Raw genomic sequence first — 72,089 nt, 5'->3', positions numbered from 1 at the left:
GCCCATGAGTTCCTTTTGTCAGGATATTTTATCTCAGCAATAGCTCAAGTAACTAAGTTAATTTCACAGTTGCCAAGACATGCCTTTGTTCTCCAACTTCTGAGTCAACAATACCTTGTATTTTAAGGTGTAGCCTCCTGAACATGCTTTGATTTGTTTGCTGTAGACATGACAGCATCTTGGGGGAGCTGAGATTGTGATTTTTTTTTCTCTTTGATTACGCATTTTTGACTTCAATGTCTCCTGCTTTGCACTAGACATTTTCAGGATTCATAGAAGCCTTTAACAAAATGTCACCAGAAAGAGAATAAAAATTGGGAAGTATGGAGTTAGAGTGATAATATTCACTAAACTGTTGTGCCAGGGTCTGGCATGACTGCCAAGAGATTGCCCAGTGGCTAAGGGTCCTTGTTGCCAAGCCTCACAACCTGAGTTCAATCCCCAAGGTCCTACTTGTTAGAAGGAGAGAACTGACTCTTGCAAGATGTCCTCAGACCTCCACACACCCATCATGGCACTCAGAGGCACATATACCTGTGCATGTGCTTCCACACATACGTACATATGCTAAAAAATAAATAAATACCTTAATAAAAATAGTAATTGTCAGCAATTTAGGACATGGGTCCTAGTATTACAATTTAATTCCGAGGAAATGGAAGCACTGAGAACTCACCAAGCTTGATATTAAATATTTAAATAGTGTAGCCGAGAGTCATTGATGGACTCTCTCAGCCCGAGCTACCCACTGAGTTACCTTACTATGCTGCCTCCAATGACCTATAAATAACATAGATAATAAAAAATCCCAGTTTCTTCAATAAACCTCAACTTTGGCAACTTCTATAAATTATATGTTCCTCTGCACTAGTCATGATACAACTAAGTGGAAGTAAGTATCCAAGCATAAATAACCAAGACCAGAGCATGCTCACATACCCCTACCACCCAGTCGAGAGAAGCTACACTGTTCTGCACACACATTATTGCTGCAACTTTCCCCAACTAGTTTCAGGGCCTTTGTTGCTACTCTGTGTCTCATTTCTATTCTGCTCACAGGCTAAAGAGATCCCACAACCTATCTGTTCCTGTAGCTGGAGGAGGATGAGAAGACTGACTCCCACATTCTAGGTGAACCTGCAGAATCTCATTTTGCTTAAATATACCATTCCCCCCCAAATTCAGTCTGGGGAGCTCTGAAGCTGGAGTAGGTGGAAAATAGATGGTGCTCCCTCAGAGTCAATCAGTACAAACTAGAAGGACAGCCATGCAGTGTTCATGCCAATGCAGGCACACAATCAATGAAACCAAAGGAAATAAATGAGAAGCAGGCATTGTGTTAGAACACAGGAAAATCTCCTGCTCCCCACCCCAGGGGATTTTTACTATGCTATGTAATACCAGGTAGCTTAAGGCTGAAGGTCCATTAGCCTGAGTGAATATATGTCATTTTAGTGATGCTAATGGTACTTCACAATTCACAAGCATTAGTTCCCAGGACTCCCAGACCTGTCACTGTGATTGTTTTCATTTTGCTTTCTAGCATGTAGAATAGTTCTCCAGGACCATGGCAATTCTGGAGTCAGGTAGATGTTTACCAATCTAGGACATGAATATTGCTCAGAAAAAACTTTAATATTTGGTGTCTATCCCTGCCTCTGAGGCTATAGAGCAGTCCCTCCTCCTTGATACGAATTTAAAAACGACGATGACTTGCAAAATCACTTTAGTGATTTCCTCCTTGAGCAAGCAATAACAAGGAATGCAAACCACTTGACAAATGCAGGGCACAATGGCAATTCAGACAGGGATCTGCTAATTGGAAACTACAAAATATGCACATTTGATTTTCCTGTATGGAAACAAATTTTGTTAGATTTAGAGACAGAGTTGGTACATGTGATGAGTGGCCTTGTGTGGGATCGAAGGGCATGAGTTTGGATTCTGAGACCAGGGATTATTTTCAGCTTTGTCACTTATTGGGTAAGTGACCTAGAGTGACAACCTCTCCTCTCAGGAGCCTCAGTTTCCTATGTTATACAATGGAGATACTTCCCCTCTCCCCCTACACACTCTTCTCCTTTTCTCCTCTTGTGAATGGGCTTGTGAGGGCTGAATGAGATAATTGAAGTGTCCAGTAAAATGTCTATCCTACTGTTTTCCTAAGTTTCCTAGGTAAATTGCTCTGAGAGCCTTGTTCAATGTAAGAGACAGATAACTGGTCCATAAAAGGGCTACACAGGGGAAGCAAACTGGTGCCGTTGGTGCTAGTCCTTCTCATCTGGCTCCTGGGTTTAGAATGGAATGCACCTAGAATCGTATTGAGTGCATCAATGAGACTCTTTCGGGAACTTGATTCAAAACAGGTCATTCTACACTCACGGTAACAGAGATACAACAGGAGCAAGCATGATGGGAAACAAGCTGTAATGGAGGCAACACAGGGCAAGTACCAGCTATTTAGGGCTGAGCTCTGTCTGCTCTCTAGCAAGTCATGGGACTTCTCCCGGTGTTTGTTTCCTCGTCTGCAAAATGAGGTAGATGGCTCAATTACTTTCCCAGCTACATCCACTGTTTGACTAGGAAGCCATATTCCTACACAAAAGAGGGATTTCTATAGCTCTGTAGATGAGCCTGCTGCTCTGGGGAGAGTTATAAGCTTTTTACAAGAGGTGGCCACTCACTCTACCATTTCTAAGTGAGTATTTAGCTTAGGCAGTTTCTTGGGATCCCATGCTGATGGTGACATGGTAGAGGAAAGCTCAGTTGGCCATTTCTAAACTGGGAGTATTCTACATAGCCATCCCTGTTTTTCTTATGGTATTGTTAACGCTCAAGACCTAGTCATTATTTGGAGCGGTTTACTCATTACCTCTGGACACTGGTAATCTATTTCACAATACATTTTAAAAATCTCTTTTCAACCTGTGAATCCAAATGTGGTAACAAATGAGTGGGGGTCTCTTTTCATTCATGGTGTTCTTTTAGGACCCAGGCTGAGGGGGTCCTAGAAGACTCCAGCTATTAGTCAATATGATAACAAAGACTGCAGCATGGATGTGTGAGTTAGCAGACAACCAGTTCAGGGAATCTACAAGGTATAGAGCAGCTCTGCAAGGTCTAGTTATATCAGGGAAGTGAGTTTCCTCCCTCTGCATTTCAGCAATCTCCTCTTCAAGAGAGGCAAGTAAGAGGATGAAAATAGGTAACTTAAAAGACATTTTTCAGTTCTAAATTCTGTATTTTTAGTCAATTTGTATATTGGCATTATATATAACCTCAAAGATGTGCTTGAGAACTAAAGAGACATTAAACTGCTTCTCTGTTCAAATATAGAAAATGAATTCCCAATCGCTAGATACATTTCAGTCTCCTTAAATCTCATGTTCAAATCCTTCACAACATGTAACTTAACACTTTCAAAATGACACATTCTGTGGTCCCTTTTGAAATATGATGTTAAATACATGATGCAGAACTTCAAAGGATTGTTAAAAATTTCTTGTCACAATTGTCCATGGTTAGCCTGGGCCCATTGTCTGTAGTCTCAGCACTCTAGAAATGGAGACAAGAGAACTGTCCTGAGTTCAAGGCCAGCCTAGGTGTGATGGTGAGCTATTCTTGGTTGTCAACTTGACTACATCTGGAATTTATTAAAACCCAAGCAGCTGGGTATACGTTTGAGGAATTTTTCTTGATTGAGTTATTTGAAGCAGGAAGATCCATCCTAAGTCCAGATATTTTGAGGTGGGAAGAGCCACCTTCAATCTGGGTCACACCTTCTGGAGGAAGCATATGTAAAGGATGTGGAAGAAGGAAGTGTTTATTTTTTCCTGGTTGCCTTCTTTCTTGCTTCACTGGTATTAGAGCCCACTTCCTCAGGATTCCAATATGTACTGCAGACTAGCTCGGACATCCAGCCTTGGGAATTGAACACATTGTATTCTTAGACTTTTCTTTGGTAGACAGCCATTGTTTGGACTAGTTGGATCACAGCTTTTAAGCCACTCTAATAAATATCCTTTCTTTTTTTTTTTTTTTTGGTTTTTCGAGACAGGGTTTATCTGTGTAGCTTTGCGCCTTTCCTGGAGCTCACTTGGTAGCCCAGGCTGGCCTCGAACTCACAGAGATCCGCCTGGCTCTGCCTCCCGAGTGCTGGGATTAAAGGCGTGCGCCACCAACGCCCGGCTTAAATATCCTTTCTATATGTATATATCCTATCATTTGTATTACTCTGGAGAATCCTGACCAGTATAGCAGGCTACACAGTAAGACCTAGTGTGGGGATATATTGTGTCCCCCAATATATTGTGCATCCTAATAAACTTATCTGGGGTCAGAGGACAGAACAGCCACTAGATAGACATAGAGGCCAGAAAATGGTGGCACACACCTTTAATACTATCACTGGAGAGGCAGAGATCCATCAGGATCTCTGTGAGTTTAAAGCCACACTGGAGACAGTCAGGCATGGTGAGTCACACCTTTAATCCCAGGAAGTGAGCCTTCAATCCCAGGAAGTGATGGCAGAAAGGTATATAAGGCGTGAAAACCAAGAACTAGAGCTGGTTAAGCTTTTAGGTTTTTGACCATCACAGTTCAGCTGAGAGGCATCCAGTCTAAGGAAACAGGATCAGCTGAGGAATTGGCAAGGTGAGGTAGCTGTGGCTTGTTCTGCTTCTCTGATCTTCAAGCATTCACCCCATACCTGGCTCCAGGTTTGTTTTTTATTAATAAGACCTTTTAAGATTCATGCAACAACCTAGTCCTGAAAACACACACACAATTGTCCATTTCAACACTTCATTTTATGTGTTGTGTGTTTTCAATTGGTTTAATTTTTTTTATTTTTAAGAATTCATGCAGATACACAATAAAGTATGAGCATATATACTTGCCATTCCCTGCCTTCAGTTCTCCCTGTATGTACCCCAGGATGTCCTCCTCCCATCTGGATGCCTGCTTTGGTGGTGGAGATAACTGACTCAGTCCAGCAGCTTGACCAGTTAGGCATCTTTCCACTGGCTGCTACTCCCAGTAAGGTAAAGCTTCTCTGCACCAGAATGAGAGCAGCCCAGGCCCATGGGCATAAACATAAACACTCAGAAGGCAAGTTGACAGCATGATTATCTAGCAAAACAACAATGGCAGCTCTACCCTATGACATATAGCATCTTGGGCCATGGGCTTTTGATCAGGATTACAGTACCAGGAATCCTGTGAAGTACAGTCCTGTGAAGCAAACCTCAGAGTCACCCAGAAAGTAGTTATTTACCCCCATAGCCTTCATGCCGCTGTTGTACCAGTAGGCACATCCTGCCTGGCAGGTTGGTGTTGTAACCTGCAAGGTCCAGCACTGGGAAGACCATTGATGTGTGCCCCCCCCCCCCAATCCTGTAAAGCACTAGGAAAGCTAGCCAGCATGGAGGAAGTTTCTGACTTTGTTTGGGATTACTTTGCTACATCCTGCAGCCAAAGTGTTCTCACCTTATTTCAGGCACCATAAATAAAATACCACAGCTTTTCTTCTAGTTTGCATCAATGTGTTAAATATAACAGACACCAAACTACATGAAAATTTAAATGAAAAATTATATAAAGTCTTATTTTCTTTGAAATACACACATCAAAAGAGTTTTCAAAACCAATGAAAAAGTAAGGAAGGGACATAAGGTGGGGTCCTTTCACTAGGGACTAAATTTAGAGCAGAGAGCTCGAACACTGATTGCATGTGAGCAGAAGTTCAGCTTTGAAGAGTCTTAGATGAAAGCTCAGATGTTTTAGGTCAGATGTTCTTAGACTGTGTCCCCAGAGGCTCATGTGCTAAAGCACAGCCCTGAGTGTGGCAGTGTTGAAATTGTAGAACTCCTAAGAGGTAGGGATTGGTAGAAATGGGTGAGATCATTGGTAGAAATGGGTGAGGTCATTGGAGTCATTGGCACAAAGATGAGATGGATGTGATCTGCTTGGACCCTGGTTAGTTTTCTTGAAAGCAAGTTTATGTGAAAAGAACAAGCTTGTCCCTTGGCTCTTTCTGTCCCTTTCTTAACTTATGATTTCTTTTTTTTTTTTTTTTTAAGACTTTTATTTATTATATATACAGTGTTCTGCCTGCATGTGTCCCTGCAGAACAGAAGAGGGCACCAGATCTCATTACAGATAGCTGTGAGCCACCATGTGGTTGCTGGGAATTGAACTCAGGACCTCTGGAAGAGCAGCCAGTGCTCTCAACTGCTGAGCCATCTCTCCAGCCCCAAAAGACCTCCGACGAGGATGGGATTCGAACCCACGTGTGCAGAGCACAATGGATTAGCAGTCCATCGCCTTAACCACTCGGCCACCTCGTCCCTTAACTTATGATTTCTACCTCTTCCACCTATGTTTCACCCATGAAACATACCATCACACACACACATACACACACACACACACACACACACACACACACACACACACACACACACACAATCTAGATGGACCGCTCCAAAGCTGAAATGATACTGTCTCCCTTTTCTTGAATGTGTAAAACTGTGGTTTAAACAATCCCTGTTTCCTCTGTTCAGAATGCAATATTTTGTTACATTTATAGAAAACAGATTAATAGTGATAAAGTTGTACAGCATGTAGAAGACATAAATTATGAAAGAGTGAGTGTCCTGATTTAAAACTTACTTATGTAACCCTAAGCACTTATGGACTTAACAGTTATTGTTAAATGAGGAAATGTGTTGTGGGATATTTGATTACACTGCGAACCCCGAGTTTGTGTTAATTAAATAAAACTTTGGGTCAGGAGGCAGAGCCAGGAACTGGTTGGCAGGAAGTAGCCATAGGGAGTTGGAGGTAGTCCAGAAAATGGATAGAGAAATGCACAGGAAGTTACCACTGTGGCAGGGACTTGGAGTTTGGTGGTCTTTTTTGGTTGGCTATGGAGGAAGTCAGGTGGTTGCTTCTCTGCCTTTCTGAGCTAGCAGATTTTCACCCCAGCATCTGACTCCCAAGTCTTTATTGGTAAAATAGAATGATAGACTTAGTTAAAAACTGCCTTTGGCTGCAGAGGCAGAGGCGGTTCTGGTAGGACGTAGAAGCAGCAGGGCAGTGATTTTAGAGCCACAGGCAGTAGCTGAAACAGCAGTGGATTCAGGTGCAGCTGCTGTGCTGACACTAAAAATGCACAGAAAAAATAGCATAGAATTTGGTCCTTTTATAGAACTCACAACCTGTTAAGTTTCTTTTCCTCTAAATATTTTATAATTTGTGCCCTCCCCTATGGGGATAAAAAGTGTTATCTGCATGCAGTTTAGGAGGCAGCGTAGAAAGCCACTCTGCCACCTCTAATCTTATTGGAGCCCATGTCAGGTAGAATTTCTGTACAGACATTTCTGATCATTTTCATCTCTTTATCCCCCTTTATGCACTTTTTTTGGACTAAAAATCAAATAATACATCATTACCAAGAATTCTTACCCTCTCAGTTTTCAAGAAATAAAAATTAGAAAACTATTTTGTAAGGCAGCCTCTTTGGATTGAGTTTCTGAACACAATGACAGATTTGTGGTTTCCAAGTGCAGGACATGCTCAAGGCCTACTCATCAGTCATCTCTCCTCTACCCAGCAGAATGCCAGCAGAACATCATAATTCTTGTAGGGATCCTTTAAATAAAGATGTAAAGATCTCCACATGTGTTGTTGTGGAAGAGTTGGCCTGGGTCCTGTTGACCCTACATCATCCTAAAAGTTCAATCTTAGCCTTTTGAGAGATAACTTGCAAGGTTCCAAGGTCATGCTAAATTAACCAAAATCGCCAGAACAGAATTTCTGGCAGAGGTCCATCACTAGTCTTCTCTGGTTGATTTTAGAACTTGGTGTTTTCTAACTGTGGACTATACAGAATCTAGATATTTCTAGGTGACATTTAAGATCTTGAGAGGAGTGGCTCCCTCTCCTCATTCAGCCTTATCTCTCCATGTCCCCCAGATCTGTTCTTCACAATAGTCATGACCTCTCTGACTGTCTTTGCACAAATGTGACTCTTCCCTATGATACCCCTGAACTCTTTCATCTTTCTAATCTGTCAAGGTTCTAGCATTCTCATCTTATCCATGGTCTCTTTTCTGATTTTTCCAACCTTTGTAAATTATAAGTTTCTTGTTCTCTTTCACATCTATTACCGGAACTGGGAATATGCTGCTTGGATGTGCAAATGCCTTTGAGTAGGATGTTATACTCCCCTTGTCACAACAGCTGCCAATCCTGAGATATGTTGGGCATATATGAGAATCCATGCAGGCCTACCAGAAACAAAAAGGGTGGAATTTAGACAGAACATAATGTCCCTAAGTGCCATATATGAGAAGACTCCAAAAGAACAGGTAATGATCAAAAATATTTCAGCAGTACATCTCAGAGACAGAAGTCTCACTTGCTTGGTTGAGGGGGCAGGCACACGAACCTCCTGAGGAGTCTGCAGTTCTAACAGCTCCACTCTCCTTCCTACCTCTAATCTGAAGTTACAGTAAGTGGGTACTTTGAGCATCTGGTTTATATGGCTTTTGCTCTGTAACATTTTCTCTGAATTGAAACACTCCCTTCTGGAGGGAGAAAAGAGCTTCATAAGATGCAGGAAGTAAATGAAATTCACACAGCTCAGGAAGACCTGAAAATTACAAGATTCACAGGGCATCTCCCCAAAGTTATAAAAGGAGTGAAAAGTTGTTGGGAGAGGCAACTCCTTGGCCAGTTGAGCTGCCTGCAAGATATGCAGGGATCACCAGAGACCCAGCCTTTGTGAGTTGTCATCCATGCCTGGTAGACATTTTGGTAATGCAGATGCCTTGGAGTTACCCATGATCCTGTTATAATCCTTCACTATACTCCTGTAAGTAACCCCAATACATCCACTGATTTACCAATCTAGATATGAGTGGATTTATTTCTTTGGGATGCTATTGGAACCCTATCTGAAGTGAATAGATGTTTATTCATGTCCTACCAGGAAAAAGTCATGCAATAGCACTTTACATTTCATGCCCTACTATCCAGTCTTGAATGACATGCTCTTGTGTATTGGTAAATCTTGTGTTCATGGTCTAAATAGAAGGCTAAGAACTACTTTTTCTTTTTATAGACATGAGGTGAATTTTAGATGTTAACATCTTGGCAAAAAAGTAGACATCAATTAAATATTTATTGACAACTTGGCAACTTTCAAAACTAGAATTTGAGGGCTAGAGAGGTAACTCATCAGTTAAGTTCATACTGCTCCTCCAGAGGATCCAAGTTTGGCTCCCAGCACCCATGTTTGGCAGCAGACAACTGCCTGTAACTCCAGCACTAGAGCATCTGAAATCCACTTCTGGTTACCTCCACACACGTGGCATACACTCACACATACAATAAAAATTTAAAAATAAACTAGATTTTTATAAAACTGGGTCTTGCTGTTTACCCATGAATATCTTCTAATGACTGTCATACAATGATAACAGTGGACATGGCTGCTGGGAGCTGATTCCTAGGTGATTACTTCAGTTTCTAAGTAGTCATATATTCAACATTGGTCAGCACAGTACCAACTTCACACATTCTGTATCTGGTGCACATTCTCACTTGGGGGGATGCTAGCATTCTACAAACACAAGTGGGATTATTTTGGTAGCTTTGTGTGAAATGATTCCCGATCGTCCATGCAAATGCACATGTCTACATAGGAACGGATGCACTGGGGTGGACTCTATAAATGGAATATCTACAGGTAGTCCAGTAGCAGGAACGAGGCTGTTATCATTCAGAGTTGGATGGTAAGAACCAGAGGAAAATATATTAGCTTCAAACTGCACCCCAGTGAGGTGTGGAAACCCCCTAGTACACTTGGTGCTCTCTCACACTCCCCTTTAAACTGGGTTTTCTGTCTCACATGATATTGAGTGCAGGGCCATATTTTTACACACCAGAGAGTCGGATATAGTCATCTGTGAACCTCCTTTCCAGTAACCCAGGTGTGTTGGGAACCCTGCAGCTTTCTCTATAGAGGAGTGTTGTGCTGTGGGGCTGAAACACATTTGATGCATCCGCCTTGGCATCAAATGGGCATCGAGTGGGGTGAGTAGGTGAAGCCAAGCCGTGAGAGCTCATTTGCTGTACTTCTGACTGAGGTCCTCCAACAACATATTCTCAAAGTGGTCAAATATGACTTATTTTTCTGTCTTAGAAAATTCAACGCTTACTTTAAGTTGCAAAAAAAAAGAGTTCAACTAAATTACTGTCAACTTACAAAATGAAAAATTAAAACATCTTTAAAAATGACATTTGCTTACATGCGTTGGCAATGGGGATGGAAGTCAGAGGACCACTCACAAGAGTCAAGTCTCCTCTCCCACCATGTGGGTCCTGGGGAGTCAGGCTTGGTGGCAAGTACCTTTACTCACTGAACCATCTCACCATCCCAAGGTGGAATTTAAATAATCCTCATATTTTGTTGGTTTTCCTCATCCTTGTTGGAAGCAGTCATTTAACAAGGGATAGAAATATTGCCTCTTCTGGTGTTTCAATCAGAAAATAATGACAGCAAGCAAACAGTCATGATGCTCATCCTGTTCAGATTCAAGTGCAGGAGGAACACAGATCGCTCTGCATTCCTAGTCTACATCAGCACAGCACGTGCACGCATCAACTGGGCCACTTGGTTTTCTCTTTGTGTGGTAAGTCTTAGATCCCAAGTTGGTAGGAGTGCTATGAGGACAAGAATGGACTTGGACATCTTCTTCTGTTTCCCTTCACAAGCCAAACAGAACTCAGGCAGCAGCAAGGTCATCTGTCATTTCCAACCACACTTCGGTAACCCACCGGAAATACTGAAGTATCATTTGATATCATTAGCTTTATATATGAAAAAAAAATAGAAACAGTACTCAGCATGGTGGCACATACTTGTAATCCTAGCACTTGAGAGGCCTGAGGACAGTGAGTTAGAGGTCATCTTGTGTTACAGGGCAGGAATCTGTTTCAAAACAAAACAAGTCTCTCTCTCTCTCTCTCTCTCTCTCTCTCTCTCTCTCTCTCTCTCTCTCTCTCTCTCTCTCCCTTCCTCCCTCCCTCCCTCCCTCCCTCCCTCTCTCTCTCCTCTCTCTCCTTCTCCCTCTCTCCCTCTCCTTCTTTCTCTCCATCTCCCCCTCCCCTCTCTCTGTTTCCCGTACATACTTTCTCTCCCCCCCACCAAAACAAAAGATTTCATTACTTCTATTTCTAATAGCTTGCAAAATACAGCTGCTTTAGGAAATAATTTTATACCTCTTGTAATTGAGAATAAAAAGTAACACATGTAGTATATGTATCCTTGAGAAATTAGATTATGAATAAAGAAAGATTTTTAAGCAAATGGAAATGTTAGATGTCATTAGCTTAGAATGTTTTCTAGTTTTTGTTTTAACATAATCATTCTTAAAAAAAAGTCTGACTTCTCTTATACGTGACTACATCCTTGGAATCCACTAAAAATATTAAGATGTCAGTGAATAAAGCAAAACTGCAAGTCATTATCTAGTACTATGATGTAGTCCAGGATAAAATCCTAAGAATTGTGTCTAATTAAAAGAGTAAATCACTTTAGAGAATCCTGGATTATTGTGGAAGCCTTGGCTCTAGCAGCCTACTGTTAGCTGATAAATGCCCCCTGATAGATTAGAGCTCTCTTACACCAGATTTCCTAAAGCTGGATGGACTTACACATGCAAATAAATATGCATGGAAAATCCACACAAGCAAGCAGGCGGTGGACATGGCTCCCACCTCAGTAACTACTCATGACTGCTTCCTAGTTATTCCACACGCTTTAGTCAGTTCGTGTCAAATTGCCTAGCTGCACATTTCCAACTGATTTTCAGCTTTCGGGCCTTGGGTCTTGATGTGCCCTACATCACAGTTTTAAGGCCTCACGCTGCCCTAGCTTCTCTCACTTAAGCTCTGCTTTGTTTCAGTCAGGATCTTAGATGGGTCTCTGGCACCACACAGTGTTGAGAAAGTCTGAAGGCCTGCCATGACATCAAGGACACAGCCTCTCAGTCTGTTCTCCTGCATTCTCCACTAGGGAAAGCCAACTTTGAATAATAGGAAAACTGTTTATAACAAGGGATAGAAATATTGCCTCTTCTGGTGTTTCAATCAGAAAATAATGACAGTAAGGTTATGGCAAATTGATCATTACTTACTCATATATATGAACTAGGACTGCAATTTCTCAAATAACTTACTGGGTCTCATTACTTACCACATTCAAAAATGTTTTATATAAATTATACATAATTTAAAACATCAAATAATAGCAAAGCATTTCTAACAAAACACATGAACCTCTGCCCTATATGTTTCTAGTCTTGTTTCCCCTGCTATCTGATGCACATTCAAAATTTCAAAGTTTTTTTTTTTCATTTTCAGCTGAGGCCATATTTCTAAATAAGCTGCTAATGTGTCCACTTCTACTCCAGACAATTTTAGGAATTATTTATTAACTTTCAGCTAAGAAAAAGATTCTCCCTTCCGTATCCTTGCAGCCTCTTTCCAAAACTGTTTAATACATGTGGAAGGTTGACAGCAAAGATTATCCATACAGAGGAAAGTAAGTAGAAAAAAAGTCATAAAAAACAAAACAAAACAACGAAAAGTTGGGCGGTGGTGGCACACCTTTGATCCTAGCACTTAAGAGGCAGAACCAGGTGGATCTCTATGAGTTTGAGGCCAGCCCGGTCTATAGAGCGAGATCCAGGACAGGCACCAGAACTATACAGAGAAACCTTTCTCAACAAACAGACAAACAAACAAACAAACAGTCCTGCAATCACATACACAATGTAATGAAAACATGAGCAACCTACAAACACTTTATTCTATGGGTGCACACATGTGTCTGTGGCACCCACAGAGGCCAAAAGAGGGCATCAGAGCCTCTAAGACTGGAGTTATTGGCAGTTGTGAACCACCATGTGCATGCTGGGAACTCAACTTGGGTCCTCTGGAAGAGCAGCAAGTGCCCTCAACTGCTGAGCTATCTCTCTGACTCCACGAGCAATATTTAAAATTCATGTTATAATTTATATCCATATCTATATCTATATTTCTCTGTCTATCTATCTACCTATCTATCTATCTATCTATCTATCTATCTATCTATAATGTCTGTAAACAACCTCAAAAGAAAATCTAGTCAAAATCAACTCAAAATGACTACGATGTTTGAATTTGCAGGTTGGTATTTACCATCAGACATTATATTAATATAAGATAGATTGAAGTATTTCTGTAGGGACACAGAAGAGTTAAATGCATTTCAGGGTTTGCACTAGATCAGTGGCTCTAGACAGGGAGAAAAGGAAGACTTCGTTAGGTAGAATTAGATGAGAATGTCATTGCCTTCTAAAACAAAATGTCCTTATCTCTTTAGAGACCCCTTATGGGGCTCAGATTAAGAGTCATAGTGGAGCCTAATGGAAGAGAGAGACTGCAGCTTGGGACATTTCTCGAACGACATTGTTAATCTGCTTTGTCCTGGCCATTCTTTGAGGATGAGCAGAGAATGTGCACTGTTTGAGAAGTCAGGGGAACTGTACCCTGTTTCCAAGATTAGGAATACTTAGTTATTTTCTACTTATTTATTGTCATGTTTTGTTTTCATTGCTTATCTAAGAAGCACATTTCATTTACATCTAAACCAATATTAATACATCTATGCTATGTTCCTGGTATGAGGTTTTGGATAGTCAGCTATTAGTATAGCATTTGAGTAAGGACTGAATATATATATATATATATATATATATATATATATATATATATATATATAGTATATTCATATATGTTAAAAATTTTAAGATCTAACATATACTTTTATTTTTTAACAAATATACATATGTATATACACTAAATTTTACTTTTATTTTTAATTATGTTTATCTGTGTGTCTGGGAGTAGGGAGAGGGGATCGTCCATGAGTGTAGTGCCCAAGGAGACCGAAACAGAGGAGAGTGTTAGATTTCCTGGAGCTGGAGGCTCAGCCGCCTGCTGGGACTTGGAGGAGAGTCCTCTGTCACAGAAGTAGAACTGATGAGCCATTTTTTAATCATGTAATGTTTGCTGATGTATATTTATTATCAATCATCATAACAGTTCACGATTGTGTTAAATACTTCAAACTTAATCTACTTATCACCTCTGGTCCAACTTTATCATTCAACATTTCTTTCCTCAGTGAAGTGACTCGTGAGGCCACAGGGATGCATATGAGGAGTCTAGAAGGCCGATGAACTCTCACTCGCCCTGCCTCCCCCTTCACCCTCTTCTGTTTCTGCCATTTTTGTCTCTGTGAGGCTTGGTACCATTGTACTACAGTATACATTCCCCTCAAGGTTGTCCCCCTTTCCTAGAATACAAATTAAACCATGTTATCATTTAAGTCATTTAATAATCCCTTTGCCTGTAAGACAACCATAGCAACAATCTGCCTTGGTACCCACCCCCTATATGCAGAGCTTCATACAACAGTGCATTTTCATGTCCTTTGAATAGGTCAAATGTAACCATTGGTACAACAGGAACGCATGTGCAAACACACAAGTTTACAATGAGTATGGGCTGAAAGGCGTGAACTAGTATAAATGGAAACTAACTGGAGATAATCCATTTGACCACCTGTTTTAATTACTTTCAATCTCATATTTTCCCCCAACAAATCTACAGTCACTCTGGAACTACATCTCTCTTTTTGTTTGGTTGTTTTAGAAGAGAACCAACCTTGGGTATCCTGGTAATGAAAATGGCAGTTTTGGCTCTTGAGATACAGGAAGTGGTGCTGTGTAATTTTACCACGTTACCATCTTTCCTTCTGAACCTAAGTGTTCTCCCACTTGTTGGGTTAGTGTTCGAGTTAGGTGACTTCTGGAACAGAGCGTTCCTCTTACCATTTGGTTTAGGCTTTGTGTTGGTGGCAGCATCAGGGTTAGGGTTACGGACAAGAATAATGTTAGGGTTAGTTTTTGGGTTAGAGTTGAGGTTAGGTTAATTCCAGAGCTTGTCAATGTCTCCTTCATAGTGAACACTAGAGACATTTCAGAAGATTGAATTAATCTCCAGTAACTTTTTCTGGTGTACCTGTCGTTTTGCAGACCTGAGTCAGGACTTCCAAGGGAAAGCAACCCCAGGCTCAGGATGTGACCTGTATGTTTCCTTCCCATCCTTAGCTTTGACATCAAGATGCTGGTGCTGATGATGTGAGGAAAGTTCTTTAAATATAGAGGACAGTAGGATTCACCTCAATTCATTTCCATTTTTCCAGGAGGTGAGCAATGACATTTTTCTCTGCATCCCTGCCAGAATGCTGACCTTTGAAATTTATCTCCCCTAGAGGCTCGGCTAGTGGAAATGTGAAGATGAACTTGATATCTTGCTGCTTTGTGGAGAAATCAAGTGGAGGAAGGGAAAGCTGCTGTCTGATTTCCTCCCAACAGCCCCTTTCAGGATCAAGCCTCTTCCCAAGATGCCACTCCCAGGGCATTCAATTTCGTGGGTGAACCCGTTGTCACATCCATCAGCTCAGGACTGGAGCAGGTAATGGTTGCAATCATGACTTTGGAGTTTTGTTCAGATTTCTGTTTTCCCGTTTGCCAGCTGTGAGCTGGCATTTCACATCTGGGATCCCAGAGGTGTTAAAGAGTCTCACAGATGCCTGGAACCCTGAAGAGGCCAGGCAGATGCCCTCTTTTGTCCATCTTATCAAAGTAACCACTCATCTGGCACATTTTTGTTTTATTGAAATAAGGAGGACTCCGTGAGAAGCCTCTATCTCTTTGTTGAGCACTGTCAATCTGAGCCCATGCACTCCACTGAAGCGTCAATTCTATTGCCTTCCTTCTCTGTATAGTGATGGTGGCAGCCATAGAGGACTTCCCAAACACACGAAGCTGAATGAAGACACCACACAGGAAGGGTCCATTCTGGGGGGGAAATATACTCCAGAATATGAGGACATTGAAACAGAAGTGTTTTTTAGAATCACAAAAGACCTGCTAAGGAGTGGCCTAGAAAACAATAAAAGCCATCACGGTCGTAAGTGGGGCAGTACCTTGAACATCAGCATCTCAGGTACGGTCTGCTGCTTATCTCTGCTTTTTCTTTCTCCAGACATGAACCCACATACCCCCACTGATGTGGCTGTGAGAGCTGGGAAGTTTGGTGGATGCAAATGAAATTGAGAATGACACATATTAATTTCACTTGCACAAGTCTGAGTGTGTGTGTGTGTGTGTGTGTGTGTATGTGTGTACATGCATATGCACTGTGTGTTTTTGCTTCATCAAAATTGTATTTCACCATCATAGGCAAAGCATGCTCCTTAGGGTTAGACCTCTTAGTTGGAGAAGCTGATTGCACTACTGGTCAGTAATCTCTTGGCACACCATTTGGCTTGTTTTGATGTCAGTTTTCTTAATGTATCCATTGAAAACAATGGTTAACTCATAGAGTTGTTTCATGTTACACAAAATAATGCAGGTGAAGTGTTTAGATTAATGTTCTACACATAGCATGTGCTCAGTGGATGTGTTTGTTATCAAGGCAAATATCTGATATCCTTAAGTAAGCAGCTCTGGCTTCTGAATTCACTTGTGTAAGATTCTCTAAGATTGTTCTTCCACAGTTTCTTCCTAGCTAGCATCCCTGTGTTCCTCTTCTATATCATTTGTCCCTGAAGACCCCTGAAGCCTAAATGTTATCGCTATCTCCTTTTCTTAGCAATCAATATCCATTACACACAGCTTGGGATTACAGATGTCCTGGTGAAAAGCGTTAATGGAGCCTGTCAAGACACAGCACAGCCATTTCCTCATAGAGCCGGGCTTGAGTCTTCTAAAAGCCTGACCTTCAGTCAGAAAGTGATCAGGAAGCTTCAAATAAGACCGAGATGCTAATCAATATTTCCCACTCTTCAACTGTGATTAGCAGAGGGACATCAGTTGTCACCAGCAGTCTACCACAAAGTCACAAAGCTTTTCTTCTCATTGACCATTCATTACATATCCTTGGCATGAAGGTCGAAGGGCTCTTCAGGTTTCCATGGCAGCAGGGGGCGATGCGAACTTGCTGACCTTCGTAAAAAAAAAGGTGAGTGGACAATACTTAGTAAAAACAAATAAACACACTTCATCTCCCTTTAGCTTTTAGAAGTCTGGGTTACTGGGGTCTGCTGTGTTAGTGTCAAGAACTGCAGAGCTGAAAGAAAGTAAAGCCGCTTGCCTTTCTGGTTGGAGGTCTCCATTCAAAGGTGTCAGACTGCCATCTACTTCTCCTTTTGTTTGATTTCCGTGTGTGTCTTCCCGTTGGCCCATAATCTTGGCAATGAAGAAAAATAAGAGAGGGGAATTTCGCACCAATTTCCATTTCTGAGAACTGAGAGTGAAGTTAGCAAATTTCTTCGTAAGCTTTTTTCAAGGCATCACTTTGCAAGTCTGATGGTGTCGGTCTGGAGAAAGACTCATTCACCTGAAATGTAGCTGGCTATGTCGCCACCTTGTGTTCCTTCTGTGAACTTCATTGCCGGAGACGGTTTTCTCTCTTGAGAAGGTAGCTCTCCAATCTCAGTACATCTAAAGTGAGTTTTGAATTCTGTCGTCATTGCCAGGATAGATCGCTTGAGAACATGGGAGAGAGGCCCTTAATGACAGATATGCTTAATACATGTTTGGGATCCCAGTGGGGACCACAAAAAGTGAGATTTTGTTGTGCTTTGAGTCATCAAGACTATCTTCATGGATCATTTCTACAGTTCATTTTATAGCACCATAGCTTCATTTTTTGACAAAGCTGACATAAAAATATATTTGAGATTCTTTGGCACCACAGCCTTTGGAATATATCACAGAGTAGACTCTGCCTTATGTGTTGAGTGCTTGAACCCTCTGTGACCACATGTTCCCTCAGTGTGCAGTCCCTGATACGTCTGATTGTGTTTTAACCACTATATTTCATCCAGATTTTCTATGAGTTGTGCATGTCTGTTTCATTTATTGTAGGTCAGTGATTTGGGCAGTAGTTTTACCTAAACCCTAGGAACCAATGACCTGCATGTAGGCTGCAAAGCATGGTCACTCTTTAGCTGGTTTTCAGTTCTCACTCTATGTTCTAGCTCTGGTTTCAGACCCCACACTGAGGGGTATATGGATGGATGAGGAATGGACACTTGGATTCATTATCAGAGCTCCTCTCCAGCCAGTGATCTCAGGCTGCTCCACTCCCGGCCTCACCTGCAGCCTACAAGCTCAATTTCAGCAAAGTACATCTCTGTTCTGTTTTTCTGCTACAGGTCTTGACACACCTGCATGTAAATATCTTTCTTTCCTTCTACAGCTCATTGAAGGCCATCTAAAAGTTGTAGGGCTAGAGGTGAAGCTTGACAATAGAATGTGTGTTTTGCATACACCAAGACCTGAGTTCAATGCCCAGTTGAGAGGGGAAAAATAGCAGTAAACACAGAGACAAAACTAGCTGAAAGATACTGGGATATTGCAAGAAGTCAAGCTCATGATAGAATCAGAAGTTGTAGCTTCCTCTACTGGCTGATACATATGCCTTTTCTAAGGACAAGTGGGATATGATTCAGCAGCAGATTAGCTTGGGCAATCTTGGAGAGCTATAGGTAAAATCTAAAGGGATTTGCCTATGATAAGGCTCCGGGATTATCTGAAAAAAGAATAGCAGGTTAGAACTCTGAAGAGACTGCCTAGTGGGAAATCATGAAGCTGGAGCTTGGGGAAAGGTTAGACATAGTTATAACTAGAGAAAGAAGAAATTTGGGAAACATATAACCAGAAGTTAGGAGTCAATTGAATGTGGAAACCAAAGCAGAAGAAGAAACAATGTGCTAAACTTTTTAGAAGAGATGTTGGATAGACACCAAAGAAAAACAGAAAAATCAAGAGGGTGATCCTTTTATGAGGGATTTAGATAATACCAAAATGTGTGTACTCTTCACCAACACTTGACATGTTCAGGAGAATCTGAAAGTATGGTTTTTCCCCTTAATTTTGCATGTTAAGTTATTGACTGAGGTGACCAGGCTCAGCCTATCCTGAGTTCCTGTGTGCTCTAGGAAATATCAGCTGGGGTTGTGCCCAATCTGATTGACTCCATTTTATGAGTTCACAGACTTTACCAGTGTTACCCCATTTTGAGTGTAAGAAAGAGTGAGTCTACATTCTGCTTACAGAGGTAATGACCAGCCAGACTAGCACACCAGGAGGCACATTTGTGCCAAGCATGAAGGACATCTGAACATGTATAAGACATTATGATAAACACTGGACCATACACTGATCAATCACACCAGATGGAAGCTCTCCCCTCTTATCTCAGGACATAAAAAGGAGTGCCCCAGGACTAAAGCATGACAAGCAAACTGACTGGTCACTCTGTCACTTGTCATCAACCTCATTCAGGGAAAAATGAGACAGAAAAGGACTCTGGCCTCTGCCCCCAAGCTTGAGTTCAGTTTCTTCTGCCCATGACATTTGGTCCACTTCAAGCTGACCCTTGTGGCCGTCTGTCAGTGCCTGCCTTTGACATCTGACCAAACAGCTCTGTACCCGTGCTTGGATGATATCTCCATGGGCAAACTGGGGATGAGGGGTGGGCAGTAGAGGGTAAGGGATAGGGGTGAGAACATAAGGGAATAGGATGGTGGAGCTGGAACAGAGATGGAGGGGGAAAGCAATGAAAGAGATACCATGATAAAGGGAAATATCATGGGGATAGAGAGAAACCCAGTGCTAGGAAAGTTGCCAGGAATTCCCAAGAATAACCCCAGCTTGGACTACTAGAAATAGTGGAGAGGGTGTCTGAACTGAACTGGCTCACCCCAGTGATCAAATGGGTCAATAACCTGTCATCACAGAGCTTCTCTCCAGTGACTGATAGAAGCAGATGCAGAGATCCACAGACAAACACCAAGTAGAACTCCAGGAGTCCAGTCAAAGAGAAGAGGGATTCTATGAGCAAGTGCATCAGGATTATGATGGGGGAAACCTTCAGAGACGACCAAACCAAACTAGTGGGAACTCATGTAAGTTGGATCAATGGCTGTGGAGCCTGCATGGGACTGGACTAAATCCTCTGCATGGCAGACAGTTGTGTAGCTTGATCTGCTTGGGGGGCTCCCTGGCGGTAGGACCAGGCAGTAGGATTGAGGCAGAGGGAAGGGCTTGGATTTGCCTCTACTGGATGTGCCTCCCTGTGGAAGGCCTTGCCTTCTTGTGGGGAGAAGGGAGGGGGTGGGTTGGGAGGGGGAGGCTGGGGAGGGTGGAGGGAAGAGAGGGATCTTTGATTGGTATGTAAAATTAATGAAAAAATTTCTTAATAAAAAATAAAATAAAAGACTTCTCATTTGGCTTCTATGGACTGTTCCTAGACACCTGCATTGGCTCTCCCCTAGGGACTGTTCCTGGACACCTCTCTGCCTCTGTGAGGACAGCACCTCTGTTCTCTGCAGCCTCATTATACCTTTCTTAGTCATTCTGTAAAATGTATGGCAGTATATTATTGTGTATGATCTACAAGTTAACATTGGTAATTATAATAAAATGATAGAACCTGTGACTGTCAATAGCCAGGCCTGCCACCCAGCTAAATCACAGCCAATGCAACTAAAGTAGCACTTGAATTTGCTGTTGTTTGGTACATTGTGACATTGTAGAAAGATACAAATATGTTTGTACTTTTCACACAGCACACTTGGAGCAGGACTTCTCACTGAATAATGGAGTCGCTCTTTTATGCCTCATAGATTTACATATATTTTAGTGTCTTCGGGTGTAAAAATATTACCCGTGGACCATTATTTTTTTTCTTACAGTGCAGAGATGGCCCCTAGATGTTTTAGTGGTGAGCTCTACCACTGATCTAAGTCAACAGCCCACACATTTTCAAGACTAGGTCTCCCTATGTAGCTGAGACTGCCTTGAGCTCACTACACAGCCTAGGCTGGCTTCAAACTTTCTAGTCCCTTGCCTCTTTCTCCCAGGTGCCAGAATCGACTTTCTCCTCCCCCTCTTCCTCTTCCTCCTCCTTCTTTCTTTCTCCTCCCCCTCCACTTCCTCCCCTCTTCCTCCTCTTCTCCCTCCCACTCATCTTCTCCCTGACCTATCTATACTCTCCCTCCTCTCGCCCTCCCTCCCATATAAGCTACATCGATAGCCCAATATTCTCTCTTAAAGAAGCAACTTTGGTTAAATCCATTGATGAGATGCTCTGGAGAGCTGATATGTGTGACGTGCTGAGTCATGAGGGTTCTTAGGGAATAAGCTGCAGCAGCGCAGCAGCAGAAACATCGCCAAGGACAGGACACTCTGTTCTTTTCCAGCTTTTATTTCATTGAATCACAAAAATTTCATTTAGCGTTTGAGATCTTTATTTCAGGATAGGGGAAAAAATAGCAAAGCTTCAGTAGCCTTAACAGTTCCCAACAAGTAAACAGAAACTGTGAGAGAGTGCTCCCACCCACAGGTATCTGTACAAGGAAACAACCCCACACAAAACACGAACCCATGGGCCTTCAGAGACCTGCAGGATGGAAACTGCACACTAAGCACTCATCCGTGTATCCCGGGGGGCCTCAGAGACCCAGCATGCACACAACGAGGTGGAGGGAACTTTTTAAAATCCCTAACATCTACAGAGCTTCTTATAGAACATTAGAAAGGCAGACCTAGGAAACCAGAGTTTCTATACCCCAGGTTGTAGATGGTATGCTATATGACTATTCTGTAGTCAATGGGGCCGATCTTTAGTTCCCTCCACTTTTAATCAAATAGTATAACTCACTACCCTGACCTTATCTCCCTGGAACTTCTATAGGAGACAATTTCATTTAAACCAGATTTCAATGCTATAGCTTGAAAATCAAAATAGGCACTCTTTGTTTTGATCATTCTTTTTTATTTTTAGTTCTAGGAGTTGATCCTACAGTGTCCTCCACTCTGCTATACCACTGAGCTCATTCCTAATGTCTTGACTTGAGCTCTCTTTGCAGCCCACATAGATCCTGAACCTGAGATCATCCTGCCTCAGCCTCCAGGGATCCCAGCCCTGGGTCACCACATCTGACCTGAAAGTAAGCGCCGTTATGACCATCACAAAGTAACCATTCAATCACTAGCCCTGTTTGTTTCTTATACGTGAGGCTTTAAATGATCACTGTCCAAGTTTTAATTCTTATAAAAGCGACAAGATTAATATTGTGTAAGCAATTGCTAGAGCAGAGAGACTTCCTATTTGGACATTGAATTAAAGCCCATTGGAAAATTCATACACAAATTTTCCAGAGCTTACAGTCTGTGCTATAGGCTGTGGGTTCTATGACTAAATATTAACAGAAAGAAACTGTTTCTCTTGAACATTTTCTATCCAGATAAGGAATATTTGGAAAAACCATCAAAATCTGTTCAGCAGACATCATGGCTGGGGTGATCTGCAGGGAAGCTCTTCACCCCAGTCTTGCACAGCCGTTTTGAATATCCAGTTTCAAGTTCTAAACAGAAGCAGATGGTGGAAAATGAGTTGTTTTCTGTAAAATCTGTAAACATGTGTTTCAGTCCCTCTTTTATATCTACAAATTAGGATGAGTTTCATGGATTCTGTCTTACTAATTTAAACTAATTTAAAATTATTTACTTGTGTGTGTGTGTGTGTGTGTGTGTGTGTGTGTGTGTATGTGTGTGTGAGAGAGAGAGAGAGAGAGAGAGAGAGAGAGAGAGAGAGAGAGAGAGAGAGAACACACAGTACAGCTGTGGAGATCAGAAAACAACTTTAGGGAGCTGGCTCTCTCCCTCCACCATGGGGTCCTGAGCTGGAACTCAGGAGGCTGAGTCTTCACAGCAAGCATCTCTCCTGATGAACTTCTCATTGGCCTATTATTCTGCTTTTTTGCACACCCCTTAGAGAGTAGTCATGGTTACTTATGCTCTAAAATGAATGGGCCAATCACAAGAGAGATGGTGAAAGAGAAAAGGCAGAAGTTCAGAAATACAGGGAAGAAATGCTTGTTCTGTTTCTTTGATAAAAAATACTTAAATTCTTTTTTCAGTACAGACATAGTCATTCAAATGGGACAGTGCCCCTCACCCACGGTCATCGGTTGACTTGGTAAGAAAAGTCTTTGATAATGGAGCAATTTAATAAACAGTGTTCCCTTACCACAGTAACCAGCCCATTATACCCTTTAAAGTATATCACGGAACCCCAAGTCGTGAGTATGGCCAGTAAAATCTGAGCGAAACTCTCATTTTCGTTATTTCTAGAACATCTTGTTAGTCTGACACTATTGATTTCTAGCTTGGTCCTTCCACATAGCTTAAAAGTCTTATGTAAATATGCATTGGAGTGTAGTCTACAGAAATTTCAGAGTGTCTGTGAACACAATTTCAACCACCCTGTCATCTGGTAAGTGCAGACGATAGTTCTAGTCAGTGAATGGGTAGGTAAGGTAACACCTACCAGAATGCTGAAGAATTCCAGCATTTGAATTTTAAATAGGCATGTACTCCCTGTCATAGGAACCTACCATGTTATCACCTTGCTTGGGATCTGCAATTCCTCTTGAGTCCTTGCTGATAGATTTCTATAACACAAAACACATGCTTTGTCAGGAACTGAACCAGCTATTGTGAGCAGCACACACATACACATGCATGCTCATGGCACTCACACAGGGCAGACTTCTTGTTAGCAGCACACACATGCATATGCATGCACATGAGCACACACACAGGGTAGAGTGCTTCTTGCTCTATGAAAAACAACAACATACCTAAGGTAGTTCATAAATCATTAATGGAAGGGGAGGCTGAGGAATTTCTGCCTAGGGAAGGTCTCGTGGTGAGAAGGCACGTAGTTCTAGTAAAGTGTGTGAATCTCTGAGAATATGTAATAGAAGAGACTTTTCAAGCATGTCTACTGCAACCCATTAGAGCCATCTTTGATATGGACCACATAGGTTCTGCAGGGAATGCAGTTGAAAATTTTTATGCACAGCTTCTGTTAGGCACACTACGAGATCCTTTCTGTGATACTGAAGAACCCTAGACAGAACTACTCCGATCACAGCCTTTTGGTCATCCACTTAGAAAACAGCTGGTTTTAAACTGCATATTTGAGCATCTTGATGTACATACAACTCCTAGCTCCAAGTGTGAGGAACCTTCCTGTGAGACTTTGAAGATGCAGGATTTGGGTCATTCCTGGAGAATCTGTAATAATTCTTTGTTTTCAACATCTTGGTTAACTGAGAGTCCAGAGCCCTGGAGCTAATGAAAGCCTCAGTGAAAACCACCACTGTGTTTCTGTCCCTCAAAACTGGGACCAGGATGGGGGTGATTAATAAGGCATTGATTTGAAAACAGAACTTAAATAGCAAAAACAAACTCAATAATTACAGAGACTAATACCAGCTAGACCACTTCTGCACACACACACCCCCCAAAGGACTCTAAACCCTACCAGGGAGGTTCTGTGACATCCATTGTATTGTTGCACTATTCACAATAAGAAAGTGGAACCAGTCTATGTGTCCTTCAACAGATAAATGAGGGAAGAGAAACAGTCGTGTACACAATGGAATTGTATTCAGTCATAGAGAAAGATAAAATCATGAAACTGGAAAGAAGGTGGATGGATCTAGAAATTACTCCAGTAAGTGAATCAACCCACACTCGGAAGGACAAATATGTCTCACGTGTCTCTCCTATCTTGACATTGGTTTTTAATTTTGCATTTGGGTGTGGCTATAGATCACAAAACTAGAAAGAGCACTTGAGACGGGGAAAGTGGGTTTTAAGGAAAGAGGTGGGAGGAAATGGTAATAGAAAACATGTGACACAAAAGTGGAAAGGGGACTAGGAGGGGTGAAAGGGTGCAAGCTGGGAATGTGGGTGAGAAGCAGAGAAGGAAGACCAACAAAAAACAAAGTGTGTGTGTGAAGAATGTCACACTGAAACCCATAACTATGTATTTTAACTAAAAACAGTTTTTTTTTTTAAATCAGAGTTAATCAACAAGAGACCAATTATGATTATTGTAAATGAAGTATGTCCTGGGAGTGCAGGCTCATTTCATTCCCTTCTGCTCAGCCCCACCATGCTAAGCATGTGTTCATACTAGCGTGAGTTAGTCATATTTCAGGCCAATATCTGGGTGATGTTACTGGGTCTTTTCAAGGAACTAATAGTAGTGAAGTGACAACCAAATGATTAATGAGATGTACACAAATGGGCACAACCAACCAAGAGAAGGTACACACCAGTGTGATGTAGTGAGGACTTGAAAAGCTGGATGGAAGGCTTTCCAATGACTCTGCAGTACTCTGTTGATGAAAAGATGTTATTAACCTGCAATTAGTACTCAAGGAAGGACCACACATTCCAAGACCACAGAATGTATTTTCTACCCTGGACATAGACCTAGGAGATGTACAAATAAGAAAAGATGTAGAAGCAGCAATCTTCCCTAGATTGCTGTCTTACAAATGAGTATGTCTAAGATCTGTTCTATAAAGAACACCCATGGGAGAAGATGGGATTTTCTTAGTATGCTATGGCATGAGTAGCACCAGATGGGTCTGCTAGTCTCCAGATCTCAAAAGTTCTGTCAGCATTCTGAAAGGCCACATCCACTTACATTTTTATGGACCTGGAAGTTCTTTGAGTGCTCCCAAACTGCCTATGAATATACAGATGTCTTGACTGAGGTGCCCCCTTTTTCATTTAATTTCTGTTAATTCCCCAGGAGAGAGTGAAACAACCAGAAGGCAAGGCCCAGCAGAAGCAAGACCTTGGAAGGCACTCCTTTCCAAAGAGAAAAAGTCAGGGATCATTCACATCTCTCTCTCTCTCTCTCTCTCTCTCTCTCTCTCTCTCTCTCTCTCTCTCTCTCTCTCTCTCTTACACACACACACACACACACTATATATATATATATACACATTATATATATGTATATACCCATACATAAATATATATATGTATGACTAAAGATGTCTTCTCCAAACCACGATTTTGATGAGGATTGGCCTTCCATGTGGAGTTAATACATCAAAAACAATTATTCAAACCATTATTATTCATATAATTCTATGATAAATAATATTAACCCCTCAAGATGAGATTTCAGATCCCACAGCTTCCTGTAAAGTCCATAAAACTCTATCATATTGCTTGCATCATCAATGTTAAGGTGAATTGTTCTGACTCTCAACAAACTTCTCTTTGAGTATTCTACTTAACCCCAAATGACAACAGCCGTTAAGGAGCTTGTAATCTTGTTGTGTTATTGAGACAAGCTCTCTTATAGCTGAGGCTGGTTTTGAACTCTAGATTCTCCTGCCTGCATTTCTCAAGTGATGAGATCACAGGCATATACAACTGGACCCAGCTTAAACTTGCGGCCTTGACAAGTAGCAAATATGTCCCAGCTCTAGTTAAACCCTGGGCTGGCTTCTCTGACAGTTGCCCCACCCCTACCCGGGGTTTAGATAGCTTCAACTTGACTCTTAGTTCATGAAATGCCCCTAATTTACACACATTAATTTAAGGAAACTCTAATCAGGAAAGCAACTGCAAAGCTCGTAAGACATAGTAGATAATTCACATATAGAGAGCACTAAATACACACCAGACACTGCAAAGTTTATCGACTTTTTCATTTAAATCCTGGGGGCAACTATGTAAGACTGATACTAGCATCATATATTTTCATGCCAAAAAATTCTCCATGTACAATTAAGATTTGTATTTAACCATCTCAGCATTAAAAATGACATAGTAAAAAGCAGAAATTGTTAAGGAGATAATAAACTATCATATAGTACGAGTAAGAGGAATTATTCATGCCTAAATATTCCAGTAGAGTTCAGAAATGTTTTTGTTTTGTTTTGTTTTGTTTTGTTTTGTTTTCCCAGTGGCCTGTGAGCATCATGAGAGTGGGTAGCAGATATTCTGCAAATATTAGACAAAACCCAGAATTTTTGGAAGCAAAGCATCTGGGCAAATGCTTCCAAATATCTGGAACTGTACCATCAGACTTGCATCAAAACCCTCAAAGTTCTGAATCTTAAAATACTGGCATTATAGGCTGAAGCAATGGCTTAGTGCTTAGAAGCACTTGCTGCTCTTTCAGAGGGCCTGGGTTTGGTTTCTAGAACCCACACAGTCACCCACAACTGTACATAACTCCAGTTTCAGGGACTTTAATGCCTTCTTCTGGCCTGTACGGCACCAGCACACACATGGTGCATATACATGCCTGCAGGCAAGCACACTAAGAAAATAAAAACACATCTTTAAAAAAATCATCATTCTGTTTTTGTTGACAGTGTATCTAAATCAGTTAACTGATAACAACAACAACAAAAAATTTTTCTCTCTCTATCCTTTCCTCAAGGTTTGGGTCCTAACAGGCACTTTGTTATTTTGTTAGGGCAATCTTGTCAAGAATGGCATGAGTTACTTATATTAAAACACAAACTGCCTGGCAAGATGTAACAGTGGCACATGGCTATAATTCAGCACCCAGGAGGCTGAGGAAGGAGGGCAGCCTTGAATTTGAAGCTAGCCTGGGCTGTTTTTCACTTAATGTGGGAGTTCCTTAGAGTTTCTTACTGAAGTTTCAATTGAGAATTTTTTTTCTAGTCCCTGTTTTTTTATTTCTAATACAATATTATTTTGACAACATAGTTTATATATCGTCTAAATTCTTCTGAATTTAATTCAATTTGTTTTACACCTTAGAATATGATTTACAGTTGTAACATTTTCCATTAGTACACAAGGTAATATTTTATGTAGTAAGTGCTTTCTGCTCTGAAACAAGTCTTGGTTATTGTACAATATCTGTGTGATGCTGCCTTCCTCCCTGCCCCTCATTTACTTATACAGAGAAAGCTTCACTTGTATAGCACACCTCAGTAAATGGCTTCCAAGTATCTCCCACTTCACTTAGCTTACAGTGAACTCTACATTGAAAACATATACTTGCCAGAGAGACAGGGTCAGTGAGATGGCTTGGCTTGCTAATGTGCTTAGGCTTACACAACACTAAGGACTTAAGTTTGATCCCCAAAACCTACTTAAAGGTGAAAGGAAAGAACTGGCCCCAGAAAGTTGTCTTCTGATCTCTCTTTACACAGACAGATGGCAGGCAGGCAGGTAGGCAGATAGACAGACAGGCAGGCACGCACACACGCACGCACGCACGCACGCACGCACGCACGCACGCACACACAGTCAGGCACACAGGCAGACACATATACTCACACCATACACATATGTATATAGATTAATAATAATAAATTGAACACCTCAATAATAAAAAATACATGATCATACATGTGACAGTTCATTAGCTGTCACAAGTGAAAGTATCTCACATGTAGGGGATGGATGTCTGTCAGAATTGGTTCACTCCTTGTGTGGTGCTCATCAGGAAAGTATCCTTTATTCTCTACTCCCTGCATTTCTCTAGGAGAGCTGTAAAAGGGGAAAATGGAACCTTGATTATGCTATTGGAATAGACAAGTGATTACAATTAAACCACACATGATACATTTAAGGATGTGTAGCTTGTAACTTGTAACAATTCAATTACAATAGCTCAGAGAGAAACCAACATTTGTATTGTATGAAAGAGCTGAATAGATTTTCAATATGTAAAGAAGTCTGAGAACCATGGAAATAAGTATTTGGACACAAACAGGCATGTAAAAGTTTGATTTGGTATTCTTATCTGGTCTTCAGTACTAGACTCAGACCACCCCACATTGATATGTTATGTGGCCACAAAACTGGTATGTACTTAGTAATGACCTCCTTTGACGCAGAATATGTAGACATACTTTTGAATTTGCTTTATCTTGATGCATTTCTGGTAACGAACTAATAATACGACAAGTCCAACACCAATAATAACCATGACAAGCACAACGACCATGATAGAGACACCTACAACATAAAAACAAATAACACATTTTCAGCTGGACTTTAAGACAGTAAAACTTACAAACTCACTTCTTCCTGAAAGGACTTTAACTCCCTGTCTTCGCATATGACACAAATTACCATCTCTATTAACAATTAACAATCCACTCCAAGATTCCAGAATGCTTAAGGAAAGCCATAGTCAGCAAGAAAACTTTGACTTGTTAGCTATGAATCACCTAAAGAAAAGGCATTGTGTTTGGGATTTCAGAAGTCATAAGTGACAGTTGGCTAGAAGATGCATTAATTCTAAAAGGTCAGTGTAGTAAATTTAGTTTGGGTCTCCAAACATGCAAAAGAGTAAGACAGGACCATTAACACCTGTGGAGAAACACAACAAATACATGGCGGATGAGACACAGCTTTCTTGGTGGGAGACTCCAAACACCTGTGAGAATTATATTCCTTACTGGTAAGGTTTAAGGTTTCTCCCCAGTCAGCAATTATTGGTCCATCTTCACACTGGCACTCATGTTCATGGTCATCCACCTGGAAGAGCAGTCAATCATGTATTATTGTTATAGAATGGCTGAGAAAAGCTTTGTTTTACAGCTCATTTACATTAATGGTAGTTTTACATCAGGCCCACACATACATATATACATATCTATAGATATTTAGTACTTGAAAGGGTATCTGATATATATCTTAATAAATTTTAAGCAATAACTGGGTGTAGGGATGATGTTCCACCCAGATATAAACCAATAGCATTGAGCAGTGTTGAGCTGAAAACAAATTTAGAATTTGTGTGTTTTTGCAAAAGCTTTGAGCTGATGTTGATACTGCTGTAATTTAACTCTAAGTGATATGAGGAAAAATTAAAATTTAAACTTCATGTTTAAGCTTTATATATAGTACATAAACAGGTTTCTAAATTATCAATATAGATAATAAATTATTTGCCTGTAACATTGGTAGTGTCTATGTTTAAAAATATCTGGGTTGGCTCTTTGTACTGATTTATTGATTATACATAAAATGTAAATAAAATATAAAGCTCTTTAAAAGAATAGGTATAACTCTAACACAGGCTCAAGAGTGAAGACTAAGGTAAGAAAAACAGGTTGCTATGACACTACTTTAAGAGGCAACGAAATCTTACAACATTGTCATCACACTGGGAGGGGCAGCTGGTTGAATTGTAGGCCTTTTCCATTGGTACACATTCGCCATTGCTACAAACCTAGAGAGGAAGTAACCAGCATGAATTAGAGTGATGCAACACGTGATTTGACAGAATGACAAACGGAATTATACATCTCCTCTTATGTGGCTTCATTGCATGTTGGAAGCAGCACTAGGCAGCTTGCTTCCGCATCTACAGCACCCATGTCAATCTCCCCGTGGGGATCATAAACTCAACTAAGTTATAATACTGAGAAATGTCTTGCTTTGATTTTGCCATCTTGGGGTGCTTAGTCAAAGATAAGTGCAAAGACAGTTTCACAATTCCCCTATGCCAATGGACAGAACAACACCCCTCCTCGCCACCCCGATCTCCTTTCCTATTCTTTTATTCTTCCTCTCTTCCCTCCTCTTCTCTTGTGCCTCATTTCCTGTTAGTGCTGTACTCTCTCACCAAGCAGATGGGAACCAAGGAGCCCTGTGTTGTGTTTATGTAGGAATTTCTTTCTTCAAAAGACTTTTCTGTACTCTCATGTTTTTAAAGAGTTAATTCACACTAATGAAGATAGTGACTCAACCTGAGTATCCACCAATAGATGATGGACAAAAAGTGTGCCAGACATACAATGGAGTATAACTCAGCTGCAAAATGAATAACAGTGCGGCATTTGTGGCAGCTTGAGTAAGTGTGGGAGGCAGATTATGTGAGATAAGCCAGACACAGGTCGGGAATTTCACATGTGAGACAGATTGGGAATTCTCAATCACACACAAAAGGTACAAACATTGATGTTAAGGAAGCAGAGAACTGGATTGTGGCTTCCAGAGGCTGGTGGGGTAGCCAGGAGAAGGAAAAAGGGGATTCCAGTAAATAGGTTTAAATTTTCAATTAACCAGGCAGAATGATTTCTAGTGGTTCACATAGCAGAGTGATTGTAATTAATAATACTTTCCTGTATATTTTAACATAATTAGAAAAAAGGAATTTGGATGTTCTCAACATAAAGAAATGGTCAGCTATTAAAGTAGTGTTTATCCTAATTTACTCAAATTTGGTTATTACTCATTCTACATATGTACTGAAACATTATACTGTACCCAAGAAATATTCATAATAATTAACTATGGGTCATAATAATTGCTAAAATCCGGACTATATAGTAAAAAGCCTATTTTCTCTCTGTTAAAAAAAAAAAAAAAAAAAAAAAAAAAGAGTGTACCAAATCAAGCTGAAACCTGAGTAGTCACAATATGCTGCAGGTAACCAGCGCTCTTCCTTTGGATCAAGTATGCACTGGTTTCCACAACACCAGGATAGCATTTCCATGGTCATGCTCTGTGTAGGACATTCTCAAGTACACTGGTCTGTAGGCCTTGGGAATCCAGCCCAATTACCAAAAGCCTAGTACTTAGCCAGTAAATATGACTGAATGAATAAAATAAATGAAGAGAGCTTGCTGACATCAGTAACATTAATTGGAATAGAAGTCATGTACGATTTCATTAAGTGCCTATTTTAAGATACCAATTAAACATATTTATAACAATTACATATAATTTAGTATAACTACAATTAAGCAAGAATAACATTACCATATTATTGCTATCATCTCCCTCAATAATTTACAGGGAAAGTGGCCATTTTTTCCCGTTTCCCCATCTAGAAGCCCCTCAGAAGCCAGTCCCAGTACCTTGCCATGTTTGGGAGCATCTGTTCTCTTACCATTCCCTCTCCACATTTTGTTCCAGAATTAACCAGGCCAATGTCTCTAGAACTGTGGTATAAAAACATGGTTTTGCATTTCATGGTCACGTTCTGCTTCTGACTCTTAAGGTTATATGTTTTATCCTCTCCCAGGAGTGATGAACGCTGACCTCCAGTACAGAATATCTTTCCACATTTGAGATCTCTGAAGGAAAAAGCAGAATGTTCTCAGACTTAGGACCAGGAGCCAAAGCAAAGTGTCAGAGATGAGACAATCAGCCCAGCTGCTTTCCTCTAAACCTCATTTGTCAGCAGATTCAAGGGCCATGGTAGGCTGACAACGCTCTCAGACCTTTAGAGCCCCAACTGTAAGAACTGACATAAATAGATAAGTATGTGAAATAATCACTGAAAGATTTCTCAGTTCTCAAAACTCAATATTCATTAAAGCTCACAAAGAATATTTATTAGTAATATGGATTAGCGTAACTTTGATGGGAACACTAAGAACTGTTTTTCCTCTCTTGATATTAACTAATTCTAGCAAGCTGGGGGTGTCTAGCAAGAGGGTGTGGGTGGGGGGTGGAGGGAGGTGGAGGGGGGTGCTGCTGCTCTTGTAGCACCCACTGTAAAGTGAGACAGCCACTGAACGTAAGTAATGGAGAGGAAAGTAAAGGGCACTCTGTTTTCACACAGCGTATGCGGAAACGAAGGTGAACTTGACTGGAGGATTTTGTGACTGTTCCTTTCAGTCCAATCCCTATGTTGTCACATGTGAAAGGCCACACAGACCTGGAAGGGAGCTTAACTCATGTAGATCAGTCTCACTTCCAACTTCTTTAGATGCCTTCACTACTTTCCCTCACCCTTTCATTTTTCCCCTTTGAAACATATTTTCCACTGCCCTGGTTCGGTAGCATTCTCTTCCTCCCTGTTTTCCACCCATCTTACCCCTCTTCGTTCTTTCTATTCCAGGACCCCAGCTAATAAACACAGAGGGAAAATTCAGTCAATGAAGCCAGGGGTGTGTGCTCACCACTCTCCCTCCTCTTAATTCTCAGCGAAATCAGATTAACAGTTACCAGAATAGAAGCCCTCATGAGTTCTCAATACACTTTCATAGAGATCTATTTCCACTGGGCACTTACTTCTCTTCACAGGCAACAAATGTGTTTCCCTTTTTTTTGCAATATCCAAATCTGTTTCCTTTTTTATTCATCTTGTAGCAAAGACTGTGACTCTCTTGTGCTCCTGGGGTTCAAAATTACATGATAAAAAAAAAAAAACATGAATACTGAGAATCATAAAGTACTTCATTTCCTAATACAGTTAGGCTTGCCAAATCATACCGCAGAATGGTGCAGTAAAAAAGAGTCAAAAATCATTGAGAAATACTCTATTGAGTCAGGAAAGGTTTTTAAGTAGGAATAGAGATATGTAAGAGGCACAGATGCATGCTAGCTTTTATACAGAGTCAATTAATTACATTGTAAGTAAAATCATTAATAGGGGTTGCAGACAAAGATGCTAGATGAGATCTTGAATGTACACCACCAATTATATTATCTCCAATTAAATCCCAAATTCATCCCCATGACTCTCACCATCATTGAACAGCTCTGAACATTGATCATCCAGAGTGGGACACTGCCCCATAAAGCAGTAACCTTCTCCATTCTTGCAAGGAAACCCATTGGCCCGGAACTTGTCCTTAGGACACTCAGGGGAGTGGCCAGTACACAGCTCAGAAACATCACATTCATTTTTCGCTACTCTGCATATGGTCCCTTCTTTCTTAATCTGTTGAAGAGAAACAAATATTGGAATCTTTGATGTGTGAGTTGGTGAAACTGAGTACATAGGCAGAAAGCTGACTTAATTTACCTGTGAGAGACAGGCTCACAGCTTCCTTCTTCTTGATGCTAAGTATTATTATCATCTGTAGATACCATGGTATTTATGTGACTTTAAGAATAAGAAGATAGTGAGGTATTTTTTTAAAGCTTTGTTTATTTTATATGTATGAATGTTTTGCCTGCATACATTCATGCCTGGTGCCCACAGAGGCCAGAAGAGAGCACCAGACCCCTGGAGCTAGAGTTATATCTGCCTTGTGGGTACTGGGAACCTAACCTGCATCCTCTGAAAGAGCAGCCAGTGCTTTTAACTCATGAGCCTATTCTCCAGACCAAAACTGTGTTTTTGAAATTTGGAATTACAAAAGTCTTAGGTAGAGTTGACATGGGCAAAAGTAGTAAAATGGGCAGATGTTTTCATTTATCTTGTATTTTCTTTGTTCTTTGCTCTAATATATCAATCCAACAACTCCCTACCCATCTAGTGCTTAACACAGAATCTTTGTCACCGACAGATAACAGTTTTACCACATAAACTGTAACAATATCCTGCCTCTCATTGCTTAGGGGAGTACCCAAAGGTATTCTCTTAAATGTATGGAATTCCTAGGAAGAGTTGAAGATACATAAAATAATCCCTTTCTTTGTGAGCTTGCAATTCAGTGGAGTGAAATAAGCATAAGTAAATTCCTTGGCACTATCTGAATTTCTGGTCATTTTTTCTAGCTCCTATCTATCCGTAGGCATTAAGTATCTATGTATACTCTGTTCTCCTTTAGATAAACTGTTGCTGGGATATCAATTTCCCTCCCACTTGAGGTTAAATAGCTTGGAACTGATTTACACATGGCTAAGAAAAGTGCTGGTCATGTGATTTCACTCCTAAAAACACCAAGTGATGCTCGCCATCTTCTCTATTACTCAGACTAGAGCACCATCTGTTCAGACATCAGAACATTTCAGATTAAATACTCCTGGGTGTTAACAAGGGACACTCCATTCTGGAATTGGCAATGCAGAGCCATCCATGGCCAGCTAGTGCTTTGTCAACCACACACCTAAACTGAGAATGCAGAAATCCTTGGGAACCAAGGGTCTCACCTGACACGATTCGCAGCACTCTCCTTTCACACAAGTGAATCCTGGCTTCAGGACACATCTATGTGCATCACAGCACGGATTAGTGCATTCCTGGCAAGATGAAAATGTAAACATCGCAAATGGCCTGGTATATGGCTCCTTTTTAATGGTCTAATTACTTGTGCCCCTTCAAGAGCTCCAAAGAAATGTGGGATCCTTGGCTTAGGCATGTGAATCAGATTACTGGTGCAGCCTATATTGGGGGCTTCTACTTTGTTTCCTTCTCTCATGCTTCTTCAGTACTTCTCAGTTTATGAACTCTCATTGGTGGGAAGAGTCCAAAGACAGTGACCTTCCAGCCCCTGTTGTCTGACTCCCAAACCCCGTTGCTTCTTGGTGCTGAAGTATGGTGGGAGATACTACAATGTCTAAAGATCTGATCTTACCTCTGGCTCAAGATGCCATGAATTACAACCCGAACACACTCTCCTCTCTCCCTCTCCCTCTCCCTCTCTCTCTCCCTCTCTCTCCCTCTCTCCTCAATGTATTATTATATCATAACAATAAAACAGTCACACCTAGTGAGTGCCCAGCCTTCTTGGACAAAATTAAAACTTCAGAGACAGTTATCTGTCTACATCTCATTAGTGAAGGCCTCTATACATTAGAACAGAGCTGTGGAATATTCCAAAACATTCCCAGGGCCAGGGGATCTATCCAAAGCCAGCAGCTTTTCTTTCTGTTCATCTGAGACATTGAAGATCAGTTCTCAAGTTCTCTGGGCAGGTCGGACCCACCCTCATGACAGTGTCTCTTGATTGGTGCCCCATTACAGCACTTTGAACTGCGCAGTGTCTAGAGCTAATGTGGAAAACGTTGTCTGCAGCGTGCAGGCTCAGAAGGCTGGTGGGGATGTAAAATGAAGCTGCACTAGAGAACTACTCGCTTCATATTTTAACATATCCCCAGAGGTTTACACACCCCGGTTCATTTGAGGTGACAGTAGTGGAGGATGAATATTTATTTGATGAGCTTCTAAAAGCAGACTAAGAATTACTTGAAAATTTGCCTCCGAGGCATTTTCTAAATGCTCTAAACTTCAATACGTATGTGAAAAATTTGAAGGCCTTTTGTCCCTCTATTAAAAGAGAATTTTCTATAATTACAACACTGCACAGCTATGAAATAGACAAGCTTCCCAAGGCTCTAAGTAAAACTTGACTGACGAAGTGATGTTTTGTAGAATGGCCACTACCTACTGTCGGACTTAAGGATATTTCTCACAAAACAAGGCAGTTAACATATAAGCTAGGCAAATGGAATGCTGCTGGTCTCCAGCAAAGTCATCACATGTGACTTGAGATTTCCTAAGAAGGCTTGAAAGGAGGTTGCCTCAACAGTCAGTCTCCAAATGGATAATAAAAACAGCTTCCTAAGGCTTCACTGAGAACATGATCATCTGCTATGATTCCAACTGAGCACCAACCCTGTGCTCAGGGTTGTTAAAGATGATATCATTTGCAAATACCTGAACTGGTCCACAGTCACACTCTTCTCCTTCATCTACCTTCTTGTTCCCACAAAATGGATAATCAATTAAGTTAGTAGGAAGTGGATTGTTGAGTATGCATGCTGGTTTCTGATCCTTCAGATATTGCTGGTATTGGGCTTGGCTGCATTTACTGAATTTTATTCCAGGGATGCTAGAGATGAGATGAGGTAAAAATAAAGGATTATCACATGAAGGAAGCTATAAAAATTTAATGAGGAGTTGGAAAAGAAATGCAAATGCTAACTGTGAGAGCAGAGCCATGGCCCAGCTCCTTGTTACTTACTAGTTGTGTTCCAGAAACAACTAAGAAATGCCATTTCAGTGAAAAACTTGGGCTTTGTGTCTTCTGACAAATCCTTCCTGAAACCAACAATTGGTTGTCTGTGCTTTCTGCTTCCATTTACCCTCTAATGTGTCCCTCTTATTTAAAAAATATTATTTTGGCCGGGCGGTGGTGGCACACGCCTTTAATCCCAGCACTTGGGAGGCAGAGCCAGGTGGATCTCTGTGAGTTCGAGGCCAGCCTGGACTACCAAGTGAGTCCCAGGAAAGGCGCAAAGCTACACAGAGAAACCTTGTCTCCAAAAAAAAAAAAAAAAAAAAAAACCATATTATTTTTATTTTTATGTTATGGGTGTTTTGTCTGTCTTTCTGTATGTCTATGAACCATGTGTACAGTGTCTGCAAAGGCTAGGTGGGGGTGTTGGATGCCCAGGAACTAGAGCTAAAGACGATTGTAAGTCTTCATGTAGATGCTGGCAATTGAACCCCAATCCTCTGTAATAGCAACAAGTGCTCTTTAACAACTGAGCCATCTCTCCAGCCCCTAATGTGCCCTCTGTAATATAACCACATAGTAATATAAATCTGATTTACCATCTCTGAAAGATCATAAACTTCTTGACAAGAAGAGCATTATGTTCAGTTCTTTAAAAATAACCACGAGTTAACACAGTACCTGATATGGAGTAGGTCTCTATTATACTTGTGGAACTCAACTCCTTAATAATATTAGAAACATCCTTATGACTTCTCACTACCTCTCTTTAAGCTAACACTTCATTCCCTCTTTCTTCATTTGGCTTGATCCCCTTCAATGATTGAATACAAAGGACTTCTAGAGAGTTGAGTCCATTAAGTGAGGTTGGTATGACCTTGAGAATATTATTAGTTTGGTATCAGTTACTGAGTTCTACTCTGTGACCGTCACTGCATTTCAAACTTTAATCATTTTAAAAATATTTGTTTTAAAATTATGTATAATTGTGTGGGTTGATGTGTGGGTATGTCTACAGATACCCACTGAAGCCAGAAGAGGGAATCAGACTCCCTGGAGCTGGAGTTACAAGTGGTTGTGAGCTTCCCAACGTGGCTGCTACTAAACGTAGGACCTCTGCAAAAGCAGTATGTGCTCTGAGCCACTGAGCCATCTCTCCAGCCCAACACTGTATCATTTAATTAATTAACATCCATGAGAAACCCCTGGCATTAACAGACAATGTTCTTACTTTTCCTGCCACAAAGGAGTCCACAGATGCACAGGACTGAGGCCGGAACACATGATAAGCCACTCACTGTGTATTGTTGAGCAACCTGTCATTTACATCTACTTGCAAAGAAAAATGAGTTTTCTCCAAAGTAGTCTTACTGGGTACATTAACCACACTTAAAGGTTGACTCTATGCCCAGCAGCAAATGGCCAACAGAAAACAAACTCAGTGGTAGAGTTGTAGTCTCTTGTCTTACTGACTTTGATTGAGCACTTTTTGTTTTACTGGTCTTTGTTGGGATATCATGGTTTCTAATTTTGTGTTTTAATGGGTTTGGGGATTTTGTTTTGTTTTTGTGTGTGTTTCTTGTGTTTTTACTTTGTTTTGTTTGTTTGTTTTATTCTGTTTTTTGCCTGTTTATCTTCCAAAGAGAGAGAGAAAGAAAGGGGATAGAGTTTTGTGGGTGGGGAGAAAGAGGGAGGAGTTGGGGGAAGGGAAAGTATGATCAGAATATATTATATGAATTTTTTTCAAAATACAAATATATATAAAATAAATTTATTATGTATATTATCAGAGCCTCACCTTCCACTACCACCCATCACACATTTTCCCACAGGACAGGTGCATGGAAACTCATCATGTTGCATGCCCAGGCTATGTCCCAACTGATGTGCCATTCTGTTCCCAATTATATTTACATCTGGTAGAAGATCCTGATTGGAAAAAAAAAGCCATATGAGATGTCTATAATGGACCCCAAAGTAGTACATAGGTATCACTTTAAATTAGTGGTTGAAAGGCTCAGTTTCTAAATCTTTGTTAGTTAGTATGGATTTGGGAAGGGATAGACTTCATTATACCTCATCTATACTTCAGTCCATGACTATAATTTATAATGAAATTGGACAAATGACTTTTTATATATTTCTAACTTTGTAACTTTTTGGTGTACAGCATACTCTTATTTGTTGTATTGGCAGAGACTCATTTTTCCAAACAGCTAAAATCCATTAATTAACGTTACTATGTCTCACTGCTGTGTCCTTCCAAAACTTGTGTTTTGAAGCCTTAAGCCACAAGGACTGCAATGTTCAGACCAAGGGGCCATTTTCCCATCAGTGGTAACAATATCCTATCCAAATAGACTCTGGAGAAACTTCTCTCTCTACTCTATTATGGGATACACAATGAGAATGTGCCAATCTTAAGCCATGAGGTAGACCCTTGCCAGTTACAAATGTGTCAGGTTCTTGGACTTCTCAGCTTTTAGAATTGTGAGAAATACATTTCCGTGGCTTATAACCTACTCAGTTTCTGATATTTTGTTACTGAATCCCATGAGGACTTAAGACGAATGCCCCACCCAATTTTATGAATGGTGTTGGTGTCTTCTCTGTACTAGATATTCCAGGTCCTCAAATGAGGGGTTTGCTGTTCTTGTTTTTGATCTGTCCTGCCATATTGAGCAATAATGCTATATAATCTTGTGGAAGGAGTTTCTGTCATGAGAAACCTCTGGAAGTCAGAAATATAAAATCCATGGCAGAATTGGTTGTTGTCTTGCCTCATAGACCTTGTTCATGCTTTAACCTATACATTCATAGAAAATCAAACCCAAAGAGGGATAGGCCATCCAGAATGATAAATTTAATTTGTTCATTTCATTTTGCTCATATGAAGCTTCAAAGGTTTCTTGGTTTGGCTAAAATATGATAATTGAAATAGTAATAGCTTCATTTGGGGGTAAATTGACTTTGTAGGCAGATCTTATGTCATTCAGATACTAAAGGCAAATCTATAGTCATAAAAAGTGATTATAAAATAACCAGTTGGTGAGAGTACTTGAATAAATACTTGCTATTTTAAGGTTGGCTCCCAATAACACTAAGTTGGGGAAATAAATAGCAAGGAAATAAATACAAACATTCATGTTTTCAACTATGTCTCCAACAGAGTTACATGGATAGCATTTTCTGGAAGCTGTGAGCCTTGGAGAAAGGTCATATGAGCAAGGAGAGACAACAGCTCATAGGTCCTCTACTTGCTGAACATAATTTTCAAGGCTGTCTTGATGTGACACATTAAGTGGCTTTTATACTTGTTTATTTTAGTTTAAAAACAATTATAATGATTAAATCCACCTAAACATAATGGACCTTACTTGTCTTTATAAGTAGTTATATTTAATACATTAAAGAGTTTTACAGCTATGGAATATGCTGTGGGGGTTTCATACCTGTCTTTCTGAGCTTTGAACTGTGTTTTACCTTCATTGTTCACCTACAGTTTTTCACAAGACACATTTGTGATTTTCATTTACTGAAGGGAATATAGGTCTCTTCATGACATACCTTGGAAAATATAGGTCCAACACAGATCACACATGGCTTTTCAATGTGTTTCAAATAGATATAAAAAAATAACTTAAATATTTGGGCAAATGGTACACTTTTAGGAATGTTTTAGGTCTACCTTAACAATGCTGCATGAACGAAGGGCCTGGCACATTCCTCCTGGGTAAGCAATTCCTTGCATAGGTGTGTAGAGCCACTTCCCACTGTAGACAAGAGACAAGAATACTGATTCTTCATCTGGCTGAACAGTTTTACTAACACCAAATTCAAACTGCAGTGAACCACCATAGTGGTCACCCTTTGCTCTTGAAACAACCTTTTCATCTCTGAAGTTATAGACACCATGGATGACTTGAGTTGATACTGGGCTCAGTTAAACCTAGAGGCACTGAAAAAGCCAAATGTGGTCTTAGGATGAATTGTGAAACAAAAAATGTAATTTATTCTAAGAAAAACAAAATTAAAGAGGAAGAATCTCATTTTTCTTGATTCTATTTTACCTTGTACTCAACTCTGTATAAAATAATTTAAATGACAAAAATAAACAAAACTACAGCAAGCTAACCAATTAATCTTTAAAGTGTTTGAGAGGGAAATATATTATAGTGAATGTACTCAGAATCAGGGTTATTTGATTATGGTTGATAACACTTAAAATTGTTTATCAATTATGGAAACTTAGAAGGGCAATGATAGTTCTAATTCAACATTTAAATGAATCCTTGTATAAAAATAAGACTATTCCCATAACTTCTAAAAGGATAAGTGTCTACATTATAGGCATATAATTTTCACTTGATTTGAGAGCAGTGGTTAGATTTGGGCCTTTGTAAACAGAGCTATTATGATCTAGAAGACAACACATAGAATATTAGGAAATTCACATACAAGAACAGAGGTAAGCTGAAGGGACCCTTTTTAGCCTTTTATTGTTTTAGTTAAGAAGATGAACTCTGTTTCTATCCCTATGTTCAATGTCTCAATGCTTTGCCTTGCTTCTTAGAGGAGCTTTGTATTCTGGGCTTGCCAGTCTTTGGACACCTTAGAAGAACACGAGAAATGTGAAGAACTAGGGAAGGACAGGCCAGAGGATGACTTCTCTCAAAGTCATCTGAATGTAAACATAACACAATTATAATGTCATATGCATTGTCTTTCCCTCTATATCTATGTTACTATAGATGGAAGATTTCAATAACTCAGTGCATAAGAAGTCCCAGATACAATGCCCAGGTAGATAGTGAGATGCCATCCACTTTAAGCCTCTGTTTCAAACAACTTATTGATCTGAAAAGTTACTTGTGAAATAAGAAATGTTATTTTATTAAAATAAAATATTGTTCTTCATTGTGCCTATTTAGATAATGCTGGGTGTCCTAAAATTCACATGTGGCTTTGTGAGATAAGTCAGTAGGTAAAGACACTAGCTGCCAAGGCTGACACTCTGAGTTCTATCCCCAGGATCCACTTGGTGGGAGGAGAGCACTTACTCTTGCAAGTTGTCCTATGATCTCCACAAATACTCTCTCTCTCTCTCTCTCTCTCTCTCTCTCTCTCTCTCTCTCTCTCTCTCTCTCTCTCACACACACACACACACACACACACATCATAAATAATAAATAAATATTAATGCACAAATAGGGAGCTCTGTCTTTCCTACCATGAAGTTTTTGGTGATATTTTATTGTGCTTCATCCCCTATCCTTTTTGGTCATGACAGTGTATGAATGTCTACACCCAAGGTAAGCACAGATACACTCCTAAAGAGAAATGCTGTGGACCCATCAGATGAAAACTCACAGTCTGGCTTACTCTTATCTGTCTACTAAATGACTAGACTGGACCTCTCATGACAGGCTTTAGAAACTGCTTGCTTCTGAGCTCCGCCTGAAAGCTCAGCTCTAGTTAACCCTGGAAAGAGGCTCCACAGACTAGATTTGCAGAACTCTGGAGAAGTATTGGCATTATAGGCAGAGAAGCAGATAGGTAAAATGGGTGCTTCCCTAAGGCGTGACTTTAACAGCATCAGAGGACATCTGAAAGCTACTATTCTTCCCAGGTAGCTCTCCCACAGTGTGATATCAATGGTGATAAGATAACAATGGTGCTTATTATCACAGAGCCAATAAAATCCATTCCTATATTTATCACCTGTATAATGCCAGATATTTTGAACAGAGGAATTAATAATTAAGGAGATCCTCTCAAACTTTGATGTAGGGATATTGAAGCTATAGCAGGATAAACTTACCAGATCAGATTTTCCAGAAAGCCAGGTTTTAGTGAAATATTAGAGGCTGATCTTGGATGGTGATAGGAAATACCCATGAGTCCCCAACTTAACTTTGCCCTGGCACATTTTCGACTCTGCATAAGGATACATTTTTTCTTTACAGTCTTAATTAGTATTAGCAAAAAATATTATTAAATATTCTACTTGGGAATTTTTCTATACTCACCATTAACATTTTCCTATATAATAAAAAATCCCTCCCAATAAATAATTTTAAATGTTATTGTGTTTATTTGTTTTACTTTCTTTTTCTTTTGTGTGTTAGAGTGTGTGGTTTATTTGCATGTGTGTACACATATGTATGCCCATGTGTGTGCATGAGAGGTCAGAAGAGGGCATCAGGTGTCCAGCTCTATCATGCTATGGCCTTATCCCCTCAAGACAGGGTCTTCCTTCCACTGAGCCTGGTGTTAGGACTGGTGGTCAGCAAGCCCCCATGACTCTCCTGTCTCTACCTGACTCGTGGTGCAGAGATCACAAGAGCTAAAAGAGTGCATGGCCACACTTAACTTTTTACATACGTGCTTGGATTCAAACTTAGGTCCTCATATTTTCATAGCAAGCACTCTTACCCACCAACCCATCTCTTGAGCCCTATTTTCTTTTTAAATAAGAATAATCGCCCCAATAAGTGGAGGAAAATAGAACAACCGCATACCTCAGTAAAATCACATGATCAAAGTCCTTCCTTTTTTTGAGAACTGTTTCTTGCCAAGTGGAAAAACTCATTAAGGTAGTTTCTAGATTTGAAGCTATTTCTATCTTGTCTCCAGTTGACCATATTTCAAGGCCAGCCAATGTCACATGGATGTTCAAAGTTTTATAAATCTGTTCAAAGAGGGGATAATTTTCACAAAGTCAAATTGTTAGAAGTTTCTTTCATTATTACCTGTATTCCCCTGTGATAAAAAAAATCAACTTGTTATGTGAATGATTTAAACTTTCTTCCCTTTTACAACTGAATTTAGGTTTCAGTTCTCTGAGGGGGCAAAACAGGTTTCTCTCCCAACAAAGGGCACTAATCAACAACACCTTTACATTCAGGGGTTATGGAGAGAACATATAGAAGGCCTGAGTCAGGCCCATAATGTCTCAAAGACAAATCCTGCAACTCCCAACTTTTTCTGAATCATATATTTCCCAACTTCGTCCAACATTGATAAAACTGAATCTCAGTCAATTAAAAGTATACTAATGTGCTGCTGCTTGCTTGACCTGTTTGAGATGACCTAACTGTTCCTAAAATTCCCCTAGCTGTGCTTAAAAGAATCCTGCACACTCCCTTCAAGGTCACTTTGTACCTGTGTTTGATCTCACATGCTGGGAAATGAATGCTCTCTGTTCTGGCATATTATTCGAGTCTGGGGTCTTCCTTTAGCATTTTCACAGACCCACCCCTATGTTGTGCATTTTAAATAGCTCAGCTCCTGTTTCATAAATTGATATACTGAAAGCTAATGAAGGTTATTATATAGAATATTGGGTAAATATCCATGAATTTCAATAAAGAAACAAATATGGTAAAAAAAATTGTTCAAAAAACCTTAATTTCAGTATAGAGATAGAAATGATAAGCATGAATGAAAATAATAGAAAAAATTAAAGCCTTTCATGAACACATTAGAAGGCTATAAATAATCACAGGAAGAATCCTTCTTGCTCCACCTGAATTACCCGAATTGAAATACAAAGAACTGAGAGAATGAAACAAACAGAAGATAGGGTCTAATGGAGTGAGAAAGGGTTAAAATAACAGGCACACGCCATTTGACCTAGCATTGCAACTTCTTAGTATTTATGTAAAACAAACGAATATTTATTTTTACACCTAAGAGTGTGCACAGATGTTTAATGTAGCAGAAATGCAAATAGAAAAATGCCCTTCAACTCTAGAATGAAGCACCACTAATCTAGATGGGCTATTTCTTCTAGTATCTTCTTTTGCATCTCCTTAAGTGACTAATAGATCTAGGATGCGTTCAAATGATTCAGCAAAGAAAGATGAGTACAACTCACAATTTGTTTTAGTAGTAGTTCTCATTAATGTTTAGATCCACTATAATCTTAATAGATTATAGTGAAGTTGTCCTGATTCCAATGACAAGCCATAGACAATAAATTACAGCATGACTTTTTTTTGTATACACAGACACAGAACACTAAGTTTAATGTAGTGTGGTCTAATATTTACATTAATATTTTAGTTCTCAAACTGTTGATATTGTTTCATAATTTTTATGTGAGCAGAGACTTAAAATTTTTATTACTTTTATCATTACAGTGTGTGTGTGTGTGTGTGTGTGTGTGTGTGTGTGTGTGTGTGTGATGGCAGGTACATATGGCAAGTACCTGTGTGGAATCTGAGGACAATTTTGTGGTATCTGTCCTTTCCTTCTACATTCCTGAAGATTCCAGGGTTTGAACTGGTGTTCATCAAACACTTTTCTTTATCCACTGAGGAATCCTACCAGCCCCCACCAGTGAGCAAATTTTGGAATTTATTTAGATATTAAGTGTAATTTACCTAGTGAACCAAAACTCCAGTGCTCTGGCATGTTGCTGATCATTTTGAGAAGAATTTTATTAACTGGTTGACCTGATGGATCTGTGGTTTATGTTAGCTCAATGTCAAGGTGATTACTACAGTCCTTTCAGAAACCTGCCCTAAAAAGTCCATTGCATTTATAGTTTCAGATGGATTCAAGTCATATCAAAACTTACCATGTTGACAAAATTGACCATTCCCCAAATTCGTTTCCTTAGCTTGTTTTGGGGTCTACTATTCCTGCGGGACTGGAAACACAAATATAGCATTTGTTACTTATCAATATTGAGAAAAGGCCCAACAAAATACTTCACTTACTAAGAGATATTGTTTTTTTTTTAAAAAAAAAAAGAAGAAGAAGAAGAAGAAGAAGCCTCTAGAGCAATAGAAAACAATTCTCTTTCCAATGAGCTAAACACTGAATGAATTATGAAGACAGGAGAGCTTTTAGAAATAAAATAACTGGACATAGTGGTCCCTGAAGATGCGCTTTGGCTTAGCCCTATTTTAAGGTCTTCTTTCGAATTTGGTCATCCCAGTTTCCAATTATATTACATCTGTTGATTTTTTTTGTAAACACATCTGCTTAGTCTTCTTTAGAGCTCATTTTTATTCCTAAGCCACAATTGTGAAAGTTATATGACAGCCATTACTTTGCAGGCATCAGCAAGTTTACTACTCCCCTGACTCCTGAGTACCTGAGGGTAACAAATCACAAATCACATGGTCAAACAGACCCTACATTGAGCCACAGAGGGGAAGGAAACTGGCCATCTCTTCTCTGCAGGACAAAGTTTAGAAGGCCACATCAACTTAAGGGCTCTGAGTTTGAGTCTGTTCTTATAATTGCATTTCTTTACTAGTCATAAATGAAATATATTGAACAGTAGAGGAGGATTTTCCATATGAACACACTCAGTCAGTTTCCTTTCATGCTAAAAATCAGAGCCAAGTATGACCTTCCTGAATCCTGCTGGAAGTCTCTGAAATTCTTCTCTGTCGTGTCTTCCTCTTGACTATATTGAGCAGTTCTCTTCACCTTTCTGGGCATCTTGTATGTATTTTGCTTGTACACATTTACAGTTTCTCTTTCAAGATGTCTCTTTACATCTTGGTTTCTACTACCATTCACTACTGTTTCCTTTGCTCCTACGCGATCCTTAAATTCTAGAAGATGAACATGACTTCTAATAGTCATTTGGGAGGGATCGCCTAGAATACACTGTAAAGACAGTGTCTGAGGCTGTCTGGGAGACCACAGAGTTAAGGTTTGCAACTCAAGGACAGTAGAGGGGAGTAGAGGGGAACCTTGTACCTTTTCTTCCAACCCTTCATCCAGTGCTTAGTGCTAGCTGGCACTCAGACAAGTGTGTTCTTCTTTCTCCTTGAAGTTGCTAGGTCAGTGGTACCAACCATATTTTAAGTATGTTTTCTTTCCCCCAATCCTTTGTCACTGCCAGATATTTTGTGCCAAATTTGAGGATAATAATATTTTCAGTGATGTTTTAAATATATTATTCTTGAAATATACACAATCTCCTATTGCTTATAAATTGTATGCTGTATAAATTGTAGAGTTAACGTACCTCTTTGCTTCAACTGATCTGAAAAATATGTTCCGTCCCCCACTTGTCTTCACTGTTGGAATTTTTCATACATTGCTATCTGATTTAACATTTATTTTTGGAAAACTCATAAGGATTGCCTCTCAGAGACCATCTGCCATTTGGTTGCCTGCATGAACTCACCACTGCCTTTTCATCCAGCTTTTCAAGTTCATTCCTCTTTCATAGTTGGTACCAGCTCTTTACTTCCCTGTGCTCCATAGTGATTTCCTTGCTACGTCCTCTGCCTCATGCAGTCTCTCTTCATGTGTGTCTAATCTCTGTTTAATTCACTTGGAGATACGCACTTTTTCCTCTTACACATGCTAAGGTAGCTTTGTCCAGAAAACTCATCATTTTATGTAGCCTCTCTTTTACTGTTCCATTCACTTTGCTCTATTCATTTTTCATATTTGCAATGACTTTATCGATTCCCCTAGTATACAGCATAATTGGCTTGTTGACAGTTCTTGGACAACTAACCTATTTCCTGTTACATTGGTTGGCTGCCTCATGAGGTCCATTTTATCTAGGGCCATTGAAATGGCTTTATTGGGAAATTTCTACTCATGCTCTAGTTGTTTACCAGATCTCCAAACAGTTTATATGTTGGAAATTTTGCTTAGTATATCAGCAATTGAACATTAGATGCTGGCATGCCTGATGTGGAGTATCTGTACATAGCACAGACCTGGAGTCTGTCTTCCAGTGGTTGCCATTTTCCCTGCCATGGCTACAGGCAGACAGGAAGTTCTTTCTGTCTTCTGAGGTCCTTGGGAGGATCTTTGGTAATAGGGTTGACTTCATGGCTAGAGGTGCAACTGGGAGAAATGATCTCTTTCTTCATTAGAATGTTTAAGTACTTAATTCTATCTTCCTATATGCTCTAAATACAGATATACAACCTTTGAATTTTACTTCCCATTCTGATGAAGTTTTCTCCTTAATTTTTAGCGTTTGAAAGTTTTCAGTGTCTTCTGTTGAGTTCAAGTCTAGATTATTGACCCGTTTTCAAGCATAAATTGTTCAAAATTCCTATTAGTCACAATAAGAATAGAGTGTTCTATTTTAGATTAATCTGTAAGATAGAGAAGGTACTTAAGAATTTCTTATAATATGTATGTTTTGGGGAGCTGAAAGCGGACATGTGAATCCAGAATGGAACTTAGTGGAATTTCCTTCTCTCTAAGTAAGAACCTGAGGTATAGTTTTACAGAGGAATAAGGTGTCTAATGTCCATCTGAGAACTCACCACATATTCATCAACAACAACGAACAGTTCAATAAAGTTTTCTTTGTGGAAGCCCTGAAAATGGACAGAAAGTTCAATGAAACCTATTACCAATTTAATAGAAAAAAACAACTTTTCATGATAAGGAATTTTAATACTATCATATTTGAAGGTGAAACAAATGGGTGTAATTAATACACCTATGAACTTTTCTCAATAAAACATCTGGACCTACACATTAGATTTTAATAATCTTTTTTTTTTTTTTTTTTTTTTGGTTTTTCGAGACAGGGTTTCTCTGTGTAGCTTTGCGCCTTTCCTGGAGCTCACTTGGTAGGCCAGACTGGCCTCGAACTCACAGAGATCCGCCTGGCTCTGCCTCCCGAGTGCTGGGATTAAAGGCGTGTGCCACCACCGCCTGGCTTAGATTTTAATAATCTTTGAGTAACATTCCATATTTGACTATTTTGCCTTTTTTTGTTTAGTTTTCCAGCATAAATAAGAGTTGTAAATTATTACAAATAAAGTATTTTTATATTTTGGGTTTCTTTTTTCATCTAAAAACAAAACAGCTTGTAACTAAGGTCATCTGCCACTAGCCCATACAGTTGTGTATTTATATCTATACACACAACTGTATGTATATGCATACATACATGTTTGTATAACTGAGAAATAACTGCTAAGAATGCCCATATTTCTCCAACTTCTCCACAATGCCCCCTACCCTTTTTTACTGTGTGGTATTCTCAATCCCAGGAACACTTATAAGCACTGCTAATAATTATCGGCCTTTCCTTTATAGGAAACACAAATACTAGGAAATTCTGAGCTTCTAGCCCTATGGAGCAAGTGCATTTTCTGAACAATGCCCAGGGCTACTCTTCAAAAATTTGACAAAGTCATCCTTTGCTGATATATGTAATTATTTATCCATTGAGATACTCAACCAAGAAATACCTGTGAGGTATATAATGTTTTAGACACCCACTGCCTAGACCATAAACATGAGACATAAAACAAACCTGCGGCCCACCAGCTAACATCTAGGAGAGTCAGGAAGATAGCATCTGACTGTGAGGAAGCCTAAAAACACTGAGCATGTTGCAGCCAGCCCACCAGAAACTGGACCTGTTAGCATCCTTGATTGTCTTTTATCATAACACTGAATCTGGTGTAAGAGGTGAGTTTGTCATCACCAACTTCTCCCTAAGCGGTAAGGAAGAGTAAGATAGGATACTGCAAACCATCCTTTTCCAGTTGCTTACAGCCTCAACGCTGGCATTCCATATGGAGGGTGGGAAGCTTTTCCTTTATGGAAACTGATGAAACAAACGGGGATTTGCTGAAGAGAATAAATACTTTCTACATAGACATAAAGAAGTTTGATGTTCAGTCTTTGGACCATGAGTTTCCAATTCAGAATAGGACCGGCATTTCACTATTGTGTGCACAGACTTTTTCTTGGGAGAGCAGAGTGGTTTTTGTTTTTGTTTTTATTTTTTTGTTTAATAAGGAGGATTTAGAATACTTACTTCCCCTTTGTGCTCTTTTATATACTTAGCATCTATCGGAGCAAACTTCTTGGTAAAATTGAGCCCTGAACAGGAGTAATTGGTAGCATAGGGCGCCTTAACATTGTATTTGAACACCAAATGCTCTCCCTCATCCGAGTATTTTACTGGTTCGATGAGATACCGTTGGTCATTCACTCTGAAGAAGCCCCTGTGGAAATAGCAACACAGCATTATTCAAATCTGTAGCTGTCCCCCCCTGTTATAGTGACATTAGCCTTCCCAGAGAGGGAAGGTCCTGGGATCAACCTTCTGAGCGGGCTGATGTAGGTAGCAAACAAGTGACACAGACATGGCCTTTGACGGGATTAGTAACCTTCTCTAAGAAAGAGTCAACCTTTGTCCTCAGAAGCTGATTGGCATGATTTCTGCTTGGAGCATAGGCAGAAAAGCAGCTTTCCCTAGTGGTTGCCTCAAAGTGTCTGCATACATGTGATAAATATATCATTCGCCAACTGTAGAGTAGGTGTCTAAAGGTGCAGACACTTCGTTAGGTCTTTTTGTCATAAAAGGGATTCCCATTCAGGAGAATTCCAGGGGCCACTCAAGGAAAGTCAGGACAAATGAAAACAGAACTTGTTTTTCCTTCTGACTCACATCTTTCATTTTTAGCTTTAAGACTAAGAACTTAAAAAAAAAAAGTACAAGCTTTATGTCTGACTTTGTACTTTCTAAACCAGAATGTGCTTGGACTAGTATAAAGAAAAATGACTGGAACATTGTAGTGTCGGAGGAACCCACAGACTTCGGAGTCAGAAATCCTACACTGTGGAGTCCGTCCAATACTTGCAAGATCTGTGTTCTTAAGCAATTGTGTACTTTCAGCATCCTGACCTCTAATGTGAGAGTACTGCTGAATAGTGTCCTGGAATCTACCAGCTCTGAATCCCTCCAATCTATGCTGAAGACTCACCTTGTTGGGGGTTGTGTGTTAGGCATCTTGTAGTTGAACATGAGCATAAACCACAGGCTAGAGTTCACATTCACTACTGAGAGCACACAGCGCCCCCTTCCCACTAACTTTTTTTTTAAAGTTTTTCTTTTTTTTTCCCCCTTTTATTTTATTTTACAATACCATTCAGTTCTACATATCAGCCACGGATTCCCTTGTTCTCCCCCCTCCTGCCCCCCTTCCCTTCCCCCCAGCCCACCCCCCATTCCTACCTCCTCCAGGGCAAAGACTCCCCTGAGGACTGAGATCAACCTGGTAGACTCAGTCAAGGCAGGTCCAGTCCCCTCCTCCCAGACTGAGCCAAGTGTCCCTGCATAAGCCCCAGGTTTCAAACAGCCAACTCATGCAATGAGCACAGGACTTGGTCCCACTGCCTAGTTGCCTCCCAAACTGATCAAGCCAATCAACTGTCCCACCCATTCAGAGGGCCTGATCCAGTTGGGGGCCCCCCAGCCTTTGATTCATAGTTCATGTGTTTCCATTCATTTGGCTATTTGTCCCTGTGCTTTATCCAACCTTGGTTTCAACAATTCTCGCTCATATAAACCCTCCTCTTTCTCGCTAGTTAGACTCCCGGAGCTCCACCCGGAGCCTAGCCGTGGATCTCTGCATCCAGATTCCTCAGTCCTTTGATGGGGTTTCTGGCATGACTATTAGGGTGTTTGGGCATCCCATCACCAGAGTAGGTCAGTTCCAGCTGTCTCTCTACCATTGCCAGCAGTCTATTGTGGGGGTATCTTTGTGGATTTCTGTGGGCCTCTCTAGCACTTTGTTTCTTCCTTTTCTCATGTGGTCTTCACTTACCATGGTCTCCAATTTCTTGTTCTTCCTCTCTGTTCTTGATCCAGCTGGGATCTCCTGCTCCCACAGGCTCTCTTTCCCTCGACCCTCGCCCTTCATTACTCCCAACCTCCTGTGTTCTATCAGCCTACTAGCTTTTATATTTACTAGATTGGGGAAAAGAAATCAGTCAAGGGGTTTCATGAACATCAATAGAAAATGAATTAGGAAGCTACTCTGCCTTACCTCAGACCATTACAAGTGCTGATACTAGCAGCAGAATCAAATTCATGTATGATGGACCCTTGGTAAAAACAGTGATCCTAAAACAGAAGAGTTGATTAAGGTAGGTGTAAATGCTGAGACTAAAAATATTGGTAGTTGATTAATTTCTGTTGAGAAATGAATCAGTATTTCATAAGTGACATTTGCATTGAATTTACTCATGGCATCATTTAAGACATTTGAACCTGCTTTAGGAACCTTTTATTCTAATTGAATGACTACTTTGTGTAAAGCCATATATAAATTATTTCCTCATAAGTTTGTCTATTAGGCAATGAGACTAGTTTCAAATCTGACCATTTTCCTATAAATATGACTCCTTCTCTTATAAATATGACTCCTCTGTCCATCCTCAAATCCTCGACAAAGTTCTGTGTCTTCCTTAGCTGCCTACTAAATCAAGCCAAGCTTTTGATGTTTCTAAAGTTAGATCTTGCTTGCCAGCTACCCCACCCCAATGCCTGTCCCTCTTGTTTCACTGCTTCAATCCCGCTGAAATCTTTATTACTCCTGCTTAGTGCATTGCTCATGATAATTCCATCGGGCGATGACCCTTTTCATCTCCTCTGTCTGCGCACCAGCCCATAGGTGACACTTCCTGTGGCCCTCCACATACCTCACACTTGGTATTCTATGTTCCTTTTGTCCTGTGTTTTAAGGCTGCATGGTGATGTAGCTCTTAAACAAGTTTACAGTTGATTTATATAGAGGAAATAGAGTTTTTAAAGGATACTTTTGGGTGGAAGAAGTCATTCTCTTGTTTAAGGACTATAGATAGAAAGTTCTGAAAGGTAATGAAGAAGAAGATTCTCTACCCCTAGAATAATAGTAATGAGTCATGCAAAGCTTCCTCTGGAGAATGAAGAGGAGACTTTAATGCCCGTGTATCAGAAGGGCTGGATGGGTGTCACAGACCACATAAGAGCATATCTTGAAGGTTGTTTCATGTGTTTAGATTTTACCCCTTTTACTTAATTACAACTCAGTCAGGATATGCTATGTTTATTTTGGCTCCTGCTTCAGCCTTTTTCCACTTAGCCACCATAGTGAATATAGAGAAACTTTAGCAAAGAAAGATATGATACAATCTTTGCTCTGCTTGTTAGGAAGTGATCAGCTCCCTGTAGGGCTCAATGGGCCCCACTTTCTATTCTATCATCTCTTAGTCAGAATAGTCAACTCAGGGATACCTCCTTTAGAGAAGCTTTGAAATAATCTGGAAATCTGGCATTTTTTTTTTTAACCAGGAAATAACCATTTCAGAGAGGAGGAAGAGGAAGGTTTTACAAGATACCAAGATCGGTGGGTGCCTGGTGAACATATCTCCCTTTACATTGTAGTATGTCTCACTATAATTTGAGGCGAGGAATTCCCTGAAAGAGAGAGAAGAAGTAAAGAGATTTATTCATTTTAAAAACATTGCATACCAGCTGGGTGGCAGTGGCGCACGCCTTTAATCCCAGCACTCAGGAGGCAGAGGCAGGCGGATCTCTGTGAGTTCGAGGCCAGTCTGGTCTACAGAGTGAGATCCAGGACAGGCACCAAAGCTACACAGAGAAACCCTGTCTCAAAAAAAAAAAACAAAAAATAAAAAAATAAAAACAAAAACATTACATAACAAAAATGGTCACAAAAATGGTTGTGAAGCCTCAAAGATGCCTTTGAATCTCAAGAAGTCCTTTCTTGCATATACATACATATATACATACACATGCACACATATATACGTACACATGAATAGATTTAAATAATATTAGGCATGCTGATAAGAAACCTTTCAAAAACTGAATCTCATACTATTACATGTGCTCCAGAAAATTCAGGAAAAAATGTGGCAATTTTATCAAAGCAGTATTTTAAAAACTTCTGAAAAATAATTTATAGAGTTTTAACCTAGTCATGTGAGGATGGTTCAACATTTAAAACCAACAAGTGTAAATTACACTATGACTATTTCAAAGAATAGCTGCATCAGATACGGCCCTATTGTCTATAAATGTGACTCCTTCAATTTGTCTTTAGATCTTTGATATGCTGATCCACTTTTACTAAGACAAAGCAATCCCCAAACATTTCTCAGTGAACTTTCCTCATCTGATAAAGTAACTCAATGGCATATCTTTGGGTATCAAATAAATGGAGCTATAATAAGAAACCTATTGACATGCCAACCAGATCTTTCCAAATTGATTTGTAAATTCAATAATGGTAGTGGACAACTATGATCCTAGCACTAGAGAGGTAGAGGGAGGAGGATAAGGAGTTTGAGGTCATCCTCAACCACATAGTGAATTTGAGAATAGCCTGGGCTATAAGAGACTTTGTTGAAACAAAACAAAACATCTTACCTTGATTTCAGAAGGTGAAGGATTAAAGTTTTTTTGCCCAATTTTAGTTCATACAACAGTTCTTCTTCATATGCCTCCTGGAAAACAAGATCTTCCCTGTGACTTCCACATCTATTTATGGTAAGAGGGTGGGTAGAGTGTGGCTCAGGGGCCATTACCCACCTAGAGATCCTCAGAGTAACTTCAGGGAAGAAACATTGACAAAGATGAATTTAAAGAGAGACACAATTATAAAGATGATTCTATCAATTATATTTTGGTTCAAAAGACTTTTCTAGTAAGGAAATAAAAAGGATAATATATATTCATCTCTCATTGAAGAATGTACATATCACTTTATATTCACTTATATAACGTATATTAGCTTGTTTTTATAAAAGATCTTCCCTTTTGTTTTTTAAAAACAGTTTTGTATATATATTCCATATTCTTCCTTTCTTCTTCACAAATCATTATTACTACTTCCTATTGTAAATAGTCTCATATAGAAGACGTTTTATAGCTGTTATACATCAATATGAAAAGAACTTAATTTACTTACTTTGTATCGATTATCAGAAATTTAGTTTGGGATGCTCATTGTAGCTAGAGTTGCATTTTTCTACAACATGGATAAAATAAGTAAGGCTTTTGATATGTACTGGCAAGTTTCTCTGAAGAAAAGGAACATAGATTTAGAAAATCTGCCAGCACAATCCATGGCAGCCCTGGTTGGATATGCCGACAGGAGTATCTAGTCCTGATAGATCGGCTTATTAGTTCTAGTGGCTGTCAGTAATGAACGATGAAATTCTAACTTTCCCTTTTCTTTGAGGACTCTTAGCACAGCTGCTTTCTTCCAGTGTAGTTATTAGGAGTTTGCTGAGCTTTTGATTCATTGTGTTTGGTTTTTTTTTATACTTTGTGAGAATTCTTTCTAGTGCTGGTCCATAGTTATTGCTCATATGTGTTACCCATTTTTAAAGTTAATTCTTCTTCTGTTTGAGGAAACTGTTACTTCAGGCATAGCACTTAATATGATCAACAGAGTAGATTTTAAAACTATTTGAGAAGATAGTGTTGAGTTCCCATCCAAGCCTCCTACTATTAACATGTTACATAGTTATACTTTTCACAACTCATGAACTAAGATTGCATTGTCGTTAAAGTGTGTAATGATTTTTATGCTCTCAGTTTTACTGGCTGTCTTCTTATTTTTGCACGGTCCTAACTCCAAAGCCACATTATGTTTGTTTGTCATAGCCCCTTGGTCTTCTCAAGCCCAATAATTTCATGGATTTTTTGATGGCTTTGACATTTTTGCCTTGCACTCATCAGATGTCCTATGGGATGACTCTTGGGTATTTTAATGCTCTTCTTAATGCTTGGCTAAAGTTTATGGTTTTCCAATGAAAACCACTAAAGACAGAACCACGGTGTCGCCTCAAGAGTCCATATTGTCTTCTCACAAATGTGTTTTTTTTTAAAAAAAATTAACTAATTAATTGCTTGATTAATTAATTTTGAGAGCAGCTATTTCTTTTTTAAATTTTATAATTAATTTAATTTTACATTTTATAATTAATTTAATTTTACATATCAGCCACGGATTCCTCCCTGTCCTCCCTCCTTCCCCCCTCCCAATCCACCACCAAGCTTACAGTTACAGATTAATAAAACTAAAGGAATTTCAATGTGAGGAACTCTAAGTACTGAGAAGCAGAAACAAGATCGAAGTGTGAAATTGCTGAGGGAGGCTTCACTCATGGCAGACACACTGAGGAGAACCGCAGACTGCAGCAGAAACAGTGGAAGCTAGAAGACGGTGGACTAGCTTTAAACTATTTCTAAAAGTATAAATAAATAAATAAATAAATAAATAAATAAATAAATAAATAAATAAATAAATAAATAAATAAATAACCACTGACACGGAAAAAAAAAGAGTCCATATTGTCAATGTGACTTATGAGTGATGCTGACCTTGGTCACCTAACAGACATCTTACTTACCGATAATTTTCTCTCTGTAAATTGACTCTTTCTTCTGCCCTACGCTTCACTCTTTGGAATGAAATCATAGGTGAAACCCACGGTTAAGGGGTGAGGACCTACACTACTTCCTGAAGAGGAGATGATAGATAGAAATGATCAGTTCTTCTGTATGGAACACTGATCTATCTTTCCATGTGTGTTTAGTTATTCTCTAATTTATTAGTATCAGTAAAGCCTCATGGATCGTACTGGAATTTTTTATATTGCAGCAAAAAAGCCCATCATTTATCTTATTATTCATATTGTCCCACATTTTCTCTTGGGGGAGCTATAAGTTGGCTCCTGCCCTCCTTTGATATGCCCTCACCAATACAGATTCGGAGTTAAGGGGCAGGTCTTTTGTTTCAGTGAGAGATGCTTTTCAGCTCCAGGCTCACCCTGTGTATTTCTTCCCTGGCCCGGGCTAATTTCACACATGGTAGAGTTTCTGATACAAAGCTTGACTGTCCTAAGACAACAGCTCCTGCCTATTGGGTGGTAGGAAGCAGGTTCCCCACTTGGCTCAGTATCAACCTTTAACTACATAAAGGTTTGAGAAGATGAGGAAAGAGTTGAAGATTAAAATAATACTTGCAAAGAATCTTATTAGAGAAAAATAGCACAGCATTACCTCCAGAAGCGAAAGGGCAGAGAGCTGCCTCTTCCTTGTGTCAAGCTATGAGATCACGTGAAAAGCTTAAATGTAGCTTTCTAATGACTGAGAACTAATAAGTGAGGGTATGAAAAACTAGCTGCCACCGTGGGAAAGGAAAGAAAAGTCATGGCACCAGGAGAGGTTTGCACTCTTGTCGTTGTCGGGGCAGGAGACCTGTCAGTATTTTCTGTGAACCCACGTTAAAACCTAGGCCGTAAAATGCAAGTATCTAATTATAACTCCCTAACAACACACATCTAAGATCTTTATAATCCTGGATAGTGAATAATTATAATGCTTGCTCCATCTCGTGTATATTATCTATCTTATATAGTAAATCTTCTTTTGAAAATAATACTTTAGGTATTTTGAAATGTTAACACTCAAATGGATACCTTTGCAAGGCCAGGCAGTTTTTTTTTTTTTTTTTTTTTTTTTTTCATGAAAGCTGTCCTATTGGGCTGCAGAACCTGTAAAGCAAGTAAGTCTGCACACTGAAAATCTGTAAAAGCAAACTGAAGGCTGGAGATTGCACTCCAAGGTCACCAGCTCAGAAGAATTTAGGGTGCATTACACAAGTCTGCAAACACTCAGGAGAATGCCTCGCTGAAACTGAAAAACAGAAAATAGCTCCCCCAAAACTTGAGCAGTCCTCTTTTTTTTTTGTTTGCTAATCCACTTCGGGTCAGTTACCCCCAAGCATATGGTGTAAACCAAGTGGAGGTCCTCTACAAAACTGAAACCCACATTTGCTTCATACTTACTCCCGCATGGAGGCAGAGATGGCTTTCTGCACTGTTAGAACATGGATAAAAAAAATGACCCATGGTGAACAGTGCCTTGGGGAACCGTGAGAGAGGTTCCAGGAAAAAACGCAGAGGACCTTTTACCTCAGTTGCATTTTGTTCCCGGGATTGTTCTTGGGTGTGATTTCATGCCTTCTGTGTTAAGCATTTACATTTAGTTTATAAGACATGTTTATTCTTGTTGGATGTCAGAACACAGCTATAGAATCCAATCTGGTCAGTATACCCTGAATCTGGGCGTGGCCTTCTGCCTTGCTTCCATGCTTTCCCAGATACAGTCTATAGTATGTGCCAGACAACTGTGTTTAAATTTGTCTGTCCTGGGAAAGTTCTGGGAAAAAGCTACTCTGTCGATATTTAGAGTGTACTTACCGGCATTTATTTACATGTTTTTCTAAACTCAAACAACCTTCCTTGCATCATCACTTTCTTTGTTACATTCGTGTATAAAGTGCATTGAGACTGAAGTTAGATTGTCTACAGCATTAGAGTGTCATCTGCCCTGTTCTTCAAGGTCCTCAAATCCAAGGTCTCAAAGACAGATCTGCATAGGTTGGTGAAAAATCACTACTGCACAACTGTGAAAGCCATTAAGTCCTATTTACTAAGTCAGAACACATACCGGCATATCAGAGTCATGGGTGTGTTCAAGATCCCGTTTCCGTATCAGGGGGAGCTTTTTAGGACGGACTAGTTGTTGACCCTCTACTCCAACAATCACCTTTTCTAGAAGAAAATGTAAAAGGGAAATCCATGTATTATCACAACCCACCCTCCAGTGAGTGACAAATGGATTTATGCACATCTAGTTCATGTGTTTCCAGCTACCAGTCATGCACTCACAGCATCCTTGGTTGGTGATGGGAGGAAATTGAGATGGGTATTTACAGATGAGGGAGACATAAGCAACACTAGAAGAAGGAGGACAAAGACACAGTGTCCTTTGGCTATTTTCACCTTTGTGATTTTTATTCTGCACATTTCTTCCCAGATACTGCCTCCTGCCAAAGCCTGTGCCTGAATGACCTATTTCAATATTAAATAACTCCTGTTTTTTTCTCTTCAGTGAAATTTGCATTTGACATCTTAACTCCCACAGGCAAAGTTCGAAGCTTCCACTGCTTAGATAATCTTAGGGAGCCCTAATGCCCATGCTAAACATGCTAAACATTATCTTTTATCATGTCCTATCACTTTGACAGTCAGCTGTGAGTTTATCCTGGACCATGTATAGCTTTAAATAAAGATAGTGGATTTTTGGAATGTACTCAGATTTGAGTCAAGGATTCACCAGTTTATGAACTGTGTGACACTAGTATTCTATCTAATCTCTCTGATCTGCTAACACCATTTTCATATTCTTTATCGATAAAAGTGACAATAGTATAGGATTTTAAACCTTCTGACATACAAGGTAGCTAAGGGCTAACATAGTGTCTATTCTTCTCTAAGTATTTTGTAAATACTCATTTCCCTCTCTCATGATTGTCAGTGTTTAAGAGTGATCTGGGTTTTCACAGACTCATTAAATCTCATTACCAGCTGTAACCCACTCCAAGCCTTACACGATATTCTCAGACAACTCATCAATGCAGTTAGAGTTTTTATAACTTACAGTTTAAATATTGTGGCTGATGAGATCACGGATCAGGTGTAATGAATAAACCTTACAGAAAAGTATAACATATACCTTCAATCTGAGAAATCAGTAGAGTCATCCAAAATATGCCTATGGGCAACATTCTGAACGGTGATCTGAGAAAAGCTGCAGCCTACTCCTTGTTCTGGCTTCCACTGCAAGGATGCCCAGCCTAGAAGGTAGATGGGCAGTTTTGATCCAGGACAGGAAATACTCGTAGCCCCAGCTGCACAACTCATGCAGGGCTTGAGGCTAAAACTCAGCGGTGGACATAGTGTACTAATTAAAGACAACATTTGAGTTTCTGGGGGTGGAAGTGGACTTGGCACAGGTTCTACTTGGTATCCAATGTGATTATAGATGTCTTAAAAACTTCTGAGGTGAAAAGAGTCAAGAATGTTTTAGGAAAAGAAAACATGGAAGTCTATTTATATACACTTTGGTTGAAGTAGGTGAAGGAGAGGACCATATATAAAAACCATTTGAGAACACCAAACAATCGAAACTGTTAAAAAAATGTATAGGCTACAAGTCATATATTAATTAAAAATAAGAGACATATTGGAAAGGAGAAGTAAGTAGCATTATAATATAGCACTGTTTCCTAACACACAGAAGAAAATACCGACAGAGGGATGAATGAGGGGTCATCAAGAAGCCTTTTTCCATGTGTGTATTGTTTTATAATATCAATGCACCCTCTTTGTTTCCATCTGGAATCCATCCTGTCTCCTCCTCCACTTCACACCATCTCTCTAATATTCCTCAGATATTTAGCTTCCTTTGATTTAACAAACTCACAGACTGCTGTTGGGACCAGGATAGAAGGTTCAGCAGTTAGAAGTGCATGTTGCTTTCATAGATGTTTGGTTCCCAGCACCCAAGTTGGATGGCTCACAGACGCCTGTAACTCCAGCTCCAGGGAATCAGATGCCCTCCACAAGCACTGCACTCACATGCATAGACCTTCCTCCAGACATACACGCATGACTTAAAAATTAAAATGGAAATTTTAAGGTAAGCTATACTTATTTTAGTATTTAATCATTGGGAAGTTAAACAGTGAAGTAAATAAATACATCCTCAGAGCCCTGTACCAGGGATCAATTTTCAGCACTTAAACTTACACCATCATGTTTTGTTCTCCTCTTCTCTCTCTGAGTTTCAGGTTCTCTGACTGCCTTTCTTCACTCTGACACACTATTGAAAGACCTCTGGCTATATTTGTCTTTCTATCTCTACTGGGTAATTAATAAAGTATGTGGTATCTTTATTGATTAATTTTGTTCTTTAACAGTTCCATACATGTATATAAAATATTCTGGCACTTCCTTCCAACTCCATTCTTTCTTTATCTCCTCAGCAACGCTATAAAGCCCACTTCATCTCCGCTTGTCTCTTTCCCAGATTCAGGTCCTTATGTTTTGACTTGTGACCCATTTAGTTTAGACAGGGCCAGCCATAGTACTCAAGACATTTTTAGTTCCAATAAAATTTTATCAAAATGTCAATGATACTTCTCACAGTAAATAGAAAAGTAATTCTAAAATTCATATAGAACTATAACATATTAGAAAACAAAAGTAAGCCTAAAGAAAGAAGACAGCAAGAGAACTAATACTACTTGATTTAAATATACTCTACAATTTAATCTAGTCTACTCATAACAATATGGTATTAGCATAAAAGCAAATATCCAGACCGATGAAATGAAGCAGGGCATCTACAAACAAATATAGGCATGTACAGCTAAGATCACAGGAACACAAACTGGGCAAAAGACACTTATTTCAGTAAATACTGCCAAAGAAATGGGACACATATGTACAGAAGAATGAAAGTAGGTTACTAGCTCTCATGATTTAGAAAAATCTGCCTCAAGTGGATCAAGGCTTAAATGTGTGACCTGAAACCGTGAAGTTCTAGAAGAAAAAAAAAGGGAAAGAATCCAGAGGACTGGGATGAGAAGAGCTCATCATGGGTAAGTATCAACAAGCACTAGAGACAAAGGAGATTGGGGAAACAGGATTCTGTAAAGATAAAGGTCTACACCAAAAAGAAAACCAATTCGAGAACAAAGAGATAACCTTCACAGTTGGAGAAAGCATTTGTAATCTAATAATGGTTTAAAAAGAACTCTTTATCTGACATGAAAGTAAACAAACTAGCCCAAACCTCACTAATGAAGGTCTGCTTGTAATTTTCTTTGCAGACATAGGAGCCAATTCCAGCCCATTAATTATGTTTTCAGTGCACTGAAAAGAACATCACATTCAGAACTGGGAGCTGTGTGTTCTCCAGTAAGTGATTCGCCTACACTTGGCAAGTTTATTTCTCTGAACTTCAATGTCTGAATTATAAATAGGGGCTGTTATAATAATGTTTAACCTTGAAGAGGTTTTCAGCATCAAAGTTTCCATACTTTGACTCTGTGTTTCTTTGACTAAGACCTACTTTGAGTAGGAAGTGTCACTTGAAAAAGAAAAAAGAATACAATTGTGAAAAATTAAAGATTTTAAAAAATTTTCCATTTCACAAATGAGACAAATATATACAGATGTTTCTATTAATACACAGAGGAAATGTCTCAGAATAAAAATAACAAAACATATGAATATTAACACATTTTGATGCCTAAGGATACAAGGGTTCATGGAAGGCTCAGAGCACATGAAAGGTAGTGTCATCTCTGATTCTAGTGATCTCATTCGTCACCCGTTGTCACTTCATATGGTTTCCTTCATCTTTAAACACATTTTGGTCCTTCTCTGGAACATATATCCTCTTTCACAAACCTTACCATTTTTCAAAATGCTCAGACTTTTCAACTACCACTGTCCCAGGTTCTCGAATTTTCTCTTAGAGCCACTCTTTCAAGTCTTTGTCCTCACTGTTCTGTACAACTTCCTCACCAAAGTCATCAGTGACCTTCAGATCTTAAATGCAATGACCTTTCTTAGCATTTATGATTGATGTATTGACCATTTCCATTTCCAAGCTTTTGGACATAATTTCTTTTCTTGACCAATAGCTTAGGGTTTTCTCCCACACTAGTTCCTTTCTCTTAACCTTCCCATACATTTCTCTTCACAACCCAGATTCTTGAATATTGGAGAGGCTCCAGGATTCACTTATTTCACTTACTGTGTCTTCTGTCTACAAAAGCTCACTTACACATCTCACAAACTATTTTAAAAACTAGGACTATGTTATCACTTGCCAAATTCATGTAACTCAAAAATACTCCTATGACTTTGCTTTTATTTGTTTCCTGCATTTTGATGTGTCATAGATAATACATGAACTAAATCATGATCTTTATCCCCAAAACTCTTCCTCTAAATATTTCTCTTCTCTCAGAGAAATGAACACTGCCAGTATGACGAGGCAAGCCAAAGACACTGAAGTCATCTGGAACACTTGGCTTTCTCTCTACCCCTTTCAGTGTGACCACTCTAAGTAAACCCAGAATCAGCTCACATTTGAATTTCTACAACTTCTTTATCTATTCTAGGATTGGCACATGTTGTTGAGTCAGTAAGAGACTGAATCCTATATGAATATAATGAAGCTAAAAATCCCTATCACCAAAAGATATTAGTGAACCATGGTAATATCTTAGCACATTCCTCGTGTATTTGTGGTATGCTACTCCTATCCTACTATATAACCAGTCACGTAAAAATAATGCTGTTGCTATTAAGAGTAAGCATTTGTTATTAGGTTATACATTAAGGGTAAGAAAACACTTTTTGAGTATATTATTGGGTAAGACTTGTAGTTTTATCATTATTTTAAAGTGCACTCCTGTTTACAAAAGAAAGATGCTTGTTCTACAGCAGGATTCTATGCTATGCCAGCAGCATGCTTATGGGTGTGTGTGTGTGTGTGTGTGTGTGTGTGTGTGTGTGTGTAATGCTGATGCTTCCACAATGACCACAATGACAAAAATAACCTTGAGATGCGTCTCTTGAGCTTCTCCTCATTAAATGATGTATGTGCATTTGTATTCCATCTAGTTCTCTGAATTATAATGCAATATAGATTTATGTCAGTTGCTGTATCTGTAACATCTGTAATAGGCCCTCATATGCAGTGGACTCTCATTAAATGTTTCTAGTAAATTCCTCATTTGCTTAAGGATTCATTGTTATAGTTTGTGTTTTATTATTGTTAAGAACCTTAGTATCATAAAAGAGTTACTGAGACCCCAGACTCTTTACCTTGCTGCCTAGGATTTCCTAGTTGCCATGGATGGCCTAATGTAAGAAAACATAGGGTATTGTGGCCAGGTCCTACTTGAAAAGTGTTTCATAACTGTCAACAACAACAACAACAAATTAAGAGCTTTACTTTTAGCCAACTGCTCACTTCTTTGATTGGCCTGCTCATTTCTTGGCACCCGTCTTTTTTGTTGTCTCGCCTGTATGAGTTCTCCTACATAGCTGTCCTTCCTTTCATCTTCCTACAGCTTAGCTCGAAGAGTCTTTCAAGGTTGAGCGGAGAGAACTGAAAGCACCAGTTAGTCTTTGGTGGTTAAATCCTACTCCCTACTGGATGCCAACTTTCTCCTTCAGCCTGGCAGTGCAGTCACTCTGGGACATGGGGTTCTCCACTGCCCACTTCCCAAACCCACACACCTGGCACCACATTCTTCATGATAATGCCGCCTTCTTTGATTGCTAGAACACTGACCACCTCTCCCTTCCTGTCTATTCGGATGTGAAGACCTGTGAGTGAATTTTGATGCGTCTCTTTTCTAGTATGAATTTATGATGGTGTGACTTGTGTTTGGTAAGTTTCCACATTGGTGTAGACTTGAGTCCTAAAGAACGTGATATATCTGAAAGTATCAGTCATTCCCTGTAAGAATACTGGGAATTTCAGGATTAACTTTCCTTCTTTCATTTTATTTTGGGAAACAAACAAGCAACAGTAACCCTGACTAATATTCACTGGCTCCTTGAAGATTCTCCCAACCACAGACTGAGAATACTGTTGAGGCTCGGTAAAGAGCAGTTTAAGAATTTGATTGGTACAAGGATGCCATGCTGAAAGCCATTGATTTGTGTATCCATAAAAATGGTTTAAAAAAGAAATTAATAGTTAAAGAGAGTTCAATCAAGTTATTGTAATCCCTTCGTTGTATTTGGTTCATGGACTACTTGTCAAGTATGTTGTTCACCTTAACCAAATGTCCAGTTTTCTAGACGTCAGGGTTTGTAAGTGACACAAGCTCTCTTGAAGGCCCAGAGCTGCCTGTGGATAAGAGCTATTCATAACTATCAAATGCTCCATGAAAGGCTATATTACTTTTAATAATTTGGATCTGCCTCATAGTCCAGGGTAGAGCATGGAGATAATGCCATCCTAGTAGTTAACAGGTAGGTGGTGAAGAGCTCAGGCTCCATGATGAAAACACATCCTGAAAATATTCTAATAAATATTTTAATCATAGAAATAGTGTCATAAGCAGTTTTTTTTGGTAAAAACACAAATGGGGATATGGATAACCATTTTGCCTGAGTCAAACTGCTAGCCATAAACAATAACTTGATTTTAATTTAGTTTTTACTCACACCAGTATATTTTACTTTTATTCATAAGTTTATATAATTTTATTCCTGGGTCCTTTTCTTATATAGGAAGAATATCCAGACTGTATTTAGTATGGTACAGGGTAATATATCATAGTTTCTTGATGGTTTGGGAGGGTTAGCTAATCTCTCTAATTTTGAAGACCTGTAATTTTTCTGAATTCTAAGAAACAGGGTGAGGGGCTGCAAAGATAACTCAGTGGTTAAGATTACAGTGTTCTTTCAAAGGACCTGGGTTTGATTCCCAGCACCCACCTGGCAACTCACAACCACCCATAACTCACAGTTCTAGGAGATCTGATGCCCTCTTGTGGCCTCCAAGGGCACCAGGCATACACTTGGTGCACAGACATACATGAAGACAAAATACTCACATATATAAAATAAAATAAAAAACAATAAACAACCATAGATCTTCTGAGTATGGAGAAAGGATACCCTAATGCATAAGCCACAATCAGGTTCATAAATAAAACTTTATTTAAATATAGCCATGCCCATGTATTTCTCACACATAAGAGAAGACAACCTACTCAGGCCCCCAGATTAAAACACCTTTGCTCAAGTCCACCTCCCCTCCCTGCCACATCGGGAAATCAGGCTTCCAACACACTGACTGGGAACGGGCACACCCAAGCCCTAGAAATCTTCCTGACCCTCCTGAGAAGGAATTTTTTCCATTAACACCTTAAAATATACTCACATCAATTTATTTGCTGGAATCTCCTAATGGGTTTTCATCAGCCTGAAACTAAAACTCAAGTCTTTTCTTCCCCTGACTCACAAATCCTGCTTCCTTAGTCCATTTTCTTCCCCAACTTCTGTGTCTGTGGGCAGATGATCCCCACTGCTCGCCTCTCAGTGCTTTGTATATTTTCTCTTGTGTAACCGTCAACACTTTTGCTGAATCGATGAAACTTAAAGATGATCAGGCAGAGCAATGAGATTGATTCTGGGTACACAGGGATCCAGGTCTACATTCTCAGGCAATGCTACATCCCACCTATACCTGGCTCCGGGGTGACTAGACCATGTTGATTGTGAGGTAAGAGTATAGTCTTTTTTTTCTGTCTTTCTTTTTCTGTTTGACCCGGAAGCACAGTTCTTTGTTGAATGTGATTGTTTGTGTGAGATTATGTGGTGTAGCGAGTACAACACACAACAGAAGCAAGGAAAGATTCTAGCCAAGTAGACCCGGGTTACTCTCTTCTCAGTCAGAGAGCTGATAATGCTTTGGAAGGTTTTTTTTAAAAATAAATCAAGATGTTAAATCTGAGGATGGACAAAAAGAAAAACAACGTCTATTACCAACGCTTCCAAGCACTATGTGTTGTTCATCGAGTGCACACTGTACCTGATGCAGATAGCTAAGCAATAATCTTTATCCACTTTCCTAAAAACTGCACACTATGATGTTCATATTGCGTCTTTATCTATGTAGTAGATTAGGTGTGGGCCCAATTTGCAGATGAACAAACCTGTTTCATTTTCCATTTGTATACAGGTGAGACTCCATTTCAGGTCTATTTCCTACAGAGCCAGTGTCTTTCATATTGATTCTATTAAAGGTAAATTATTATTGTTATTTTAGTCCTGTCTTTTACCCCTAACAAGAATTCTCCCAAGCAGTTATAAATTTCACTGGAGTCATAGGAAAACCGAAAGTAATTAGAAATACATACTTCCCAATAAACACAAACCACCACTCCTAAGAATCAATACAGACCCTAGTCATGTCTTAGTCTAAAATTAGCTCAAAATCCATTAAGGTTGTCAAGACTGAAGGCATCTTCTGACTCCAAAATGCTCTGGTCCTAATAAAAAAATCTGACCTCAACCGTGGGCTCTGGGGAAAGCACTTTATCTGAAAGTGTGGAATTACTGAGTGAGCACTTTCAGGCAGCCTAATGAGCTCCCCTCTAATTCACAACAGCTATTTTGGTTTTCTAATTCTGTGGAGCTTATTTTAATTTCCCAAATGGGAGTCAAGCAAAAAAACAAACAGTGTAGTTACAGGATTTCTCTTAAGGAAAAAAAAATGGCTTTTCTTTTCTCATTTGTTTTCTATGTGTTTCTGTAACAGGCCTGCATGCAGCTAGCTCTGTTTAACCCGGAGAAAGTCTGTTAATGGGGAACTAGTTGATTTCTTGGATTTACTAAAAAAAAGAAAAGTTCAAGGACTTTACTAGGATTCCTTGAACCTAATCTTGATCATATTAATGGTTCCTAGCATTTTATTTTAGTATTAGTCCTGTATTTTTATTTATTTAGTTTGTGGGCATGTGTGGGATGTCGAGTGGGGAGTCACATGCCATGGCTCACATGTGAGGTCAGAGGACAAGTGGCAGGAGTCAGTTCTTTCTTCCACCGTGTGGGCTCTGGAAAGCACACTTGCGTCGTTGGGCTCAACAGTAGGTCCTCGCCATTTAATTTTTATGGAATGCAGAAAATGATTTCAGTGTCTGAATTTTTTCTGAGTCAAATTTGCAACCATTTCATATCCTAGCTAAAAGCAAGATTTAGAATATTAATCTAGTAACAAAGTATAAATAGTAGGAAGAATTCAGACTTTTACTCAGCTTTGAAAGTTTGTATTTTTATTCTGAGGTAAAATGAGCTTTAGGTCTCTGGAAAGACAGAGAATCAGAGGTGGAAGCACTGAGTTTTACTGTGCACACTTCCATCCAAAAGATCAGTATGGGAATCTGAGGTCTTTTCTTTTCCCTTTCACTTGGGAGAAATAATGCCTATGTCTTTCTCCAATATATGAAGAGAGAAAAGCCATTTTTCTCCATTCACTCAAAGAAGAGATTTTTTTTCCCCACCTGGCTTTTATTGTGTTATCCTAGGGTAAGTACCACAGAAAAGTAGGACAAGGGTCATTATCATGGAAATGCTAGTATCTAAGTTGATCCGGGACACTTCCTAAGCATTCCAAGGATACAACTAATAAGGCTGACCACTAAAAACCCAAAGGCTCACTTTCTTAATCACAAATGTGTGTCTGCTCCTTAACAGTGTGTATCATTGTGAGTCATCATAAAACCTTTGGTACTATGCAATGCAGGAGTAGGTAGGTTAGTCTAGGTAGGATAACGTATCAGGTCAGACATAGAGACAGGCACACAGGAGACGGTAGAGACAGAGAGACTGTAATGCACTTGCATTGGTAAATTCTGCTCCTTGAGCTCACTGAGATGCTAGCTCTGAAAGCTGAGTTGTCCATGCCTGGCATGCACATACTTCAGATCCAAATATGTTTATGTCAAGTGTCCTCCAAGACTCCTTTGCATGGAGACAGACTGGCACCCCTAATTCTGTAACAGGGATGGAAGGGAACAGCAACACAGCCAGAGTTAAACTGTGCCATTGGGAAGAGCTAGAAGGTGAAACATTTCCAATGGAAGTTACAGATGTTTACCTGTGGTATAAAGGTGCTGCCAACGGGAATGAGAAGCTGGATGCTCAGCCTTGGGAAGCTCATCCAAGAGAAGGAAGCTCCCTCGGGAGGTCCAGCTAATAGCCTCAGTGCAGCAGCTCAGGCCATGTTCGGCTTGGTGTTGGAAGCCCTGATCTGATAATGCCATCTTTCTGCTCTTGTTCTTTTACTTGGCAGCCTCACCCAAGGGAACATTGCTCTGCCCAAGACTTTTTTTTTTTTTAACCAGGAACTGCACTGGCATGTGCTCTCTCTTTCTCTCTCTTTTAATATGTGTGTGTATATATAATAAAAAGTTATAAAGGTATATAAAATAAAGTTGTAGATATATATCAAAGTTGTGTGTGTGTGTGTGTGTGTGTGTGTGTGTGTGTGTGTAAAACTTTGGCTTGCTATATGCTTAGTAAACTCTCTCACTCCAAACCAAGAGTATAGCTATCATGGCTCATTCTCCAGACTTCAGGAAGAAGGGAGCAAGTATCAGGCATGGATGTTTACTCATTCTTCACTAAACGATTCACTTAAGATGTAGATGTGACAGTAAAGCTAACTTAAAATCTGCAGATGGCAAATTGAATATTTGGCTATATTAACTGGAAATCTCAATAATATGTTAGGGAAATGCAGCAACTATTCAGAACCTCAATTGGATTGAAGTAAATTTTTTGGGGGAAGGAACTCCATCAACAAATCAACAGCTTAATATAGCTTCATAGACAGTAAATGACATTTCTGAATGGGCGTTTGACCTGTACATGGCTCTGCACATTCCAAATCTGTTCCTTGTGGATTATTATGTATGATTCTTGTGACTGTCACTAGAAATTATCTTAATGTCACAGGTTATGAATAATGACATTTAGAATGAAAAAACAGCCAGGCCATAGCATTTGGCTAAAATGCAAAAGTCATCATTAGAAAAACAAACAAAAGAGAGACAATAATAATACCCCTCAAAAAACTGAAACAAACAAAACCACACTAAGTAGAAAAGAAGAAGGAGAATAGTTCCGGTTTCCCTGAGAACATCAAGGAATTAGAACTGTTGTCTGTGAATCACAAAGTCCATGCACAGGGTTATCAAATCATTTTCTTCTCCCCTTCCCCTATCAGTGCAGAATGGAATGGACAGAGTGGTTTTTCTGAGTGGGAAGGACCCACATGTTTATAGGTCTTGACAGACTTTAAAGAGCTTCCTTGTGTTTAAAAATAAGGATGTGGGGCTGGAGAGATGGTGCAGTAGGTAAGAGAGTGTGTTGTTCTTTAAGAGAATTCAAGCTTAGTTTTCGGCACATGTCAGGTGACTGTAGTTAATTCTAGCTCTGGGGACTACTACAACTTTTTTTGGTCTCCTGGAACACCCTTACACACATGCACGCGTGCGAGCTCCTTTTCTTATCATGTATGCAAATCCACATTTATGTGGAAATTAAAGTGTGTTCTGATCCAATGATCAAACAGGAAACCAGAGAATAAGCTGAGAGAAATGACAAAAAAAAATGTAAAACTTCAAAATCTAGGGGACATGAGTAGTGCATTTCTAACATGGAGAGAGAGAGAGAGAGAGAGAGAGAGAGAGAGAGAGAGAGAGAGAGAGAGAGAGAGAGAGAGAGAGAGAGCTGTAAAGAAGATTGGAAAATCAGCAAAATAAATCTCTACCTGAATAACTAGATGAAGAAAAACAACATAAGTTGCAAGCAGGCAGAATAAAGGGGCCTGCGGCACTCTGCTCTCTCTTCCTTTTTCACAGGAAGTTAGTGGTTTTCCCACATACACCATATACTTTCATTATGATGTACTGGAATCTCCCAAACAGATTCCCTCCCTCCTTAAACCAATTGGATCATCTCAGGTATTTGCTGCAGTAACAGAAAGCTGACCAATACCCTGTGACTGAGTTTCATAGTGATGAGTTATGCAGCAAAACTGGAGCTATTAATAGATAGAGTGCCTCAACATTATGCTGACAAACAGATACATATTCTGTATGATTCCCTTTGCTTGAAGCTAGAAATGATAACTTAATTTACAGCGACAGGAAGAAGGTCACAGCTTTTCTTGGACCTGGGTGAAGCTGAGGACAACTGCGAAAAGATGGAAGAGAACAGATCATTCAGATGTTCCGTATGCTGATTAGGAGAGCAGGGGAACTTCTGTAGATGATCACAAAAGAAAGTTCTAATTATCTATTTATTTATCTGTGTTTCTATCATCTATCTGTCATCTACCTGTCTGTCTATGTATCTGTCTATCTATCTATCTATCTATCTATCTATCTATCTATCTATCTATTATCTATCAAACATCTCTACTACTAAATGCCTAACTATCAAATACCATCTATTTTATCTATCTTGTCTATCATGTATCTCACTTATCTATTATCTATATCTATCACCTAATTATAGCTATCTATCATTTATTTATCAGTAGATCATATCTATCTATCTATCTATCTATCTATCTATCTATCTATTGATAATCTATCACCTATCTGCACATGTTTACAGGCACACTGAGGGAACTAGGAAGTAAGAGACAATACTTTCTAGGAAGCTCCAAAGTGAGTGAAGATCTGCAAATATTTGTCCACCTAGTGGTCATTAAATTGCTTACCATCTCATTCAGAGAAAAATATCAAGAGATAGGAAGGAGATAGGCCCGGGGCTGCCCACAATATTTCAACACAAAATTTTACCTGATAAAAACTAGACTTTCAACAAAGAGGGAAAACTGACAGTTCCCTGCTCACCATTCCCTAGAGGTTCACATTTTGACACGTGTTTGCCTTTCCAATTAGAGCCTGCTTTTGACTGGAGTTAAGTTCCTTACTTCTGACAGCAGATGTCACAATTGCCTAACAAAAGGGAAGCACGGCACATGTTTCTTCATGACAAAGAGAAAGGCAGATGATATTGCTTTAAAACATACCCATCCACACCATTAACACATGCATGTTGTTGTGTGTAGAATGTCTATCTACCATGCAGAGACGTGGGTTGATATTTTAATGCTGGGAAAACTAGTGAGTGTTCTTTCATGGGATAGCAGTTCTATACTCACTGTGTACAAGTAGCTGGGCCAGGAAGAGTGACCTGGTGTATCACATACGTATTTGTTATTTATCCTATACCTCAGTTTATCCAATGAAAGGAAGAAATATTTAATCCTAAATTAATAATAAATAATCATTTAAGAGCAAAACCACTGTCCAGTAGCAATAGATGTGAGGTATCTCCACAAAACACACACCTCTCTCCAGACTAAAAAGCTGGAAGATCGATTCTATACATTGAAATAGTGAGAGGAAATTGAAGATCTGGCAACATTTGGAAAGTGAAGCAGAGGGGATGATCTTCATGGCAGTCTGTTGCTGGGAGGAAGGTGTCATGTGGGCCCATTTAGTCATTGCCTAGCAAGACTTGGGGAAGGCAGATCATCAGGATACAAACAAGGCTCCTTTGCCTGCATCAGGTTGGAAAGATTCAGCATGGCTACACTGCCAAGAGATGCTTTAACAAGTCTTGGTGTCCAAGTAACATGACTAGTCATCAGAACAACTGGGAGAAATAATAAGGTCAAGAGATAAACACGTGAATGAACACAAGAGAAGAAGGGCCAGAAACGGATTCTTCCACACATTTTGACCATCCACCAAGAGGATTCAAGGGAAAGAGGCTACTTATTCTTTCAACACCACTGTTAGAAAGAAAGCTGGCTGTGTGTGTGGAAAAACATGAACACTGGGCTTCAACTGACACCACACATGGACATTCATTGGAAATGTGTCACAGACTTCAGTATAAAATGAAAAGAATGTGATTTCTGAAAGAAAGAGCAACAGAAAGTCTTTCCAGTGAAGGAAGCGAAGCTGATCTGGTTCAGGACAAATGCACATAAAAAGGGGAAATAACAAATCAGATTTCAGTAACATAAAACTCTGTGAACCTTGGAAAGATGGCCTTAAGAAAACGGAAAGAGTGGTCTCTGCCTGGGAGAAATCACTTAAGCACATGTATCTAATTTGTCTGAAATACTAGAGGTCTGTATTTGAGGCTAAGGACTTGTGTCTAGAACACTAGTCAACAAATGGCAATTGGCAAA

The 72,089-nt window shown here is 39.6% G+C and overlaps 1 protein-coding gene and 1 non-coding gene across 3 annotated transcripts; both read right to left on the bottom strand.

Moving 5' to 3' along the window:
• Nucleotides 1–6,265: 6,265 nt before the first annotated feature.
• On the bottom strand, nt 6,266–6,347 carry Trnas-gcu. Its single transcript has one exon. It is a non-coding gene; the product is annotated as a tRNA-Ser (tRNA).
• Nucleotides 6,348–21,379: 15,032 nt separating this feature from the next.
• Nucleotides 21,380–59,206, bottom strand: Adam7 (ADAM metallopeptidase domain 7). 2 transcript variants are annotated; one of them, XM_028883170.2, is made up of 23 exons: nt 59,001–59,206; nt 57,933–58,036; nt 53,838–53,914; nt 52,784–52,862; nt 51,451–51,527; nt 49,434–49,623; nt 47,920–47,973; nt 45,240–45,311; nt 43,177–43,346; nt 40,344–40,428; nt 38,454–38,584; nt 36,355–36,529; nt 34,848–34,937; nt 33,495–33,690; nt 33,039–33,141; nt 31,909–32,095; nt 30,163–30,243; nt 29,468–29,546; nt 28,916–29,021; nt 28,451–28,550; nt 25,328–25,390; nt 23,594–23,650; nt 21,380–22,561 (listed from the first exon to the last, which is right to left on the bottom strand). In XM_028883170.2, exons 1-23 carry the CDS (start codon nt 59,050–59,052, stop codon nt 22,517–22,519), a joined length of 2,373 nt encoding a protein of 790 aa, XP_028739003.1. In that variant the 5' UTR covers nt 59,053–59,206; the 3' UTR covers nt 21,380–22,516. The 2 variants fall into 2 exon arrangements, with proteins under 2 accessions (XP_028739003.1, XP_037064326.1); XM_037208431.1 differs by lacking the exon at nt 25,328–25,390.
• Between the last annotated feature and the right edge of the window lie 12,883 nt (nt 59,207–72,089).

The sequence above is a fragment of the Peromyscus leucopus genome, chromosome 9 (assembly GCF_004664715.2).
Source record: "Peromyscus leucopus breed LL Stock chromosome 9, UCI_PerLeu_2.1, whole genome shotgun sequence".
NCBI lineage: Eukaryota > Metazoa > Chordata > Mammalia > Rodentia > Cricetidae > Peromyscus > Peromyscus leucopus.
The sequence above is the reverse complement of the archived record's forward strand: the minus strand, read 5'-3'. Positions and strand labels throughout refer to the sequence as shown.

What these genes read in the sequence shown, in the direction of transcription:
- Adam7 (XM_028883170.2), bottom strand. Translation starts at nt 59,052, where the DNA reads ATGTTGCCCATAGGCATATTTTGGATGACTCTACTGATTTCTCAGATT. An exon ending in GTTCATGCAGCATTGTTAAG is followed by an intron (nt 38,585 to 40,343) that starts GTAGACCTAAAA and finishes TTTTCCAATCAG; the next exon opens with GATCTTCTACCAGATGTAAA. An exon ending in AGAAACCTTAAACCTTACCA is followed by an intron (nt 29,022 to 29,467) that starts GTAAGGAATATA and finishes TTTATGTTGTAG; the next exon opens with GTGTCTCTATCATGGTCGTT.